At 37.0% G+C, this 60,948-nt stretch overlaps 3 protein-coding genes and 1 long non-coding RNA gene across 10 annotated transcripts in view; 2 read left to right on the forward strand and 2 right to left on the reverse strand.

The window, feature by feature from the left end:
• LOC107780073 (riboflavin biosynthesis protein PYRR, chloroplastic) overlaps positions 1 to 9,394 on the forward strand; it is a 13,419-nt gene extending 4,025 nt beyond the window's left edge. The window contains exons 3-9 of the mRNA XM_075225089.1: positions 2,347 to 2,446; positions 2,547 to 2,672; positions 2,825 to 3,138; positions 3,718 to 3,837; positions 5,669 to 5,944; positions 6,029 to 6,154; positions 8,902 to 9,394. Of these exons, the coding sequence (XP_075081190.1) occupies positions 2,347 to 2,446; positions 2,547 to 2,672; positions 2,825 to 3,138; positions 3,718 to 3,837; positions 5,669 to 5,944; positions 6,029 to 6,154; positions 8,902 to 9,177 (1,338 nt within the window). The 3' untranslated portion in view covers positions 9,178 to 9,394. The remainder of the gene's footprint in view (positions 1 to 2,346; positions 2,447 to 2,546; positions 2,673 to 2,824; positions 3,139 to 3,717; positions 3,838 to 5,668; positions 5,945 to 6,028; positions 6,155 to 8,901) is intronic.
• Positions 9,395 to 30,502: 21,108 nt separating this feature from the next.
• On the reverse strand, positions 30,503 to 32,891 carry LOC142165867 (uncharacterized). Its single transcript, XM_075224248.1, has 4 exons — positions 32,790 to 32,891; positions 32,538 to 32,675; positions 30,813 to 32,084; positions 30,503 to 30,577 (listed from the first exon to the last, which is right to left on the reverse strand). Exons 1-4 carry the CDS (start codon positions 32,889 to 32,891, stop codon positions 30,503 to 30,505), a joined length of 1,587 nt encoding a protein of 528 aa, XP_075080349.1.
• Positions 32,892 to 40,699: 7,808 nt separating this feature from the next.
• Positions 40,700 to 42,124, reverse strand: LOC142166520 (uncharacterized). Its single transcript, XR_012696928.1, has 3 exons — positions 41,799 to 42,124; positions 41,661 to 41,714; positions 40,700 to 41,592 (listed from the first exon to the last, which is right to left on the reverse strand). It is a non-coding gene; the product is annotated as an uncharacterized LOC142166520 (long non-coding RNA).
• A 4,250-nt stretch (positions 42,125 to 46,374) lies between these two features.
• LOC107820160 (protein RNA-directed DNA methylation 3) lies at positions 46,375 to 52,607 on the forward strand. Of its 7 annotated transcripts, none has more exons than XR_012696561.1 (9): positions 46,375 to 46,588; positions 47,627 to 47,798; positions 47,983 to 48,066; positions 48,717 to 48,958; positions 49,046 to 49,097; positions 49,169 to 49,982; positions 50,102 to 50,252; positions 50,324 to 50,378; positions 52,360 to 52,607. XR_012696561.1 is itself a non-coding variant. In XM_075225091.1 (9 exons), the coding sequence occupies exons 4-7, from the start codon at positions 48,918 to 48,920 to the stop codon at positions 49,629 to 49,631; spliced, it is 258 nt and encodes an 85-aa protein (XP_075081192.1). In that variant the 5' UTR covers positions 46,375 to 46,588; positions 47,627 to 47,798; positions 47,983 to 48,066; positions 48,717 to 48,917; the 3' UTR covers positions 49,632 to 49,982; positions 50,102 to 50,252; positions 52,360 to 52,607. The 7 variants fall into 7 exon arrangements, 3 of the variants coding, with proteins under 3 accessions (XP_075081192.1, XP_075081191.1, XP_075081193.1); XM_075225091.1 differs by lacking the exon at positions 50,324 to 50,378 and having other exon boundaries at positions 49,169 to 49,327; positions 49,626 to 49,982; XR_012696563.1 differs by lacking the exon at positions 50,324 to 50,378 and adding an exon at positions 47,345 to 47,564 and having other exon boundaries at positions 46,388 to 46,588; positions 47,726 to 47,798.
• Positions 52,608 to 60,948: the final 8,341 nt, after the last annotated feature.

A 60,948-nucleotide genomic window follows, 5' to 3' on the forward strand; every position in this document is an offset into this window, starting at 1 on the left:
AGAAGCAGCAAATCATGTATCTGAGAGAATGCTACTAATATTTGAGGCTTTTTTTGGATTACTGATCTGTCTAAGAGCTTCCTGTTTTTGGTGAATGAAGGCAGGAACATACAGGCATTGGCCAGCGTCCTGGAATGCAAAGTAAGAGCACTATAAATTTCTTTTACAATCATGTGACAAAATTCTGATACTTAGCAAACCAAGATGCTCCTACTTTGGATCCCAAGATACATGCCAATGCCTCTGTTTTCCTTGCCATCTTCCACAACAGGCTAAAGTGTTTAATTGGATTGGTCCAAGCTTTATTACAGAGGATCATCAGAAACCTGGTAGTCTGCTGTCTTCCTGACGTCTGTATTGGAGGTTGGGGGATTGGAAACTTGTTCCTTTTTTTTTTGCTCAAAATTACTTGTGGCTGTTTGATATTGGTCGACTTTCAGATGCATTAATCTTCAGACATATATCTAAAAAATATAAGTCGTGAGCAGTATTTTCGCCTGAGGCTTCTTTCTATAACCTTCACCTCTCCTGTAGTTTTTATATATTACAGTAACCTTCCTTATTTTAGGTTTTGAGTACCCAAACTTGTTTTTGTATGTTGATCATCATGCTTGCCCTTTATAATATAATACTCCCTCCGTTTCAATTTATGTGAACCTGTTTGACTGGCCACGGAGTTTAAGAAAAAATGAAGACTTTTGGAATTTGTGGTCCTAAACAAGTTAAAAAGGGGCCCAGAGTATTTGTGTGGGTATAAAAGCTTCTCATTAAGGGTAGAGTTGTAAGTTTATACTAAATTATTTCCAAATTTAGAAAGGGTTCATTCTTTTTGGAACGGACCAAAAAGGAAATAGGCTCACATAAACCGGAACGGACGGAGTAGTAGTTTCTCAAAAAGTTGTGTGTGCGCATCGCTATGAAGTGTTTAAAGCTTTATTTTTATTCTAGAGACGCTTCAAAATATGATATCCTGAAGGGAAAGTTGATCAGATAAATAAACTGAGTTTGATTGCTTACTGAGAAAAATAGGTTTTATCACTTTCAAAGCTTCGAAGAAGGTGACTGCTATGTGGATAAACTTTGGGGAAATCTTTTGTAATTTAACCCTTGTTTAGATGCATAATATTTGAAATAACATTAGAAACTAATAGCATGTATGGCCAAGCTGGAGAAATCAGCTTATTTTGAGAAGTGCTTTTTTCAAAAATGCTTCTGAAAAAAGTACTTTTGGAGAGAAGCAGTTTGTGTTTCGTTAATTAGTCTGAAAAGCACTTTTGAGAAATAATTTGTGTTTGGCCAAGCTTTTTAGAAAGCGCTTTTAAGTGTCAAATTACGAATAGGGACATGAATAGATTTACTTAATAATTAATATTATAAGGAAATAAATAATCTCAAAATTTTGTTATTACATGCAATAATTAAAACAAATCATTTTATTTAAGTAAAATATGAAAATAAAATTAAAAAGTACTTAATTCTTTTAATATAAGTTAAATATATTAAAATTCCTTAAACAAATATAAAAGCATTCACCCCTAAAGTCACTATATATTAGAAACAACAACAACAACAACAACCCAGTATAATCCCACTTAGTGGGGTCTGGGGAGGGTAGTGTGTACGCAGACCTTACCCCTACCCTAGGGTAGAGAGACTGTTTCCAAATAGACCCCCAGCATCCTTCCCTCCAAGAACTTCCCACCTTGCTCTTGGGGAGACTCGAACTCACAACCTCTCGGTTGGAAGTGGGGGTTGCTTACCATCAGAGCAACCCCTCACTATATATTAGAAAGTTTTCCTAAAAATAAGAAGAAATATTTATAAATTAATATCCTAAATATTAGGTTTAAGGATTATTTTGGTATATACTATATTTTGTTAAGGGCATTTTAGGTAAGAAGAAAAGCCAAAACTGCTTCTGCTTTTGGAAAGAAGCTACTTTTTTGTGCTTCTCTGAAACTGCTTCTGCTTCTTCCCAAAAGTACTTTTTTACCCCAAATAAGCTTGGCCAAACACCTCAAGTTAGGAAAAAAAAGTGCTTTTGGGAAAAAAAAACACTTTTGGCCTCTTGAGAAGCTTGGCCAAACAGGCTATAAAACCACTAATTTCAAGACACAACAAATGGTTTAGTATTTGCATTAGTATGATCAGTTCTAGATCTTTGTTGAAGATAAATGAGTATTTGTTTTTTAAGACTCAAAAAAGAAAAAAGACGAAACGTAAACCCAATACACTATAGATGCTGCTTTAATAAATCATGGGAGTTTTTCGCCTTTTAGAGCTAATTCATACATTCTTTAATTTCTGCTCTGTGTAGAGTTAACACTTACGGTCTATAATTTTCAGGACGCTGTGAAATCCTGCCTTTTTGTCAATGCTCCTTTGCTCTATAGAGCTGCGTGTCAAGTACCGTTCTCTGTTCTCAAGTATGCAATGACACTTGATGGTGAGCGCAGAGCCTATGTTGCAGCACTGTTATGGTAACAAATCACAATTTTCATTAACAAATTGAAAAATCACCTGTTGTCACATTATGGTGTATACAGGGAAAATTTCTGCTAGTAGTGGTCATGCATCATGGATCAGTAGCAAAAAGTCAAGAACTCGTGTTTTTGAAATGAGGGGTAGAAGTGATGCTGTTATTGTTGGAGGAAATACTGTGCGCAGAGACAGTATGACTCTTCCCAGTCCTATATAAATGTCCGAATGTTGTTAATATACTGTCAGCTTTAGTAGAGATACTGAAAATGGCTTTATGCCGCTTAACTTTGATGAGATGCCCCAGATATTTTACTGTTACTATACTTTTGATTTTGGTTTCCAGATCCACGTTTGACGGTTAGACATGGTGGCAGCCATCTTCCCCGACGTATTGTATTATCTCAAACTCTTGATCTTCCAGAAGAAGCACATATTTGGAATGTTTCTGAGGTCCCCACTATAGTTGCTACACAAAGAGGTGCAAGGAGGAGTTTTCAAAAATTGCTTGCATCCAAAGGCGTTGAAGTGGTTGAATTTGATATTTTAGATCCTAGAGATGTTATGGGGTATTTATATGATCGTGGTTACCTCTCAATTCTGTGGGAGTGTGGAGGGACACTGGCTGCATCTGCTATTTCTTCTGGGGTCATACACAAGGTTTGCTCTCATATTTTTTACTCTCCTGCTGAGCTTTTATTACTTGTAAGGAAGATATTTGATTTAGCCTCTTTAATTCTTAAATGGAGAGTATACAACTGAAAGGCTAATTTTGATTTTCTATTTAAACCGTTTTAGAAGTTTTTGTTCTTTTACACCAGTGAATGACAGCGAGCTGCCTGATTCAGGGGCTTTTTGCTTCAGATGAGCCAATGCAAGGATATATCTCATTGTGTTTTAACTAAATAAGAGTGTCAGTGTGACTTGTCTAGTGCATGGATTCCTTTTGGTTCATTTTTTATTATTCATTGTACTATCAAAAGTTTCTGTCAATGCTCAGAGCATAGTCTATCAAACTCCAGCGGTTTGTGTATCTTCCTTTGTTTTGCTTACAGTTCAGCCTTTAAGGTCGTCTTCGTCTTATTAATAATTCATCAGTCCTGTTTGTTGGCAGCTCTTCTAGTTGACTGAGTTATTAAGCACTTTTTTCTGCTCTGCTTAAGGAAAGTTCAGATAGTTTGCATATGGATAGGAATTTTTAGTTTTGTTTTGCAGTTATATATTTCAAACTTACTGCAGGTACATGCATTTGTTGCTCCCAAAATTATAGGTGGGAAGAATGCACCGTCTCCAGTCGGTGAACTTGGAATGGTAGAGATGACCCAGGCTCTGGAACTAATTGATGTTTGCTATGAGCAGGTCAATATTCTTCTCCTTTAAAATCCCTGATGATGCGCATAATAGATGCATGTATTGCTGTCACTTATCCGCACAACCCCCCCACCCCCCACACAAAAAAAAAATTAAAAAAATAAGGGAAATGCATGTAATGCTGTCTGGTCTGGCTTAATCCTTAATTATGTATCATGTGCTACTGCGCACAAGTTACAGCCTGCGCATTTTCCTTGTTTTGGCCTTGTCCAAATTTCTGGCAGGAATGGCAATGGGGCAGGTGCGGTGCGAGTTGGAGCTTAACCCGCAAAATTTCAACCCGCCCCGGCCCGCATTTTTCTTTCTTTCATTTTGTTATTTTTGCTAAGAAAACACAAGTTTAATATTTTATTTTTTTCCAGTTTCTCAAATCCCTCATATGGATCCAAATATTATATTTCTATTTTCAGAGATTGTAATAGAAAATAAATAAATTGAAACGCGTAAGAACTAAAAAATTAAATGAATAGAAAAGCATAAAAACTAGAAAATAAATGAATTGAAAAGAATAACATCAGCATATCGTATACCTAAATTTACGTAGTAACTTATACTTGATAAATTTCCATGTAAGAAATATTAATTTTTTATAACTAGTTTTAAATATAATATGTAAGCTCATATATGTTTGCTGATACTTTAAGTGAAATATGATATAATAGTAGTGGACAATGTCCTTGGCACGTATAGGTGAATGTCTTGTATATTTAACCGTAATAATTGCATAGTCATATTCTCTAGTCACTCTATATTATTGCTTGCCTTATTTTGTACGGTCTATAGTAATTTCCATGGTGTAAACCCGCAAGGAAACCCGCAGCCGCCCCGCCCCGCCCCGCCCCGCCCCGCATTAGATTTTGAATAAACACTTTCAACCCACCCCGCCATATTTGAGGTGTTTGGCCAACAAGAAAAAGTATTTTTAGGTAGCAGCATAAATAATCTCTTTCTTTGAGAAAGAAGCTACAAATTTCTGCTTCTTAAGCAGAAGTAGAAAATTAGTTTTTTCAAGATAAATATCCTTATAAAAAACTTATATTTACCAAACTATCCCTCATTATATTAGCCCATCTATCTCTAAATTATAAATACAACCATCTCCTCCTTTTTTTTTGGTTTTACTATATTTATATTGATTCAAAATTTCAATATATATTTTAATTTTATGTTTTATAGTTTAATTATATAAAATAAAGATTTAATTGACGTCTTTCATGATAATATTTAAATTATTTTTCTTATTAAATAGTATTAGTTGTAAAATGAATCTTGATACTTCCTTTTGTAATTTGACACTCAAAAGCTTTATTTGAAAAGATTGGTCAAACACAATATGTTTATCAAATATTGAACAAAGTACTTCTCGAATAAATTGGCCAAACACAAGTTGTTACTTTGCAACAATATTTCTCATATTTTGACAAAAGTGCTTCTCAAAATAAACAATTTCTGGGAGTTTGACCAAACAGGCTCTAAAAGCCATGACTTTAAGCGCTTTATCACTTAACGCAATGAAGCTATGCGAAGCCAGGGCTTATTGATTAAAGCGATGAAGCGATAAATGGTAAATGCTAAGAGTTATGTTGCCTTTTCAATTGCTCTACTTTGATGGATTTTCAACGTCAATTCTCTGGTATTATTTCTTTGGTGAAGCTGCAGGTAGGGTTTGCTATTCACCATGACCATAGGTATGGGAGGATAGATTTGTCAGTGTTGCCGCCTTTGCAAAGTTTAGGGAATGGTGGTCACAGAGGTCGCTCACTCTTGTTTGTAAACTTTGTATTTGTATTTATATTTACAGTATTTGTATTAATAGTAGTTAAATTTTAAATTCGTGTATTCACCCAATACTATCTTTATTTTACTTGTTAGTGGGTTTCTTCAGCCAGTTCCTGATCTGACACCTACAATTCCATCGATAGAAGAAACTTCGGCCATTGATCCTACCATTTCTCCTTATGAATCAAGCATCATATTCTTTTACAAGACATGGGATCCATATGGTGGCTTCTCAAACTTCTCTCTCCATCCATTTCAAATGCCTAATGAAAATGGAGAACTTGTCACCTGGTCCAGTGTAGAGCATTATTACCAGGTCATTTTCTTGAAAAACATCAAGATAAGACTTTATTATTTGCAGCACCTTTCAGACATTTGATAACTAGTTCTTTAATTGCAGGCACAAAAGTTTGTTGGGGCATCTGATCCTGTAGCTAAGAGCTGCATGGAAGAAATACAATGTGCAAAGAGCCCTGAGGAAGCAGCACGAATAGGAAGGAGAATACAGAGGCAGCAACCTAATCTGGTATTCTTTACATTCTTCTTACAACATATTCCTATTGCTTCTCCATATACTATGATTTTCCCCGTAATTCTTTCTTTCTAGGCTGCTTTACTCATGTGTTCCAGAAAGCATAAGCATGCCACTTCAAACTAGGTGGAACAACATGATCAATTGTATTGTAAATACTTGGCCCAAAATTGGGTGAGGTCAGAAGCTACCTACCCCCTATTTGATAGTATCTCCAAAGTGGCTTACTGAGCCAAAATAAATAAATTTAAACCCAACAGAAAGTGTTTTGTTTTTCATTACGAGGTAAAGCTAATTAACTCAAACAATGAAGTGTTATAAAATAAAAAAAGGAGTTTTGGAAAGATCACTGGCAGACAGCAGATCCCCAGTAGTACTGGTGTACTATCCACAATCCCAGGGTCTAGGATGCAGTAGGTCAAATTCCGGAGAAAGATGCTTCAAAAAAGTAGTGACGCTGATATGTGGTGGCAGTACTATGCAGAGGACAATTTGTAACTTGGAAGTATTGCCAGTGTGCAACGAAGAGTTGTAGTTCAGTAGCAAACATACCTTGGGATTCCACACTTTAAAAAGTTTGGCAGAATACCTAAAGACCCCCTTAAACTTGGCACGTTTTGTTCAGGCCCCCCTTAAACTTTACCTAGTCCTAATTACCCCCTTGTACTTGGTTTTTCCATCATCTTTACCCCCTCAAATGGCCACCTGACAGAGAAAGTGATTTCACATGTCCTTTGACCGCGTGAGAATGAAAAATAACAGCCACATTTATTGTTCAATTGGGAGAATACAAATTAAAATACCATTCCCTTACTTTTCAACCATTTCAACGGCCATTTCTTTATATTCTTCAATATAACTTCTTTCATCCTCCACTAAAGTACTGATTTTTCTTCTTTTCTCGTTTTTCTTTTTTTTCATTTCTTTCTTTATTAGATATTTTTTAGTCACTCGCTTCCATTACTTACTATATTACTGTTGTTATTGCTTGTTGCTTTATTTTTACCGTTCTTAAACCGAGGGTCTATCGGAAACAACCTCTCTGCTTTTATAGGGTAGGGGTAAGGTTGCGTACACACTACCCTCCCCAGACCCCCACGTATGGAATTAAGCTGGGTTTGTTGTTGTTGTTGTTTGTTAGTCTTATTTATTGGTTGCCTCTGTTAGTGGGTTACTATTGTTTATAAAGAGAGTTACAGTGATGAATTGATTGGAATTTTTACTTTTGAGAAACTCAGATTTTCTAACTCCCTAAACCCAATCCAAAAGTCAACAGAGATGGGTTGGAAGTACGAGCTTGGGAAATCGTCTGAGGAAAGCCCTAAAATTTCTCTAACATATATAAGAGAAAAATATCAATGCTTTGTTATTTTGAGTTTGGATTTTTATTTTTATTTTTTGAACTTCAGACTAAATTATTTAAGTTCAGGTAATTAAAAGGTTTTTTTTTGCCAATGTGGCAGCCACATCAGCTATTATTCCAATCTGGTAGGCGTGTGATTTGTTACGCAACGCCTTCCTGATGTTCTTTGGAAGGGCAACGTAAGGCTAAGCAACCGATGTCAGTGCGGTTGTTGTCCGCCAATGAGGTCCCCTCCGCACGCTAGACTAGATTGTCAGTGCCGTGCGGGAAAATCAATGTCCTGAGCAATTGCGGAAGCTGAGAGAGAATTGGGTTTTGAATGATGATGATGATTTTATTGATGACTGAAAATGATGATTACAATGATGCGGTGTCGAGGGGAGAGACACCAGAAAATGCTTGCTTGAAAATGTTTGATTGTTTGGTCCCCCTTAATAATGCTTAAAAAAAATAAACCAACATTACATGACTAGTCCTAATAAAGCTGTAGAAGCACACTGAAATGTAAATGATGTAAACTAGCCTATGATTACAATGAAAAGGACTTAGATTATTACAAGGTAAAACTAAGTCCGATGGCAGCAACTTTGTCTTGCGGGTCAGGGTCTGCGCGCGTGTTGCTGTGGGCGCGCGCGACACTTGATGTGCTGGCCTGAGGTTGGGCACTGGTGCTTGGCATCAGGGTCTGTGCGCGAGGCGCTGCTGGAATGGGCCTGCAGCTGGGCGCTGGCGAGGCATCAGGATCTGCGCGCGCGGCATTGTCAGGGCGCGCGGCGCTGTTGTCATTGGCCAGCCCTTGGGCGCTGGCGAGAGGCATCGGTGGGGCGACAGAGGCGCATGCGCGCTTGTCACTTGGCGCAGCCAAGACCACGGGGCCGACCATGGCGCTAGGCATTGTGAGGCTTGCTAGGCCGCCATGGGGCGCGGCCAAGGGGTCATGGGGCGTGTCTGGAAAGCAGCCCATGACAGATTACACGCTTATAAGCTTGGTATGAGTTAAGGAGGTATGGACTATGAAAATACCAAGTACAAGGGGGTAATTAGGACTAGATAAAGTTTAAGGGGGACTTGGATAAAACACGCCAAGTTTAGGGGGGTCTTTAGGTATTCTGCTGTTTTAAAGAGTTTTGTTTCTAAATCCCTTTTCTATTTTGAGCATGTTTAAGAAATTTGGACATGGACCATCCATCTTAACGTAATCTTTCTGATGTACGCAAGAAATACTTGGTCTTTACGATTTAGGCTATTGGTTTGCACCATACTCTTTTTTGCTTCATCCCAATAGGACATTTTATCCCTGTATTAATGGTCCGTAGTGTATAATGCAGTTAAGCTCTAACTTCTATTCATTCCCCTCTTTTCTTCCTGTGTATTCCAGGTAAGACCAGACTGGGAATCTGTCAAGATTGATGCCATGTATAAGGCCTTAAAATGCAAGTTCACGACATACCCCTATTTAAACTCTTTGTTGCTCTCAACTGCGGGCTCTGTTCTTGTGGAGGGTTCACCACATGATCTATTCTGGGGAGGAGGTCGAGATGGAGAAGGCCTAAACTATCTTGGAAGGTTGCTGATGAAGTTGAGATCAGAGTTCCTAGGTGACTCTTCAACAAGTCAAAATTCTTTGCTTCATCAAACATCAGAAAATCAATAGTTGTGAAATTTCCATCCTAACAATGTTAGGCTAATGTTGTAATCTCGCCAGAAAACTGGTCCTTCTGATCATCACTTATTTATGTACTTCTTATGTATCCTTATTGTTCCATTGTTGCGCATAGAGAAAGCTCCTACTGTTGGTCCTATTCGTGTGTAATAAATCCTATTTTGGTTCTCGTGGAATATTAGCTAAGTTTTACCTTAGCTCTATTTGAGTTTGTGGCTCATTATAATGTAATAAGAGGATGAGTTTTGACCAAAAAATGTCCTTGTTAAAGCCTAGTTAAGGGGTTATTTTATGGTATTATCCCAAAATGATTTTCACTTTTCATTTCGTGAAAGGCAAACTAAGTGAACTTGAGTAAAATTCTCAACAAGTTCTTTCATAATTTTTATAGGTATGCTTCATATATGTGGATCGTCTATGCACAAATGCGAGCTCTATCTCAAGAAAAGAAGTTAAAAAAAGAGAGAATTGTTTTGTTCTCGGTCAAGCTTAAGCTAAAGCTGAGTCTGCTAGCTTAAGTCGCAAGTCCACTAGTATAGATTTAATGATAATTAAAAGGTATGTTAATAATGTCTCGGCGTTTTGTTTTCGTTGATTTCTCCTAATAACACATTACTAATAGGGATTTGTGATTTTTTTTATCTAAAAGCTTTATCCAATTCTCTTTCCTATTATGAATTTCGAGCCCATACTACAATCTTATATATGTCCTATGAAATTAAACCTAATAAAAGCAAACTTGAACACTAGCCTAATTTGTGTGACACAAGAATTAAGCTTTGATGGAAAATGTCAAATATTGAGTTGAACGTTTTTGGCAATTATATCTTTTCTAACTTTATCTAGGGGACAAAAATTAGATAATCGGTCAGCTTAAGGGGCCATTTTTCTATAGAGAAGATTGACAACTAAACTCAAAAGTAAAGGTGATGAAACTAGTAAAAATTTACAGAGAGTTGGTACAGGCAATAGCTATCTTCTGCAAAGGCATCGGGAACTTAAGTGCAGTAAGAATGTAAAAACACTCCGTCTTTCCGTTTGTTTCACTGTTTTATCAAACCACCAGCTACCATCTTTTCTACACATCTAAAATCCAAGCTCAACATGAATCCACCGCAATCCCAACTGCAAAATCAACAATAAAGCACTGAACCACTGACATAGGATCTATGCAAATAGATGATACCAATACATCTACTCAAACAAAAACCTTCCTTCAAACCCTTCTACACGATAAGCACCTTTCACCAAGTCTAGAAAATCACAATAACACAATCCCTTCAACTGACCTAGCTGATGAACTCATCCTACACGCTGATGATGAGGACAATTTTATTCCAATTAGTGTGAATGACAGATCACGTTTATATGTACCTTGGAAATATTCGGTTATAATAAAGTTATTTGGAAGAAAGATTGTCCATCATATTCTGAGAAACAAGCTCCTAGACCTATGGAAGCCAACTGAGGAACTTCCTATTATTGATTTAGGATCTGATTTCTTTCTTGTAAAATATCAAAAGGAAGAGAATATGATGAAGGCTCTTCATGGTGGTCCATGGTTCATACTGAGCCATTTTCTGTCTGTTCGCCGATGGGAACCAAAATACATAGCATCATCTACACAACTTACGTACTCGGCTATATGGGTGAGACTTTCTGAACTTTCAACTGAATTCTACGATTTGGAAATTCTACCAAGAGTTGGGTTGAAGCTGGGGAAACTACTAAAGAGATTCATGCACTTCATCTACTATTAAGGGAAGATATGCACGAATATGTATTGAAGTACCTCTAGAAAAGCCATTAAAAACTCATGTGAATATAGGTCACCATAGGCAAACAATTCACTATGAGGGCCTAAACCTACTATGTATGAGTTGTGGACATTTTGAACATGCAAAACAAAACTGTTTGTTTGCTGCTGCTTCATCTATGGAGGCAACAACATCATCTCCTACTCTTCATGATGATGGCACACAAGAAAGTGACTGGAAAATCGTCACCTTTACAAGAAAATCTAACTACACTTTCAGGAACTCCACAGCCTCCATCAACAAGGCAGTTGCAGTAACAGCACAACCACATTAGTAGCTTGGCCCAGGTACGTACCCTAACCTTACTAGGGCACATTTGGGTCGGATGAGTACGGATAAATACATACCCACTAAGCCCAATAAGGACATCCAAAACAAGTTTGACTGTCTAACTGATTTGGACCCAACTAAGAGAGGGCCGGATAGATTTGGTGCAAGCCCAAACTATAAGGACCAAAATATGGAAAGTGTTTCACAGCTAACACCAAATCCAATGCTGCTACACTTACCTGACCAATCCATGCCAACCATAGCCTCACAACCTTCAATACCTAATAAGCAAGTTGCTACCCAAAAAACTACTACTTATACACCACTCTTTACCATGCCTAAATATCCCTAACAGGTTACTTAACCCAACACCAACACATCAGCCGCCTCCTCCACGTGGTATTACAGTCACCGCCCAAGACCAATCTTTATTAGACAAACCCATCTTGTTTACACCCCTAATGGACACGTCCCAACCAGTAATAAGCCAAGACCAAACGATCATGCATGCTACAGTAACCTCAACTATCCTAGACCAAAAACACACTCAATCTCCATGCAAACATAATCATTACAAACCATGTGAGGACCTACATGACTCCACTCACCTTACTCACCCGCTGATAACTTCCACCATCTATTCCTACTCAATCCTCTTTAGATAACTATCATACTCCTTCTCAAATATAGGAACACACACAGAATACTCTTAACATTACCAATGATGCAGAGGTCATCCTTTTCAAACACCAACCATTATATGTCTCTGCAGGAGAACATCCAAACCAACAATCAGTTCTTTCATCTACCCAGGCTAACCATGTAAGGTCCATAGATGCCATACATCTCACCCCCAATGATTTACATTTCACAAACAATAACAATGGACCAGCCACTTCAGTCTTGGTTGGAGATGGGATTACAGGGATATGCGCTAATATTCACTATGGAGATGAACAATCAGGAGGTTGTTCTCCTCATTCAGAATCCTACGCACTTAGCAGAGATTGTAACAGAGGGAATGCGACTAGGAATGAAAGCCTATACTCAAAATCAGTGGTTCACTACCCAAACACCTCTAGTGCTAGAGAATCAAGCCTCAACTTCGAATCAACACCACTGGGCCCTATGAACCTAGTGAATCTGCATGGGAACCGAGTAATCAACATGATGCCCTATGACCCTCCCCACTATATGGGTCAGGTGTTTGCTCCTTGGTTTCAGTCACTCCACTCTTTCAATCCACTTTCTCCATATGCAAACCCACTGAGTCCATTAGACAGCTTCAACTTATAGGAGAGTCCGCCACAAACACCACCACACTCACCACACATACTAGACAGTCCAACAAGGTAAGAGTTGTCAGAAATATTAGCGGAGATGAGGGAAACAAGAACAGGATTTTGGTGGCTAAAGGGGATTTTACTTTACGTCCTAAAAGAATAGTACGAAACTTTTTTTATTATGAAATGTCCACCAGATCTAGAAGCATGCAGCCTCACCTTTTGTCTAACAACAAATCCAGAAGTGGAGAAATATGTCATGGTCATAATATCCACACTTCATCGGATTACTCAGTCAGTGAGTCTGTAGCAGATGACATCTCTTGTCACTCTAGTTCCAATAGGGCAGATCCACAATCCTAATTCCTACATGAATTTCTTAGTCTGAAATTGTCGGGGATCACATAATCCTGAGTTTAGGCATCACTTTAGGTCTTTGTTGGATAATCATAGACCAGTGTTAGCAATTCTGCTTGAAACAAACATGAATGACCATACAAGACTCCGGATGATTTCAATTTTACTAACATGTCCCAAGTAGCTGCTAATGGTCTGATAGGTGGATTAGTGGTACTATGGAATGGGGAGGGTATCAAGGTGACAGAGATGAGAATTTCTGATCAAGAGATACACTGCATGGTCCAGGTATGTCCCACTAAACCACATTGGATGTTCTCTGCCATATATGCTAGTAATCACTATTATTTACACAATATACTTTGGGACAACTTGATTAATTTACATAATATTGTTGGTATGCCTTGGCTATTAAGAGGTGATTTTAATGAAGTTTTAGAATCTAAGGAGAAATTTGGTGGCCTACATATTAGTAACAATAAAGTAGATAAGTTTGCTAACTGTCTAAATTACTGTAAATTAATAGACCTAGGTTTTCATGGTATTCGTTTCACATGGACTAACAAACGTAGACATGATAATATAATTTTAGAAAGACTTGATCGCTTTTTAGCAAATTATGACTGGATAAACTTGTATCCAGAAGCTGTAATGAAGCATTTACCCCGAACTTATTCAGATCATTGTCCCCTTTTAATTACATTAGAACCCACTCCTAGGATACAACAAAAAAATTTCGTTTTGAAACTATGTGGGTATCACACCTACAGTTCCCAAAATTAGTTCGTAAAGTTTGGTCTGGTGATCAATCTTTGCTTCAAACGATTAAACATTTCCAGGCAGTAGTTACCCTATGGAATAAACAACATTTTGGGAATATTTTCCAACAAAAAAAAAATTATTAGCTAGGCTGGCAGGAATTCAAGCTTCAATTCATTATCCTACAAGTACATTCCTACAAAATTTGGAAACAATTTTATCTATGAAATACAGTAATACATTACGCTTAGAGGAGGAATTTTGAAAATTAAAGTCTCGCATCAATTGGTTAAATGAAGGAGATGCGAACACAAAATTCTTCCATATGTCTACTATTCATAGACGTAGAAGAAATAGAATTTATGGTTTAAGAGATTTGGTTGGTAACTGGATTTTCGATCAAATTGAACTAAAACAACATATTCTAGCCTTTTATCAAACACTGTTCACAGCTGAAAAGTTAAGTTCTAATAGAAGTTATAATGACTTGAATATTCATCGACTATCTGTATATGAAAATCATCATATGGAGGAGCCTCTTGGGCAAGAGGAGGTTAAGTGTGCCCTATTTAGTTTTAAACCCTATAAAGCACCAGGTCCGGACGGGCTTCATCCTTTCTTCTACCAAAAATATTGGTCAGATGTCGGCAATAAGGTCACTCTATTTTGTCATGACATCTTTAATACTAAGACCATGCCTCAAGAATTAAATCAAACCTTTATTTATCTTATTCCTAAGGTAAAAAAAAACCCTGCTACTATTCAGCAATATCGACCTATAAGCTTATGTAATACCTTGTATAAGTTGGTTACTAAGCTAATTGTCAATAGACTAAAACCAATCATTACTAAAATAATAGGACCTACCCAAACTAGTTTCCAACAAGGCAAACGAGCTTCAGATAATGCTATAATAGTACAAGAAGCTTTAAATTACTTTAGGAAAATGAATGACAAGTCCTCCTGTATGCTTTTAAAATTAGACTTGGAAAAAGTGTTTGATAGGTTAGAATGGTCTTTTATTCGGAGGACACTTATATATTTTAATATTCCTACATCTATGATAACTTTAATTATGTCCTGTGTTACAACGACCTCCACCTCTATTTTAATCAATGGTACTAGGACTCAATATTTTACACCTTCAAGAGGAATTTGTCAGGGTGATCCTTTGTCATCTTACTTGTTCATAATGTGTATGGAAATGCTCTCACGAAGCATTACATTATCAATGGATTACCCAACCAATTTGCATAACTAAAGAAGGGACACAAATTTCACATCTCTTATTTGCGGATGACAAATTTCACATCTCTTATTTGCCGAGGGTCTCCTGGAAACAGCCTCTCTGCCCCTCGGGGTAGAGGTAAGGTCTGCGTACATATTACCCTCCCCAGACCCCACTTGTGGGATTACACTGGGTTGTTGTTGTTGTTGTTGTTATTTGCGGATGACATTATTTTGTTTTCAAAGATCACAACTAAGAGTTGTCATGCAATAATTGATGTTCTAAATCACTTTATACTTTGTTCAGGATAAAAAAATTAACTTTGATAAATCTAAAATATATTTCTCAAAAAATAGTACTCAATCTGATCGGACTTATGTAACTGACTCTTTTTCTATTAAGGAACGGACATCGTTTGATAAATATTTAGGATTTTCTATGTTCCAGGCACGACCTAAAAATGAAGACTTTCAATTCATTCTAGATAATTTCAAGAATAGATTAGCGGGATGGAAAACAAACTTTCTAACTATGACATGACGTAGTACTCTTATTAAATCTACCTTGAACAATCTACCCAACCATATTATGCAGTATATTCAGATTTCAAAGCATATCACTAATAAAATGGAGCAATACTAGCAATTTTCTATTGGGCGCTACCTCAATAAAGAAAAAAAATACACCTTATTAAATGGAATGTTGTAACAACCCCAAAAGAAATTGGTGGCCTGGGTATTCAAAAATTAGGCCAAAAAATACGGCTTTACTTGCATGACTTGCTTGGAGAGTTTTAAAACCACCACAAGCAATGTGGGCAAGGATTCTCATTAATAAATACCTTCATAAAAGAATTGTGATTAATAATTCAAAAACTTGGTATGACATTCTAAGAGGATGGCAACACTGCCAAATGGGTATTAAATGGAGGATATGAGATGGTAAGCATATTAAATTTTGGGATGACCCTTGGATAAAACCAGGCACGATCCAAGTCCCCTTAACTTTGGAACAAAGCAATTTAACAATTCCGAAACTGCTAAATGAAACGAGATGGAATTGGAAAAAAGTCTCTTTTGACTTACCCCCATAATATTAAACTTTTGATTAAAGCTACATATGTATCTCAATTACACAATCATGGAGATCAAATCTACTATGGTCTGACGCAAACAGGCAATTTTACAGTTCATTCAATGTATACCAAACTAGAATTAGAGGCACAACAATCTACGACACATTTAAATACTTTTTCGTGGATTTGGAATTTCTATCCAAAAATGTAAAGTTTTATTTGGCTTCTATGCCACAATAGGTTAACAACGAGACTTTACTTAAAAAATACTAAAATCATCCAGGATGCAACTTGCTTTTACTGTCAAAGGGAGGATGAATCAATCAAACATATTTTCCTTGAATGTGTAAATGCTATGAAATATTGGCAAGAATTAGGATTCATGCACCTTATTAATCATATCACCAACTTTTCATCCACACAAACTTGGGTACGTAAACTAATTACTTATAAGAACATCAAACTACCTTTCAACATAAATCCTAACACCTACTTACCAATTAGTTTATGGAATATTTGGACTACACGAAATAATATTTTTAATAATATGACTAGGGATAACATTCTCCTTAAATCTACAACTCAACAAGTAGCGGAATATACATACTTGGTTGCTTCTACACATAAGACTAATCATAAAACAACAATGACTAAAAATGTTAAATGGAATCCACCAAATACACACTTCTATAAACTCAATACAGATGGAGCATATTCAGACAACACTGCAAGGATAAGAGGACTAATTAGAAATTCCAAAGCTGAATAGATATTGGGTTTCGCAGGATCTGCACCACATGAATCATCCACCTTTGCAGAGCTCTATGCATTGACACATGGTTTGAAACTGGCATATGAAAATAACGTAAGGCCACTGGAAATGGAGGTGGATGCAAAGGAAATTACCATACTATTTAGGGCTGGGCATAATTTGGTAAATACCGAATTACCATACCGAAACCGAAAATTTTGGTATTTGGTATAAGTTTTTAAAAAAAACTAGTATTAGGTATGGTATTTGGTATTTTAAAATAAAATACCGAAATACCGATACCATACCGAAATATATATTATATTACACAAAACACATATTATCAATTATAACATAAATATAAAAATCTAAAATTTTACTTTCCTTTATTCTCAAAGTTCATCAATTAACTCTAAACAAGTAACAAGACATTTCTAATGATCAAATATTCTTTTATATACAATTTTCTCTATTTGGGTCAATATTTGCTAGTTTTGGACAAAAGTTTTGTTAACAAACATTTTTTTGATGGGTTTTTTACTTTCTTATATTTTTTACTAAATATTTTCAGTTTTGTATTTTTGAGTACTTTAATTAAGAACATTAGAGTGTATGGCTCTATGCACTAGTTAGTTTTCAAACCGTACAAATCGAAGTTACCGAACCGAATAAACCGAAACCGAAAGAAGAAAAACCGAACCATACCAAATTTAATTAGGTATGGTATTGGTATAGGATTTTAAGAAACCGAATACCGAAACTACCGAACCGAAATGTTTAAATACTGTATCGTACCGACCGATGAACACCCCTAATACTATTATATACTGACAATATTGCATTCTCTAATATGATTAATGATTGCAGGTGCTATCTAGGCTAGCTAGGTAATCCTATAGTCCAACATGCGTACAGAGAGCAAAACATGGTAGCAGATCAACTAGCAAAGGCAGGCCACAATTTTGGAGCTGAATATTCGCCAAGTGTTTTTGAAGCTGTTCCTTTTGTTGCGCAAATTTTTGGAAAAGACAAGGCATGTTTGGGAGGACCTCAATCAGGCCAAAACACTGCTTGGCAAAATCAAACTATCAAAGTGGCAATATGGATCAACTATCCTCGTGCGTAATTAGTTGTCATGATGATAATTCCAATAGGATGACCATGTCAACTGTAAATATTAGTAGCAACTTACGACTTTGTAATAGAACAATGGTTTGTGATAGGGAACCAGTTAGGCCCCAACCCTCTGTATGCATTACCTAATTATTAACATATGTTATCTTTCTGACCAAAAAAGAGGGGGGGGGGGCATTTTTCTTGCCGTATCTATATTATATTAAAAGGAGAGTAGTATGCATTGTGGTTAAGCCAACTGGCAAGCTAAAATGAAGCCATTTGGCAATTTTAGGACAACATTAATAACTAAAAATTATATATAGAAACATAATTAATGGAAATAGTTTAATGAATCTTATACATAATCTAAATAGATCTTAGACAAATCTAATCTATATATCTATAATTAAATTTATATGTATATTTGTATCTATATTTATATTTATATATTGATCTACTCATAGATTTTTTTCTATATTAGCTAGAAGTATGGAGGTGAAAAATTAATTGAAAAATTAATTAAAAACTATAATAGAAAAAAATAAAAATATATAAAGACGTAAATTGAGATAACCTATAACTATTTATACTTTGGAGTAAGTTAAAATATAAAATAAAACTAAAATTTACTTAAGATATTAAGGATTTATTGAGTTTAAAAATTAAATAATTTCAAGCAGCAAAATAAGATCTTACATAAAGTATACAAATTATTTATAAGGTAAGAGAAAAATTAAATAATTAACAAAAGATATTTTAATAACAAGAATAATAAATTCATATTAATACTGATAAATCGTGCAAACGAATATTTTATACGTAAATATTACTAAAACATTTAGATATAATGCGTTTGAACAATTAAGAAAATATTTTTCTATGATTATATTTGAATTAAGTTCAGTTAGTTTACAGTATGCATTGTGGTTAAGCCAAGTGGCAAGCTAAAATAAAACCACTTGGTAATTTTAGGACAACATTAATAACTAAAAATTATATATAGAAACATAATTAATGGAAGTAGTTTAATGAATCTTATACATAATCTAAATAGATCTTAGACAAATCTAATCTATATATCTATAATTAAATTTATATGTATATTTGTATCTATATCTATATCTATATTTATATTTATATATTGATTTACTCATAGATTTTTTTCTATATTAGCTAAAAATATGGAGGTAAAAAATTAATTTAAAACTATAATAGAAAAAAATAAAAATATATAAAGACGTAAATTGAGATAACCTATAACTATTTATACTTTGGAGTAAGTTAAAATATAAAATAAAACTAAAATTTACTTAAGTTATTAAAGATTTATTGAATTTAAGAATTAAATAATTTCAAGCAGCAAAATAAGATCTTACATAAATCATAAGTTTAGAAAATAAAATAAAATAAAATAAATATACAATACTTTAAAATATTATTAAATTTTAAATAATTTAAAATTTTTGAGCGATGTTTTTAAAACAAAATAAATATTTATTTCATAATTAAAAAAATTATATATTTATCTTATATTATTAAAGAAAAGTAGTTGATAATGATATTAAATAAATTTACAAGTTAACGAAAAGCCACATAAAATGTAATAAAACTATATATTAGATTAAAAAAAATAGCAAAATTATGTTAAATTATTAGAAATTTACTATTAGAAATTAAAAGAAAAGATTATTTGAATTTGAGATTAGAAAGTTCTTAAAACTATGATGTGAATGCTCAAATTATGGATAATACCACGAAATTGAAGTCTTACTTATGAAAAATAAAACAATAATAAAAAATAAAAATTTTAAATTACAAAATAAATTTCTAATATAGGTAATTTTACAAAAATTAAATTTGAATCTTAAAACTAAAAAAGAAAGAAAATTTATGTAAAGAAATAAAATGACAGTGAAAATTTTATTACAACATTTAGATATAATATGTTCAAACAATTAAGAAAATATTTTTCTATGATTAATATCTGAATCGAGTGCGGTTAGTATGAGTTTGAATGCATAGCATAATTTTTTTAAAATGCGGTCCATTTTAGAAAATAGAATGATAAGAATTATTTGAATTTGAGATGAGATTATTTTTTTATTTTTTAAAATATTACGTAAAGAACTAAAATGACAGTAAAAATATTACTACAATATTTAGAAATAATGTGTTCAAACAATTAAGAAATATTTTTCTATGATTAAACAAAATTTTAAAAATACAAAATAAATTTCTAATATTGGTAATCTTACTAATAAAAATTAAAAATTAAATTTTATCTTATAGCTAAAAAAGAAATAAATTTTAACTATATCTAATACAAAATTAATTATAAGAGAACTCAATACATTTGGAACATGATAATCAAATAACTTATGTATTAATATTTTAGACTAATTAAAGGTTACAATTTAAAACAAAATATGACATTATTTTGGCTCTAGGTAAAACATTAATATAAAAACTAATTAACATTTGTAGTAGGGAAGAGAATGTGCATAAAAAAATAGAGGTAGTGTGAGGATACTTATACTTTAAATGAATTTAAAAATAGATAAAATAAAATAATTAAATTATATTTAAAATATTACTGATAAATCTAAATAATTAAAATATTATGATTAAATATTAAATAATACAATAATTATAACAAAAGAACAAAAAAAAAGAATTTATGTAAAAGTGATGTGATGAATACGATATATTTCACTTTCAGATAAAAATAAAGTGATAATAAGAATTTTGTTAAGATAATATGATCTAATATGCTCGAACAAGATAGATCACAATATGAGATGTTTAGTATTCTTTAATATCGACAGCGGAACGAAATACAAGTACCAAAATCAAGGGGTTAGGTTGTTACAAATATATATTAAAAAGATTGGTTGTTCACTACGAGATTTGAACAATAATTTCATATCATGTTTCATAATTAAATTCTCATGTTATATAATTTTTATCTGAGAGGTTTATATTTTAAGGTTATTTGTTCATGATTCAAACAACTTACATCGCAATTTGAAATGATTTGTCTGCGTATCGCGCGGGTACTGATGCTAGTTCTAATTAATTGTTAAGTAGTTAAACAAAAGCATCCAATGTGATTTAATAAATATTTGATTCACTATTCAAACCAGTTTGACAATTTCATATATTTACATATTAATGTTATTTGTTAATCGTTTATTCATGTTCCTCAAAAGCAACAGAAACCTTATTTTATTCGAAATCCACGAAGATGGGTCCATCATAGAAACAGTAAGTAATAAACCAAATCATTTAAAAAGAAAACGAGCTCATTAATTAATCATTTTTTTTTTACTCTTTTTCACTCAATTATTAATATAATATAATGTTCCAAACACGTACAACACATGGGAAGGAGTAAATTTAGAATTTGATAATCGATTTGACAGGGATATTATCAAATCATGCCGTGTGGTAAATGTTTATCAAGCTTTAAAAAGTGCTTTTTGACATGCTTTAACAATGTATATTAAACGTGACTAATGATGTTTTTGAATTCATGAAAGCAGACATAGGTTTTTTTTTTTTTTGCTTTTCTTTATTATTTTTGGAAATAAAAATATCTTTCAGCTCCACCTCAACTTTTTGGTGATGAGATTTGCGTCATTTCTTTGCAGGTTTGGGAGTTTAAACAGTAATTGTAGGAGGAGAGATATGCTAGGATCGAAAAAACCAGGTGTCATGTGAAAATTAGTAACGCAAACCTTGAGCGACGATAAATCACACAACAAAAGAGAAATATATTAAAAAGACACAAACAAAAAATCAGGTGTCATGCGAAAATTAGTAACGCAAACCTTGAGCGACGATAAACCACACAACAAAAGAGAAATATATTAAAAAGACACAAACATTTAACGTGTTTTGGTCAATTGACCTATGTCCACAGCGGAGATAAACAATCCGCTATATAAAAAGAGAGTACAAAATATCGAGTGAACAACCTCACGAAGAGGCATTTACAAGTGACACACTAACATTTGTCCCGTAAAGTTCTCCCCCTAAACACGACTCTCACACTTCATATGGCTAAATTATGGATGATACTGAATGAGAAGGACATATCTTCAATTTATAGAACTTCAAACTTTTTCCTACAAGAAAAGGAACCAGCCAAACATGGAAGAATTATATTTTCCTTCTATTAAAAGAAAAATCCAAGTATGGTAAGTATGTTGTCCTTTCTTTCATGAGATAGGAAAACCAATTATGGTAAGAAAATCTGGACAAACACCACTACAAGAATATTGACTTTTAACGACAAAATTCTAAGGAAGGGACATGAATTAAAAGTGTATCTATAACGACCAAAATTTTTTCCAGTCGTTAAAGTCTACTTTTTGTTTAATATTTACGAAGGGATGATTTTCGGTCCTTAAAGATAAACTAATCCGGACGTTAAAATAGATTATAAGCAACAAGACAAATAAATAGGCGCTAGTTTTTCCTCTTTTTTTTTGGTTTACCTAGCCCACAATTAACCCACGCATGAGTCCGAAACCAAAATGTGGTTCTTTTGGACTCAAACTACACAAATAGGTGGTAAAAAATGACCTTTTTATATATAGCGCCATAATACCTAGCGCTATATACTAACAGTAACGGCACCGTTAAGGTATAGCGCCAGGTATTGTGGCGCTATACTGTAAAAGCTGACATGGCCAGGTATAGCGCCACAATACCTGGCACAATATATACATCATTAATGTATAACACCAGGTATAGTGGCGCTATACATAGATTTTTCTAGCCCCACCAATAATTCGTGACTTCAATAATTCAAAAGCGTATAGTGCCAACCTTTTGGGCGCTATACCTATATAAAAAAAAATTCTCGGCTAGCCATTTCCTATATAAAGAGGTTAGGATTGTATAAAAATTCATTCAAAAATTTTGTTACCTCTTGTTGAAACGTTTATTGTTCTTAAATTCTCCAGCATTTTTTCATTATGTCTGAAGAGCGTAGAATAAGAGTTTCATTATATTGAGGGGGTGAGGTTTTGATGTAGAATAACTCTGTGGGCTACAGTTTACCTGCTCAGTGTCATGTTAAATTGCCACTTACAATAGAGTACGATAAATTGATATCGTTGTTATGCAAAAAACTGAGTGTGAGGAAACGTTCATTGATACTTAAAGTAACCAGAAGATATCCGTATTTCGTCACTCCGCAAGGGGTTGCTTTTTACTCGGAGTTTAACATCGACGATGATGAAACTTTGAGTGATTTTCCGAGGACTCCGGACGAATGCCGAGAATTTCTTGTAATCACAATGTTGGAGATGTACGTGAAGGTCGAAGACGTTCCAAAAAACGAGGTTGTGCATAGCAGAGATAACCCCCAGTCATCGGGTGGTTATTATGGAGCAGTTTTTGCCGGACAGGTTTCGGATGAAAGAGTTTTCCTTGATTTAAACTTATCACCGACGGCGAATGAGCAGCGAGAAAATAATTTATACCCTGCTTTCCATAATTTACAAGACGAGTGGTAAACTTCAATTTTCATTTGTGTTAATTATGTATATTTTTGGCGTATTGAATTTGTATTAACGCTGTCACACCTCCTTTTTACACACCCGAGCGTATATAAAGGAGTTTTTCAAATTTAAGTGACATTATTCGAAAAGGGATTATTTATTTGAATCAGAGTCGCCACTTGGAATAGTTTATTTGGTGTCCCAAGTCACCGGTTTATTTTAAAATCCCAAATCAAGGAAATTTCGACTTTATTTAAAAGTCTGCGAACCAGAAATTCTAAGTAAGGAATTCTATTAACCCGGGAGAAGGTGTTAGACATTTCCGGGTTCCGTGGTTCTAGCACTGTCGCTTTAACTATTATAAATTGGCTTATTATTTGATTTACTACACATTTTAAACCCATTGTGCATTTTAACTTTATAACCGCTTTTAATTATTTTAACCTCTTTTTAGGATTTATGGAATTTATTTCTTGAACAAGTTACGATTGTCGTACACTTGCCGTTTTGGAACACACCGCGAACCACGCTACATGAAATGCACCCGCGATTCGTGATATGTTTATTTTATTATTGTTCGAAGTTATTATGATCAGGTCACATAAAATACACACCCGCATTTGGGAATTAGATATCACAACTATGCCACGGGAACCGTACCCATAGCCGTGATGATTTATTAATCGCGCCTAAAGCAAGCTACGATGTTCATGATTGGATTGTTTCTTCCTAAAACTACTTTGAGATTATTGTAAGGTCATGATTTATGAATATGAAATTATTATTGAAGAAATATATGATTTGAGTTATTATGGACCTATTCACCCATGTCGGTATCAAATTTGCTATTGACTTAACATCCTTTAATTTGGATCCAAGCTATTACATCGTTCTCTCTCCATTTTGAATACATCTTCCTATCTTTCCCCATGAACTACAATCTCATTGAAGAAACTCATTCTGTCTCTCACGAATTCTATTTTTGACGCTCTTCCTTTATTTTTTGTTCATATCTTTCAAGTTGGTAGATACCAAAATATAATATACAAATCAAAAGGAAATATGGTGAAAGAAAAATAATGAAAATATTGGTTAAGATAAGAATGAACCTTTTATAGATGAAGATCTTATTCAATACATATGGAGCAAAAAATCTTCAAATTTAATGTGCAAACGAACCATAATCAAAGGCAACGAGTGAAACCTTTCGAACCAAACTCGACTTCGACCTCTTCGGGCTAGTATTTTAGGCTATCTTTTAAATTGAGTTTGAAGCTTTTGGATTTGATTTTTGGCGTGATTAAGCTCCTGTTTTTGAGGTATTTTTTGGTCTTAAACAAGGTAATGAATGATTATATATTTTTTTGTGAAAGAAATAGGAAGAAAGAATGAAACTAGTAGAAATTCTCTTTAGTGTAGAAGAAGAAAATTTGTTTTCTCTCAATTTACTCCCCTATTTTTTCTCTTCTTTTCTTCAAATATTTCTCTTCTATTTATAGGAGAATTTTCAAAAAATTCAGATTTTTTTATTTTTTTTTATTTTTTTGTTTAAAAGAAATCTCACTTACATTTTGCTTTTCTTTTTTTATAAAAAGAATTACCACCTTTCTTTACTTTTATTTTTTAAATTCCAACTTTAATTACTTTTATCTTATTTAAAATCCCACTTTTGTTACCTTTTTAAAAGAGAATTCCACTTATTTTACTTTTCTTAAAAAATCAATCCACTTTCTTTTACTTTTCTTTAAAAAATTCTACTTTATTTTAATTTAAATTTTTTTAAATTTTCAGCTACCTTTATATTATTTTTTAATTCCAACTTTCTTTTACTTTTTATTTTTAAAAATTTCCACAAAACTTTACTTTTATTTTTTTAATTTTCACTTTCTTTTACTTTTTTAAAAGAGAATTCCACCTACTTTTACTTTTTTTTTTAATTCCATACTTCCCTTTTTCTTATTTTTTTAAATCTCTCCCGAAAATTTTAAAAAAAAATTAATATTTTTTGGATTTTTTATTATTATTTAAAAATAAGAATAAAAATAAAATAATATTAATATTAATAATTCACCTTCTAAAATTTTGTATTTTTAACCTATAATAAAAAGTATAACAAAGATAAAAAGTTGTATGTTAAAACCCCATAAAATATTTACATAGAAGAAGTGACAAAAAATTTTAAATATTGTCAAAAATGAGGTGCTCACAGCTGCCCCTCTTTGCTTGAAAACATGAAGAGTTTTCAAGCAAAGATAAGGTGATCCATGTGACTAATTTTTGAACATATCTTTATTCAAAAGAGAAGAAATAAGGATAAGAGAAAAGAGAAAGGGTGCAACCGAGTCTTGGTTTTGGAAAACGTACATATCCCGGGTTATAAGGGAATCAGGTCGCGTGTAGTTCAAGAAAAATGATGGAATGATGAGTTGAGGAGTCGAGTGAGGTTCCGTTGAGGCTCCGGTCCGCAATCCTGTTATTATATCAAAAATCAAAGAGAAACTAAACAAGCCTATCAGCTTTGAGTTACAAGATTCCTATCTATGAGCCTTGTGAAACTTGTCCTTGATCTTGACTGGTTCTTCCTGCAGACTCTGATCTGAATCTTGATGCTCGTTAGCTGCAACTGCTGGTTCATTCTTCTTCAGCTTTTCGGATCAAGGCGGGACATGCGAAGCTTGTGACTTCAATCATATCTTGAACACTCCACATTTTTCTCCACATCAACACTTTGAGTTCATTTCTTTTTGCTCCTTTTCTTCTTTTCTTTATTTTGGATTGAGACTCATTCTTTTGGTTGTCTCAGACCTTGTTCCTCGAGGCCAAACCTGCTCAGACACCAAAACAAACAAACGAACGAAATTTTTCTGCCCCAGTTTTCACTAGGAAAATTTCGTAAGTTATTTGTAACTAAAATCTAATTTTTTTTGAAAGCAGTAAAATAAGGATTGCGTGTCTTTAGGAGGAAGAGATTAGGGAATGGAGCCCTATATCTAAAATAACCTCGACTAGGGAGTGGATACCCTATGTTGGCAAAAAGGCGACTAGGGAATAGAGGCCCTATGTCTAAAAATCTCAACTCAGGGATTGGAGCCCTAATGTTGGAAAAGAAAGGCGACTAGGGAATGGAGGCCCTATGTCTAAAATCTCAACTAGGGATTGGAGCCCTAAAGTTGGCAAAAGGCGACTAGGGAATGGAGGCCCTATGTCTAAAAATCTCAACTCAGGGATTGGAGCCCTAATGTTGACAAAAGGCGACTAGGGAATGGAGGCCCTATGTCTAAAAATCTCAACTTAGGGATTGGAGCCCTAATGTCGGCAAAAGGCGACTAGGGGATGGAGGCCCTATGTCTAAAAATCTCAACTTAGGGATTGGAGCCCTAATGTTGGCAAAAAGCGACTAGGGAATAGAGGCCCTATGTCTAAAAAATCTCAACTCAGGGATTGGAGCCCTAATGCTGGCAATAAAGACGACTAGGGAATGGAGGCCCTATGTCTAAAATCTCAACTTAGGGATTGGGGCCCTAATGTTGGCAAAAGGCGACTAGAGAATGGAGGCCCTATGTCTAAAAATCTCAACTCAGGGTTTGGAGCTCTAATGTTGGCAAAATGCGACTAGGGAACGGAGGCCCTATGTCTAAAAATCTTAACTCATGGATTGGAGCCCTAATGTTGGCAAAATGCTACTAGGGAACGGAGGCCCTATGTCTAAAAATCTCAACTCAGGGATTGGATCCCTAACGTTGGCAAAATGCGACTAGGGAACGAAGGCCCTATATCTAAAATCTCAACTCAGGGATTGGAGCCCTAATGTTGGCAAAAAGGTAAAAGATTGATTTTGGGGCTTCTAAACTACCTTTTTTTTATTTTCTTTTTATCTATTTTCTTTCAATTCATTTTTAGTAAAAGAATGCAGGAAAGAATTTGGAGGAGACTTCCCTTTTGGGTTGATTATTGTTGCTAAGCTATTTCTAGCGCTTGCACGTTTCTTTTTCCATTTGGTTACACCTGCTTCTTGCACTGTTGCTTTGGATTGCACCTGTTTCAATTTTCAAACAAAGAACAATTGTTAGTTTGAAACGGTGGTCGGTTTTGTAGCCTTCAATGTTTTTGATCACTTGATCTCGGCCCAACTCTTTTGGCGAGAACCTCTGCCGCTTGCTGGCTTTTCTTAAAGATTGGTCTCTCTCCTAAAACCGAGAAACTCAACTTTTCAAAATTTATCATGACGGCTCACCCGTATAGGGCTTTGGCCCTTTCATTTTAATATGCTTCTAGGGGCTTTTGACTTTGGATTTCTTTTCATTTTCAATAACTCTAATTTCAGAGCATCGACTATCATGGCCAGTTGGGATCGACTTGATGCACCCACTGAGGCTGAGTACTTTTCTTTGGACTTGGCTTTTATTAAACAAAACCCTGTAAAACCAATCTTGCCACCTTTTCTTTGTATTAGTTTTGGAACAGAGTTAGACCGAAAGGGATTCAAGGAAAAGTAAAGAAAGGACAAGAAAAAATGAATTTAAGGAGAAGCGTCCCTTTTGGGGGAAAGAAGGATTTATCTGGGGTGCATGCAGACTTCAATAGACATGACATGCTTCTTGGACTGGATACCCGATATGCACAACTATCCAACTCATTGTGAACCACATCTCCAAATCAAGAAACCTAGCCAGGACTCTTTCAGTGGTGGGGGGTGTCTTCTTTTCGATCGACGGCGCCCTTTGCAGGTTTTCGCCAATCGACCTCTCTTATTTCTCTTCTCACCGTCGCCTGATAGTATTCTTTACGAGTTTTCACTAACTAGTCTCTCTCATTTTCAATTTTTCTGCTCACCGTCGCCTTATGGTGCCCGTGTGGGTTTTCACCAATAAGACTCTCTCATTTATTTCTCTCATTTTTATTGCATCAGATCCAAGTAGCTGTATTCTCTGATCCTTGAACATTCTAACCGATTGATCGGAAGGACTTGAAAGGATTTGGGTAAAAATGATTTGGATCGAATTACAACTTTGGAACCATTCAAGCGGGATTATCGCAGGACCATTACAACATCTGCCCCAGTTTCACTTTTGAGGGAATTTGGATTTTTATTTTGGTGTGACTGAACCCCATAGAGAGGCTGCCTACGTATCCTTTCGGAATCAAGTCGAACGTAGTTCAGGAAACTTTGTTTTTGATTTTTCTTTTGTTTTTCTATTTTTTTTAATGACACTTTCAGGTTCCAAAGAGGGTAATGAAAGAAAGGTAAACGGCTCAAAGGGTTAGCAAAGGATTGGAGTGTTTGGGGTAGCGAGAATGAAAGACTTCGTCATCCCAATCGGATAATGTTATTGCTGCAGAACGATTAGACATAGTACCTTTTGACTGTATCTGTATTTATAGCTGTTTCAGAGTCATTTCCTTTAATGTCTCCCAGATACAATGCCCCTTTTGGCAACAATTTTCTGATGATGTATGGGCCTTTCCAATTAGGAGCAAATTTTCCTTTGGCTTCTTGATGATGGTGGAGAATACGCCTTAAGACGAGTTGCCCCACTTCAAAGTTTCTAGGCCGCACTTCTAACTTTGGAGCAAAGTTTCTAGGCTAGACGGAACTCCGAATGCACATTTCGCCGGATTTAGCTTCAAATCATATTTACGTAGCTGCTCAAAGAATTTTCTTAGGACCCGAACATGGTCGTCCTGGGTTCTGGATTTGATGATCACATTGTCCACATACACCTCTATCTCTTGATGCATCATGTCATGAAATATGACAGTCATGGCCCTTATGTAAGTTTCCCCGGCATTTTTCAAACCAAAAGGAATGACGCTATAACAGTAGGTGCCCTAGGGTGTGGTGAAAGCTGTCTTTTCCGCATCTTCTTCATCCATCAACACCTGGTGATATCCTGCATAACAATCCACAAAAGACTGTATTTCATGTTTGGCGCAGTTATCAACAAGGATGTGGATGTTTGGCAGAGGGAAATTGTCCTTGGGGCTTGCTTTGTTCAGATCTCGGTAGTCAACGCACACCCGAATTTTCCCATCTTTCTTTGGCACGGGAACTATGTTAGCCAGCCATGTGGTGTATCGAACCACTCGGATCACTCCCGCCTTTAACTGTTTTGTGACCTCTTCTTTAATCTTGTCATTGACATCAATTTTGAACTTCCTCTGTTTTGCTGGACAGGGGAATAATCGAGGTAGGTTGGCAACTTATGGACCACTAAATCGACACTTAATCCTGGCATGTCATCGTATGACCAAGCAAACACATCTTTGAATTCAAACAAAAGTTGGATCAATGCGTCCCTGGTTCTGTCATCTGTGTGAATGCTTATCTTGGTTTCTTTGACTTCTTCAGAGCTACCTAGATTAACCGGCTCGGTTTCATTTAAGTTCGGCTTAGGTTTATTCTCAAAGTGTTCCAATTCTCGATTTATTTCCTTAAAAGCCTCTTCTTCATCATATTCCATTTCTTGATTCATTATTTCACAATTAGACAGCATGTTTGAATCTGGGCATGAAGTCCGCAAGCATGTCATGTTATTTAAAGCCGCATTATTAGAACTGAAAGAAGAAATAAGAAAAAGTAACAAAATCAGAAAGAATAAAGAGAGATGAACGATGAAATATTAATTTCATTTCATTGAATTTTGAAGATAACAGGGTTTACATTAGCATTTAAAGACAGGAAACTAAAAGAAAAACATCCGAGTTACACCCTGAAATAACTCGTGATGCAGAAAAGTGGAAGGACAGATCTACCGGGACTCTCGCCTGATTGGGAATGGCGTAGCCTTCCAATTCTGTAGCTTGGCATTGGATCCCATATACAGCACCTCAGCGGTGCTTGAGCCCTCCCCTGGCTGGACCATGTGGGTTTCATATAGTATCTTCCTCATTGCCCCACAGATCTCTTCAATCTCTTCGGCAGTAAAGGCCTCATCTTCTTCTTTCTTCTGGTATTTTGGCTTGACAAATGTTCTGTACAGATGCGGAACTGGCTGAGGCAAGACCCAACCATCATTCTTTCAATCATCTGCCCATCTTATATCAGCTGGAGTGGGTCGGGAGCCTACCCTGAAGAACTTTTCACTGGTGGGCAGGGTGATAAGTTCAACTATCCCTTGCAGTCCCTTCCCCAGTTTGAAGCCATGTCAGATCATTTCTTTGGCCACCATGATTGATGCATTAGAAAAGAAGGGTTGGGGGCAAGGGTTTCCTTCTTTGTACTGGCCTGCAACCACAATTTCAAAAGCCTGATAAACTATGTGCTCACTCCCCTCTCTTACTTCAAGACATGGGACTGATGGGTCCCGATAAATTGATTGCTCATCTTCTCCGTGGACCACGATCTCTTGATCCTCATGCTCGAACTTCACCATCTGATGAAGAGTAGAGGGTATAGCCCCCGCTGCATGAATCCATGGCCTTCCCAAAAAAAAGTTGTAGGATGTGTCCATGTCTAGAACCTGGAAGGTTGCTTCAAAGTCTACTGGGCCGATGGTCAGAATTAGATCGATCTCTCCAATTGTGTCCCTTTTGATGCCATCGAAGGCACGTACACAGACATTGTTGGGTCGGATTATTTCGGTCCCGATTTCCATGCGTTGTAGAGTTGAAAGTGGGCAAATGTCTACTCCAGAGTCTCCGTCCAACATAACCTTTTCCACGTAGTGCCCTTTGCATTTGACTGTTAGGAGCAGGGTTTTGTTATGTGCGCCCCCTTCTGAGGGAAAATCATTTTTGCTGAAAGTGATCTGGTTGATTGCGAAAAATCTTTCCGCCATTCTCTCCAACTGCTCTACAGAAGTGTCAACAGGCACATATGCTTCGTTAAGTGTCTTGATCAATACCTTCTGATGTTCAGCGGAGTTCATCAACAAAGCCAACAAGGAGACTTGTTCGGGAAATTTTCGAAGCTGGTCAATCACCTCATAATCTGCCATTTTCATGTTTTGATAGAAAGCCTCCGCTTCTTCGGCACTCACGGGCTTCTTAAGTGGGAAGCGCTTTCTAGTAGCGTTGTTCACCTCTTCCAAATTAGAATACTTTTTAACAGGGTTATTTTCTTGAACTTCTCTTGGGATTTCTTTGCCTTTATAGGTCACCACCGTTTTGTTGTAGTTCCAGGGCACAACAGTAGGATCTTTCATGGGCTTCTGTGGCGCGCGTCCAATAACCACGGGCTCATTCAGCCTCGATGGCTTAATTGGCCCCCGCATCACATAAGCCCCCTTGGGCGCATACATCTGGGTTGTTTTGTTCATCTCGAATCTCTTGGGAGGACTCAATGTCATCTGCTTTTCTTTACGGCCTTGAGGGACGTAGATAACAACATCTTTGGGAGGCGTTGCCCCGGTCTCAACTTCAATTTTCTTCTCTGACTTTGGAGGGGTGGTTTTTTTCTTTTTCTCCCCTTTATCTTGCTTCGGGGCAGTTTTTGGTTTATTTTCTTCGTCAGCAATGGCAATGATGGCCTTTAATGCTGGGTCAAATTCCTTATCCTCACAAATCATTCCAATTACCGGTCCATTGTTGTGGGCTGGCAGTGGGTTGTTGGTCACATTGGGAATATCTTCATCCCTCAGCACTATTTTCCTTTGTTCTATCAAGTTCTCCACGGCTCTTTTCAGAGTCCAGCAATCATTCGTGTCATGCCCTTCTGCCCCTGAGTGATAGGCGCATCGGGTACCGGCTCTGTAAGCGGGTAATGCTGGGTTTTGCCTGGTTTGAGGAACAGGCTGTAGCAGACCCATTTGAACAAGCTTTGGTAATAGGCTGGAGTAGGTTTCGCCAATTGATATGAAATTTGGCCTCTTGGGCGGTTCATGAGGGTGGAAATTATTTTGTGGAGGACGGGGGTTGTAGTGGGTTTGGTAAGGAGGTTGGTTTCTGGGAAATAGACTTTGATTTCTGTTGGCTTGTTGTTGTGACTGGACATAAGGCTAAGCATTCATGACCGAGTATGGCTGAGGAGTATAGGCCAAGTCTTGGTGAGGGTAATAGTGTTGCGGGGTCCTTTCTGAGAAAAGGGATCTGGGAGTACAGTTTCTCCTTGCACCCGACACTGCCATGGATATTTCTTCCTTTTTCTTTCCCTTTGCTATTCCTCCAAACCCACCCTGAATGGCTTGGAAGGTAGCTATGATAGCGGATTGGCTTAGAATTCGACCCGTTTTCAGCCCATTTTCAACCATTTCGCCAATCTTGATAGCTTCAGCGAACAGTTTACCCATTGCGGACATCATATTTTGGAAGTAGTCAGCTTCCTGAGCTTGAAGGAAAACTGTGACCATTTCAACCTCATCCATCGGAGGCTTTACCCTGAATGCCTGCTCACGCCATTTAACTGCGTACTCTCGGAAGCTTTCTGAGGATTTCTTTTTCAAGTTTGTCAATGAGTTCCTATCTGGAGCAATATCAATGTTGTACTGGAACTGCCAGACGAAATCTCTAGCAAGATCATCCCAGATGTACCAGCGGGATATATCCTGGTCCATGTACCACTCAGATGCGATGACAACCAGACTTTCTCCAAAATAGGCCATGAGTAGTTCATCCTTTCCACCGGCTCCTCGCAGCTGATTGCAATATCTCTTGAGATGAGCAATAGGATCACCATGCCCATCGTACTTCTCAAACTTTGGGGTTTTGAATCCCAATGGTAGGTGCACATGAGGGAACATGCATAAGTCGGCATAGGATACACTTTTCTGTCCACTCAAGCCTTGTATGCTTTTGAGACTCTTTTCCAAACTCCTCATCTTCCTCACAATCTCTTCTTGCTCAGGAGTTTTGGTGGTCTTTTCTTGCCCCGCAGTGAACTCAAATTGGGGTGGTTGAGGGTAAGTATAAGTAGGAAACTGAGGAGGTTCCACTAGGAAAGATGGTGCTTGAAATGTGAAGGAAGATGAATCAAAGTTAGGCCTAGGTAAAGCAGGTTGTGCCGTAGCTGAACAAGGTGGCACAATGAATATGTTTGAAGCCGCAATTGAAGCTAACACCTGGGGGCGAGACTCAGAAGGTGTTCCAGCAAAGTGGGTTGAAATGGTAGGATATCCCAGTGGGGTATTTGGATAACTTATGGGGATGTTGGAGGTCTCACTTTCCCTGGGATAAAGCTCAGGGAATCCAGGGATCGCACTTGGCGGTTCTTTTTCATTGGCCCAGGCGTCCCATATTTCCATCATGCGGAGACGCAAAATTCTATTTTCCTCAGCCGTTGCTGACTCAGAAGTTGGGATGGCCGAGATCGGACTATCCTCTGGAATAGGACTGTTGGCAGAGGAATTTCCGAAGACATTTCAACGCTTTCTTTTGACCTTGTGAAGTATGAATGTGAAGCCAGACTACCACAAAACCAACCACCTTACTATAAAACCTTTACAATAGTAGACAACAAACCAGTTAGTTTGAAGCAATTAACACATAGGAAATCGCACGTTGGGGTGTGATGCACCTATACAATTAAATGCGTTTCTACATGTTTCGCAACGGCTGCATGTTTCATCCCAGCTCTGCTTATTTCCCAATTTTCTTTTTCTTTCCACTTTTGGCTTTTGTACTTCTCCTCTTATTCCCATTTTCCACTCTTTTCTTTCCTCTCTTTCCTTGCCCTTTTTTTCGTTTTTCTTTTGGTTTTTCTTTGGCTCTCTTTTTCACACCCCTCTCTTATTTGAGTTATTTACAAAAATCGTGACCGGATCCGATGAGGATTGCCTACGTATCACGACGCCGCGTGAATCAGATCATTACGTAGTTCAAGAAAAATAAGTGCAAAAAATAAAGAAACAATTTTTTGGGAATTTTCAGATTTTCATTAATAAAACTCCTAAACTTTCTATTACAAAAGACTTCAAACTACTCCTTTTCTTGGAATTTTAAAACTACCAACAGACTAAAAAATAATTTCCAAAATACAGACTAAATTAGTGAAAAATCATGAATACATCAATGCTTCGACTCTTGGGGCCCGTGGGACATCATTCGGTCTCACGGGACTACGTGCGAGATCCCCTTGAAGCCGCTCCAAATCACTCATTATCTGGCGGACAAATGTTATTACAGCAGCGAAGAAAGTGGTCTGAGTCATATCCTCACATGCGTGGTATTTCATGACGATGTAGTCGGCAATGGCTCTAACCCTCTCTCGGACAATACCTTTTTCCTGAAGTAAACGCCCGATTTTCTGATTCCGGGCTTCCAACACTTGAGTGTCATGATGATTTTGATTTCGCAATTGTTGCATATCTTCATCCATTTGGGCCATCAAAGCATAACAATGTTCCCTATCGGCTTTAAAATTCCTGGCCTGTTTGTCCGCCTCTCAAGGGTGATTAGCTTTCTCTTTAAATTGGCGATTGTCCCCTCATATTTTCTTTTCATTTGTCGCACAAACTCTGCCCGCTCTTCTGCATTCTCTGCCAATTGTGCTCGGACTTTTGCTAGACTAGCCTCAGATTTTTCTAGGTCATCTTGACACTCAAGTACTTTCTTTCTCAGACTGCTTATAAGCCTTTCATCTGCCCGGCTTCTTTCCGGGTTTCTAGCAGCTATTCTCATTTTATGGATTTGAGCTTTGAGAGCTTCGTTTTCCTGAGTTAGCTTTTTCTTTTCCCCTTCATCTGCGTTAGCTTGGATACTGTTGCCAAATTTGAGGTCCCTGATTTGTCCCTCTAATTTACTTATCTTAGCCCTATAGCTTTCTTCTTTTGCCAACCAGCCCCACTGCTCCTGCGAGTCATTAGTGAATTGTTGGACATGAGATCTCTTAGCAGGTCTCTCGGGCTATCGAGGAATTTGAAATCTTTTGCCAAACCAAACCATATAATTGGGGTCCACCTCACCTCTAGCTAGATCCCGCACCATAGTCTTGGGTCCGAGAAATCTGCACTCATTCCAAACTTGGCGAACTCTTCCTTCTGGAAATACAGCCTTTGGGCCCAATTCGACGACATATACACTCAAATCTTCATCATGGGGGACAGTTTGAAATCTTCCTAGTTGGCACAAAACCCTGTGAGGAGTATATGGCTGGATGCTCCGGATGCCCATTAGGAGAAAGTAGCACACTTTAGCTGACATGTGTATGACTTCGGTGGCAGGGAGCCATCCAAACGTCCACTCAATTTTATCCGAAGTTAAAGAACTCAAGTGGGCAAACCAAGCTTCGGTACCCTCTGGAAATTCAACCCCCGCCACTCGGCTTTCAAATTCTTCGATGCAATCCAAACCGGTCATGCCGTAGTTCATATACCCGACACAGTGGCAGAGATGTTCTAGTATTCACAATTGTAGTAGTAAGTTGCAGCCTTGGAAGAATTTTCCCCTTTCTCGACAGATGGTCAAAGCTCGATAAATCTCAGATAAGATTAGGGGAACTAATGTCCCATTAGCTTTCTTGATTGCGACATCAACCATTCCCACGAGGCCCAATTCTATGTTGCCATCTTTTCGCGGACATATTATAACACCCAAGAATGCTACTAAAAAAACCAAACCCCACCTTGCCTCCCATTTATCTTTATTGCCGGCATGGGTCAGACCAGTATTCGGTGCTTCGAAACCTTGGGGATTTCCATAGCGTTGGTACAGGAACTGGAAAGTGCAAAACCCTCCAGATAAATTCCCATCCTGAATATCCCGGCTAATACTCAACATATCCAGAAACTTGTGAGGAGATATTGGTCTCGGTGACACCGGGTACCGACTTCTAAGGTTTCCGCCAAGGCCGGCGTAACCCGCAATTTCCTCTAGCGTGGGTGTGAGCTCAAAATCAGAAAAGCGAAACACATTGCGAGTCGGATCCCAAAAAGGTATCAAGGCTTCAATCACGTCGAATCTTAGCTTGATGTTAAAAAGTCCGACAAGACCACCCAAAACTTTTATCACAGTTCCTCGGCTACCTTTTCCTAGGTCATTCCACCACATGTGGAGCTGTAAGGGGATCTCTTCAAGAGCTGCGAAGGGTTCGTTTTCATCTGTGCTCATCCTGCACATTTATTAGGGTGATTTAATTTAAAAGGTTATGACTCATTTTGACTCAAGAAAAGGTTATCACTAAATTTTTTTTAAAATTTCATAAAAAATCCGGCTTTGCAAATCCGGCCTTTCAGCACTTCGGGGAAGAAGATTTTAAGGCTGTGTTTGCTAAACATCCAAAACCTTAAAAAACTACTAAAGGTGGTTGTTCTTGCAAAAACGGCCTTCCGGCGCCCTTTTGGAGACATTCAACTATTTTAGACAAGAATGACATCACCTTCTTATTTACAATCAAAACAATTTTTTTTGCTCTTTTGGGGATATTTTTACAAAAATGAAGTTCGACCCGATGGGGGTTGCCTACATATCCCACATCCGATGAGAATCAAACTAGCGTAGTTCGGGAAGACCAAAAATAAAGTAAATAAACTAACTCTTTTTTTTGGAATATTTTAATTTCCGCAAGAAAGACTTATAAAGAAGAAAGAAAATATTTTTGATTTCAATATTTTTTTTGGGAATTTCGAAAGAAGAAAGATTTTTTTTTTAATTTTGACTTTTATTATTTTTTTTTGGAATTCCGATAGAAAACAAAACTTCTAAAGAATAAAGAAAAATATTTTTGGAATTTTATTTTGAATTTATGAAAGAAATGCTTCTAAAAAAATGAAATATTTTTGAAGTTTGAATTTTCTTTTCAATTTTGAAAGAAGAATGAAAATATTTTTGGATTTTTGGAAGAAATTAAAAGAAAATATTTTTGTATATATATATATATATATATATAAATATTTTTGTATATATATTTAAAAACAATTAGGGTCTAAAGAAGCAGTAAAAGAAAATATTTTTGTATATATTGTTTTTTTTAAAAAGCAAGTAATGGAAAATATATTTTTTTTTGGATTTTTTGAAAATTGGCGTTTAAAAAAAAGACTTTTCTAGAGATGAAGTAAAGGAAAATATTTTTGGATTTTTTTTTGAAAATTATGGGCCGGAACCGATGAGTTTGTCTACGTATCTCACATCCGGTGAGAATCAGACCCGCGTAGTTCGCTAGTTTTGACAAAACATGGCAGTTGAAAACTTTGGCTCATTTGGAGATGACTTCTTTTTTTTTTCCGGAATTTCGGCAGAGTTTCAGAATTTTCTAAATACCTACCTCTCACTCCTATATTATTATTATTTTTTTTTTGATTTTTTGATTTTTATTTTTATTTTCTTCCTCTGTTCTAGAAGTCGGTCAACATGCAAGCTGAAACAAACAGATGCGCAAGTAGCACGTAAGATGCATCAGGATGGTCTTTTTCATTTGGGTACACCTGTCCTAGACAGACCCAACCCCTGTGTTGAGTCTCCAAAGTCAAATGCACATGATGCAAACAAACGTTCCTACTAGGGATCCGGCATGAGGCTTGTTATACTAGGTTTAAAAACCTGGGTTTATTGTTCTAGACCTGGCTTACCCGAGCGGACAGCTCGAGCCGAGGGGGGGCAGCGTACCGGGAATACAGAAGCTTCACCGGCTTTGCAACTTGTCCGAACCTCGTTCTAAAATTGGGATAAGACTCTAACAGAAAAGAAGTCACACGAAGTGCACACTTCCCAGATGATTTAGAAGACTCAGAGAGAGGAGGGTTTCGTAGCAATTTATATACAGTCCAAACAATATCAAAGCGGTAAAAACGGCATTTAGCACATTAGGCTCAACATGTAAAAATCAGATAAAACAAGCCAACTATAACAGTTATTCTAAGCTCGAATTCTTGAACCCTGAACCGAAGTTCTGGGTTTGGATCCCCAGCAGAGTCGCCAGATCTGTCACACCTCCTTTTTACACACCCGAGCGTATATAAAGGAGTTTTTCAAATTTAAGTGACATTATTCGAAAAGGGATTATTTATTTGAATCAGAGTCGCCACTTGGAATAGTTTATTTGGTGTCCCAAGTCACCGGTTTATTTTAAAATCCCAAATCAAGGAAATTTCGACTTTATTTAAAAGTCTGCGAACCAGAAATTCTAAGTAAGGAATTCTATTAACCCGGGAGAAGGTGTTAGACATTTCCGGGTTCCGTGGTTCTAGCACTGTCGCTTTAACTATTATAAATTGGCTTATTATTTGATTTACTACACATTTTAAACCCATTGTGCATTTTAACTTTATAACCGCTTTTAATTATTTTAACCTCTTTTTAGGATTTATGGAATTTATTTCTTGAACAAGTTACGATTGTCGTACACTTGCCGTTTTGGAACACACCGCGAACCACGCTACATGAAATGCACCCGCGATTCGTGATATGTTTATTTTATTATTGTTCGAAGTTATTATGATCAGGTCACATAAAATACACACCCGCATTTGGGAATTAGATATCACAACTATGCCACGGGAACCGTACCCATAGCCGTGATGATTTATTAATCGCGCCTAAAGCAAGCTACGATGTTCATGATTGGATTGTTTCTTCCTAAAACTACTTTGAGATTATTGTAAGGTCATGATTTATGAATATGAAATTATTATTGAAGAAATATATGATTTGAGTTATTATGGACCTATTCACCCATGTCGGTATCAAATTTGCTATTGACTTAACATCCTTTAATTTGGATCCAAGCTATTACATCGTTCTCTCTCCATTTTGAATACATCTTCCTATCTTTCCCTATGAACTACAATCTCATTGAAGAAACTCCTTGTCTCTCACGAATTCTATTTTTGACGCTCTTCCTTTATTTTTTGTTCATATCTTTCAAGTTGGTAGATACCAAAATATAATATACAAATCAAAAGGAAATATGGTGAAAGAAAAATAATGAAAACATTGGTTAAGATAAGAATGAACCTTTTATAGATGAAGATCTTATTCAATACATATGGAGCAAAAAATCTTCAAATTTAATGTGCAAACGAACCATAATCAAAGGCAACGAGTGGAAACCTTTCGAACCAAACTCGACTTCGACCTCTTCGGGCTAGTATTATGGGCTATCTTTTAAATTGAGTTTGAAGCTTTTGGATTTGATTTTTGGCGTGATTTAGCTCCTGTTTTTGAGGTATTTTTTGGTCTTAAACAAGGTAATGAATGGTTATATATTTTTTTTGTGAAAGAAATAGGAAGAAAGAATGAAACTAGTAGAAATTCTCTTTAGTGTAGAAGAAGAAAATTTGTTTTCTCTCAATTTCCTCCCCTATTTTTTCTCTTCTTTTCTTCAAATATTTCTCTTCTATTTATAGGAGAATTTTCAAAAAAATTCAGATTTTTTTTTTAATTTTTTTATTTAAAAGAAATCCCACTTACATTTTGCTTTTCTTTTTTTATAAAAATAATTACCACCTTTATTTACTTTTATTTTTTAAATTCCAACTTTAATTACTTCTATCTTATTTAAAATCCCACTTTTTTTACTTTTTTAAAAGAGAATTCCACTTATTTTACTTTTCTTAAAAAAGAAATCCACTTTCTTTTACTTTTCTTTAAAAAATTCTACTTTATTTTAATTTAAATTTTTTAAAATTTTCAGCTACCTTTATATTATATTTTAATTCCAACATTATTTTACTTTTTATTTTTAAAAATTTCCACAAAACTTTACTTTTATTTTTTTAATTTTTCACTTTCTTTTACTTTTTTAAAAGAGAATTCCACCTACTTTTACTTTTTTTTTAATTCCATACTTCCCTTTTTCTTATTTTTTTAAATCTCTCCCGAAAATTAAAAAAAAATTTAATATTTTTCTGTTTTTTTTTATTATTTAAAAATAAGAATAAAAATAAAATAATATTAATAGTAATAATTCACCTTCTAAAATTTTGTATTTTTAACCTATAATAAAAAGTATAACAAAGCTAAAAATTTGCATGTTAAAACCCCCTAAAATATTTACATAGAAGAAGTGACAAAAAAAATTAAATATTGTCAAAAATTAGGTGCTCACAAACGCTCATATATTTAATAGGGGATACCAGCCGGATATGAATTTTAAAAGTGGTCCATCCGGTAGTCATCACTTAATTGAAAACGCTCATCATGAAATTTCATCACATTACTACTTGTAAGTGAAGTGATATAGCCATATGTAAATCATTTATTAATTCAGTAGCTTATATTTTTGTTGGTTGTGCAGTGAAAACGAGCAAGTTGAACCACCCGTACTCACTCAATTGACCGAAAACGACGTATTACATCGGGATCTGGCAGATGCACAGAGTGAGGAACAGAACAGTGATTACGATAACAATGCCGATGAATCCGGAGACGAGACACCCTTTTTTCGTGAGGATGGTGATGAGCACGATGAGGATGAAGGACCTGATTTGAAGAGAGACCCCCCTAGATGAAGAGTGTATGAGTCCGAAGTGCCGTTTCATTCAAGGGAGATTCCTTACATTGATAACTTGCCAACCGTGCCGGATGTGGAAGCTCTAACAAAGGATTTTGATGAACTCCGGACAGCAATGTGGGATGAGTCTAGACCAACGGTGCTTGCAAAGGGGATGCTTTTTCCTGATAAAACGCGCTTAAGCAGGGCTTGTAAAATGCACAACATAAAAGAGTGTCGTGAGATGCAGGTATGGGAGTCAAGTCCGATGGTATACAAGGTTGTTTGCCGCAGGTGGTTTTGGCCATGTAATTGGATGTTGCGTGCGACCAAGAAGAAGATAGGTATGTGGAAAGTGGGTAAATACATTCCCACCCACACATGCGAAATGGACACATTCAACGGGAATTACTTCAACTTGGATATTGACTTGATTTCTCTTGTACTTATTTTGCATATCGAAGCGTCCATAAGGTATACAATCAAAGAGTGCATTACATTGGTCCACCAGGAATATGGCCATACCATTACGAAAAGAAAGGCATTTCTCGGGCGCAAACGAGTGTTTGAAATTGTCTACGGTAATTGGGATAAGTCATTTGCATCTCTGCCAAAGTACATGGCCGCACTGCAGTACTTTAACCCTGGGACAGTTGTTGAATGGAAGCTTGAGTAGAGTCCGGGAACACCATAATACATATTCAATTACGTGTTCTGGGCGTTTAAGCCAGCAATTGATGGTTTTTTGCATTGCCGGCCAGTAATATCCATAGACGGAACTCATGTCTATGGAAAGTATGATATCAAGCAGCCGCTGGCCTGAGGCGCATCCCCTCCCACCCGGGTACGCTATCAGGATCATCATCATCAAGTCGTCTCCTTATAGCTGGATGCGGCGCAGGATGACATGTATCGGTGGTGCTGTCAGCTCTAGTAGAAGGCTACATAATAATATGAAACTTAGTATAGAAAACTACATAACAATTCACAACAATTTATATTGTCTTACCATCATCGTCTCTAGATCCTGAATGTAGTCATCTGTCGCTGCATCGCATGAAGCCTTAAAAAGGAAATTAATAAAGTTAAAGAAAATAAATAAGTTACAGTTAACACAAATTCAAATTCAATACTAATAAACTCATACCTGCGCATGTGATGTGGAGCCATAACTCAGTTGGCGCCCACTATAAAAATCTCGGGTCGGCCGATCCTCAATAGTGGTAGACGGGCCTGGGAAGTATCTACCTCAATCCACTCCTTGAATATCCGAGCCCGTGATCAATAACTGACCCGATGGGGTCACCTGCGATGGCACTGGAGTGCGATAAATTCCAAGGCTGTAAGACGGCATGTCCGTCTCATGCATGCCACCTGCCATATCAGCATCAACATCATCAGCAGGAGCCTCAACGCCCCCTTGCTGGGGACCACCTCCTCTCCGCCCACGACCACGTTGTCCGGCACCACCAGCTCTTCGGGCACCACCAGCTCGTCGGGCACCACGGCCTCGCTGGTACGTGGTTGGGTCCATATAATCAGCCTCGTGTGCCAAGCGATGATCCGATCAGGCTCGCTGCAGTGTCTGGGCAGCCACATCCATGAATCAACGACTATACTCCTACATGGCCACAGGATCGTGGACATAACTCTGCATCTGCTGCCCCATATGATAGACGGTATGCAATCCAATCGCCTGCACAAAGTAAAAAATATAAACTACATATTTGGCACTAAATTATAGCTATATAACTAATAATAACAGAAAACATACCAGGGCCTCGTGTCTCCCGGCGTATGGGACGTACCGATCGTGTGCCTGATGAACTGGGTTCCCGATAAAAAGTCGGGAAACAGTGCGGTACCATGCCATATAACGTGGAATAGGAAAGTGCTGCGGAGGTGGGGTCAAGTCCCCTCGCCTGTCCCAGGTACCCAACTGCTCGTTAAGCCATGCCATAAATGTGTCGTCTGCCCTGGACCGATCATCCCTCTCATAATGTAAAGCATGCCATGCAGGTGGAGTCGGTATAGGCTGCGGCAGGCCAAACTGACAAAATACCCGCTCGGAGGCATGATGCTCGACAATATCGAGGCATATGAGCGGGACAGAAGCCCTCCAAATATGTCGTCTGAACGTGCAATACACTGGCTGGGTACCTATCACCTCATCGGTGTACGACGTCCAGATGAAATATCAAATAAGAGCACAAACCGTTAGTATGCGCATCACTAAGTTAATCTATAACAGGTAAGTTTAGTTAGATATTCACCTGTGCGTCTTCCAGCAGATCCAACACATCCCTGCAGAGGGGGAGATTATGATGGGCATCATACTCTCGTGCAAGAGTACGACGCATAACCCACCTACAGGCTAGAGGGAGTTGCGGAATTTCTACATTAGCCGATAGCTGTGGTAGAGGTGGCTGAAACTGTAGAAATCACTCCCAGACCCAAACCTAACATACAAAGTTGACGTAAAGTATAAGATTAACTATAACTAGGTAGAATTGTAACTAATGGACATATTATTTGAATATGTTGTCACCTGTTTAAAAGGGCAGAAAGCCACCAACATCTCTCTGTGTGCCGATGCAAGCCCGACACATCTGCCTGTACAAATATGAGATGACAGCACCACCCCAGCTGTACAAAGATGTATCCTCGAACCGGGCAATATGATGCAGAAAATGGAGGCTCACTAGGTTCCCCGAAGTGTTCGGGAACAAGACCCCCCCCCAAATAGAAGGAGCAACAACAACCTCGTATATCGCTGTACATCCACCTCCGCAGACTCATCGGTGATAGTATGGTGGATCTGCACCAGGTGGTCTCTAATGGGGACCAACTGTATACGACTGGACCCAGACGCTACCGCCTCGTCCTCCGCCATGAAACCCGTGAGCATGTGCAACATATCCCAATATGCCTGCCGCAAATAATATCTCATCGTCGTAGGCAGTAAAACTGGCAAGCCATCAGCGGACAGGCCATATAAAATTTCAGCGTCCTGGAGTGTGATGGTGGCCTCGCCGATGGGCAAATGGAAAGTGTGTGTCTCCGGTCGCCACCACTCAATCAAGGCCGTGATCAAAGCATAGTCAAGCTATATCCGACCAATCCTAATAATCCTATATAATCCCATCTCCTTCAAGTAATGGACCACGCGGGGATGTAGAACACGGGGAGGACTCAAAAACTCCCACAATAGATCCACTCTCCTAGCCCGGAAAGTCTGCGTAAGCAACTGTCCGTCCCATATATACTCAGATCTATGCTGGGGCTGTAGGGCTAATGGATCCAATGTCCGGGGGCCGGGATGTATAATCGCGTCCATGTCGTCAACTGTAAACTATCATTAATAATTATGTGTTTTTATTATAATTTAAATTCATATTTTTTAATAACTTAATTGTACAAATTATATATATATATATATATATATGTATATATGTATAATTATGTGTTTTTATTATAATTTAAATTATTATTTTTAATAACTTAATTGTACAAATTATATATATATATATATATATATATATATATATATATATGTTTTTATTATAATTTAAATTCATATTTTTTAATAACTTAATTGTACAAATTATATATATATAATTATGTGTTTTTATTATAATTTAAATTCATATTTTTTAATAACTTAATTGTACAAATTATATATATATATATATATATATATTATATATATATATATATAATAATGTATTTTTATTATAATTTAAATTCATATTTTTAATAACTTAATTGTACAAATTATATATATATATATATATATATATATATATATATATATATATATATATATATATATATATATAATTATGTGTTTTTATTATAATTTAAATTATTATTTTTAATAACTTAATTGTACAAATTATATATATATGGGTTCAGGGCTCGATATTTTGAGGACCAGTGACACCAAACTATCATTAATAATTATGTGTTTTTATTATAATTTAAATTTATATTTTTTAATAACTTAATTGTACAAATTATATATATATATATATATATATATATATATATATATATATATATGTTTTTATTATAATTTAAATTTATATTTTTTAATAACTTAATTGTACAAATTATATATATATATATATATATATATATATATATGTGTTTTTTATAATTTAAATTCATATTTTTTAATAACTTAATTGTAAAAATTATATATATATATATATATATATATATATATATATATATATATATATAATTGTGTATTTTTATTATAATTTAAATTATTATTTTTAATAACTTAATTGTACAAATTATATATATATATATATATATATATATATATATATATATATATATATATATATATATATATATATATATATATATATATATATATAATTATGTGTTTTTATTATAATTTAAATTTATATTTTTTAATAACTTAATTGTACAAATTATATATATATATATATATATATATGTGTTTTTATTATAATTTAAACTCATATTTTTTAATAACTTAATTGTACAAATTATATATATATAATAATGTGTTTTTATTATAATCTATGCTAGGGCTGCAGGGCTAATAGATCCAACGTCTGAGGGCCGGGATGTATAGTCGCGTCCATGTCGTCAACTGTAAATTCAAATTTTTTAATAACTTAATTGTACAAATTATATATATGGGTTCAGGGCTCGATATTTTGAGGACCAGTGACACCAAACTATCATTAATAATTATGTGTTTTTATTATAATTTAAATTCATATTTTTTAATAACTTAATTGTACAAATTACTAATTATGTGTGTTGATACAATTATTAACTTAATTATACAAAGTTTGCATTTTCGACTACCAGTATAAGATACTTAAACAAAAGGAATTCTAAGCTAAAATACTACACATTACTACGCTACAAGGCTCTAAATTTTACTACGCTATAAGGGTCTACGTTTTACTACGCTAAAAAGGTCTGGATTTTACTACGCTAAAAAATAATCTAAACTAACCATAAACAACAAATAAATTTAATTGCAAATAAAATACAAAACGACATGAAAAAACATATATATATAATGAAAAAACATATATATAAATCAGGATATTAACAGACAAATTTATTTTACTAATTTATATTTTTTTAGAAAATACTAATATTAAATCTGGATAAATTTAACATGCTAGTTTCGAAAAAAACACACAAACCGAAATAGAACACATTCAAATAAAATAATATACATTATTATAAATATTTCAACTTAAAATAAATCGAAATACCTCGGTTTAGAATTGTCGGAAAGCAAAAAGATAGAAATTTTGACTCCGGAAGTGTGAATCAACAATAACACGAAGCTCTCCTCGAATGTGAGACCTACGTTCTTCGAGTTTTATGTGTCGGGGGACCCATTTTTTTTTTTTTTAAGAAACGGGCAGAATCAGTGGGGGACCAAGAAGATGGGAAGAGTTTTAAAATAATAGTGAATGGATGAATTGGAGAAGAAGACGGAGGGGTATAAAATATTTATGTATAGCGCCACTATACATGGCGCTATACATTAATGATGTATATATAGCGCCAGGTATTGTGGCACTATACCTGGCCATATCAGCTTTTACAGTATAACGCCACAATACCTGACGCTATACCTTAACGGTGCCGTTACTATTAGTATATAGCGCCAGATATTATGACGCTATATATAAAAAAGCCATTTTTTTTACCACCTTTGAGTCCAAAAAACAAACATTTTGGTTCCGTACTCCCCACGCACCCCCTCAACTTTGTCACCACCCCTCCTGAACAAAACACTTCTCTATGTTTATCAGTCAACAACGAGACAACTTACAGGTACAAGAATACAAGTACAAGTTGAGCGATTGAAGATCTGCAAAAGCTGGCTTCTTCTCTGCATCCTAGGGTTTTATTCTCCTTCTTGTCAATGTAAGCTCTAAACTTCCATTCAGCATGTATGCTTTTCTATGTGTCAATTATCTCTCTGTTTGCCAAATATTGGATAGAGAGAAAAAGGAATACACAATAAAAAGGAAGAGGGAGTGGGGGTTTAGGATTGTGTGGGGGCACTGAAGAAAGAACGAACCTCAATAAATGACATGGGATATGTGAAAAAGAGAGGGAATTTGTTCCTCAAAACTCTAATTCCAATTACTTAATAAGTTTACACAAATAGAGAAAGCATAACACTAACACAAATCTCTAGATATAGTTGAAGGATCTTGACCAAAATTATATTAAGCTAACAAGAAAGTGGTGAATTTTGTAATAATTACATATTTTTCATTTTATAATTACATCAAAATTTTAAGAGTATTGCTGATAAAATTTCTTTTTTTATTTCATTGAATTTTCCTCGCCTTTATCTTATATGCCAAATATGTCTATTAATCTTGTAGAACGGATTATATTTGGGGATTGGGTTTGATTTTGAAAGAAAGAAGATCTTTTTTAATAGCATAAATGATCAATCGGTTTGGAGAACAGATTGTTTTAGGGATCAGATTTGACTTTGAAACAGAGACTTCATTTGAAGAGAGAGACAAACAATATAAAAAGAAAACTAAAAGGCAAAAATACATATAAAAAACAAAAGAAGGCTCTGCAATCAGATACATCCATGTAGAAGGGTATGTTCCACAGCAGTAATAAATTTCACATAGGTAAACATGTTATAATTGACAGACGTGCTCATGCAGTGGGCTTGTGGAAGCCCATTTGAAACATTTGAAGTACATAGACTTGCTTGCTCTAGGAACAAAGCTGCAGATGATTTTCGCTCTTTCACTTGCTCATGTAAAGGGATATATTTATATTGAGGCGCACAAACAATCTATGTCTACGATATCATGACATTCTTATGTCTTGAATTGGCATTGATGCTTATGTGGAAGTCTGATCATTCGTAAGTGACACTCTTTTCTTGATGAAAGCATTATCTAATGACATTTTATATTCTCTAAGCAGAGCTCCTTGTATAGGCGTGTAAAGGCCTTTTTAGTATATATTCAAGTGAGTGGCACATGTTCCAAATAATGATATTTCTCGTTTGATTGCTGTCTGAAGCAAGTGTTCTGGGATTTCTGAGGGTATGTGGGCACGTATCAAAAATGGAATATACAAGGGAGATCTGGCGCAGGTACTTTTTGTTCCATCAGCTAGCTGCTATTTATATTTCTCTTATCACACATGTAAATGCAATATGAATTTTCTGCTGGTTAATACTGCTTACTGACCTCTCTTTATTTGTCTGAAATATTAAACAACAATAACGAAGCACCTTCTTTTTAGTGCTTGCTAACTGTTTCATCATGGTCATGTAGGTTGTGGCAGTGAATGATTCACGGAAGAAAGTGACGGTGAAGCTGATTCCAAGAATAGACTTACAAGCCATTGCCAACAAATTTGTAACAATTTATACTCGATTTCATAAATATTTTATGTTTTAGTTAATGTGAATTACTCTGTAAATATGAAGATATGAAGCATAACGCCATACTCCCTGCTACTCTTCACCTCCCCATCATGAAAAAGAAAAAAAAGAAAAAACAAAAATTTGTGTTAGGGAGGGAGGGAGGGACAGTGCAGGTCATAATTTCTGGTTAATTGTGCTTTGGGTTATTTTGACCTCAAATTTCTTAAAGTAATGCATATCTGTTTGGAGTTGTTAGTCTTGTGCATTCATACTTATTGGAGGTTGTGATTTTAGTGTTTCCTATACTGCACGGCGTAGGTTTTTTTACTTGTTTGTATAGTATTACAATGTTAGACCGAAGCACTGTACTTCCTCTTCTTTTTGTTTTAAATGTTGACTCCTATGATCTATTGGTACTTCTGCTTGACATTGACTAAGCACTTGAAGTATTAGCTAATTATGCATTTCGCAATCCAGGTTTAACATTTTATTAATATATTTTTATTTAAATTTAGGATTATATATCTTCTGCAGTCCACTACAGTAATGCTGGTTATCATCTTTGCTGATTAAAAAAATTGCTGCTTATCATCCTCAATACAATTATAATTATGACTAGTCTTCTTAAATACATTTATCCAGAGGCACTGATTCATTGAGCTATTGGGGTGTAATGCCTATTGAAGTTGAACTCCTGAAGTTTGAACCTTCTAAAAGTGATGGACCCTAAGATGTAGAGTGGCTTACCCAGCTTTATGTGACCGGAAGAAAAAGAGAATCATAAATGGTTTGAAGGTTGTTCAGAAAGGAGGTGAGAAAGGAGAGGGTTCTTCAAGCTCTAGCATGGAAAATAATTTCAAAGTAGATGATCTTGTATTTTTTGGGTAGGTTTGTCTCTTATTGTTTACCAATGTGGAATCTGCACCCTGTATTTATCATTTTTGTTTAATCATTTTTCTATGATATTACAGTAGGAATGATTTAGGCATTATTATTGGCAAGGAGAAAGATGATATCTTTAAGGTATATGCAAGTCTATTGGCTTTATTTTTCTTTGGGTAAATAATGTCTTATTTAAAGCGATTATTTTTCAGATCATGAAAGATGGTTCAGAGAGACCTGTGATAGTGAGCATTCAACTGCGTGAGTTGAAGCGTGCGTCTTTTGATAGGAAGCTATTCACTGTGAAAGATCAACTGACCAATACCATCTCAGTTGGTGATATGGTTAGAGTTTTGGATGGTCCCTTGAAGGTTTGACTGTTATTCATCTTTTATTTTTATTTATTTGATCATGATTGTAACCAAGTCAGCTTGTACATACCTTGACTAATCCCCCGGCGACTTGCTATTTCCTTCTGCTTCCCACTAAAGGTTAGGTAGATGTGAATAATTTACTAGTGCTTTTACTGGCATTTGTAACCTTGGTTCCCAAGGCTTTTACTCCAGCTGTTTGACCACTAGGTCAGCCCTTGGAACGTTTGACTGTTATTCATGAAAGCAGTAACATCTTTTTATCTGTTAATTAGTCTTCTGAAATTATGTAATGTAGGGTTAATAAATGCATGATAGACAAGGAATTGTTAAGCAGATCTATAAAGGAGTCGTCTTTCTATATGACCAATGAGAGTAGGATAATAGTGGTTATCTCTATGTCAAAGGTTGGATGTGTGAAAAAATTACAGGCAGTGATGGTGTATCCGAGGAGAAGGTTTGTACATTTGGGGACATATTAGAACTAATCTTATTCTTATGATACCCATATTTGTTCCCCCATTTTTTTGCGTGCTTGTTCTATTTAATCAGGGAAGTGAGCAAGGCTCCTCAGGTTTTGCAAATTTCTCATCATCCCCTAAATCCCCTCTTTCGCCTGAGAAATCTTGGAGAGTGAAGGATGATAACTGCAGCGGTATGTTTTTTATTAGTCTGTTCTTAAATCCTATCTTTCTATTTGATGTCTCAATTCAAGCCACTGCTCCCAATTCAAATATTTATTCCTTTAACTTCTGTTCCTTTTTCCTCAAACAGTCAAGCATGATGATAAAGATGAAATGTGTTCCGTTGGCCAGTGTCTAAGAATCCGAGTGGGGCCTTTGAAAGGGATATATTTGTCGTGTATTAGCCATTTGACGTTCTGATGTTACAGTAAAGCTTGATTCCCTGCAAAAAATTCTTACAGGTTTGTACATTTCCTTGCATCGACTTTTAATGTTATACGGTAAATTGTCACTATACATTCTGTCAATGTAGTTAAATCTGAACACCTGGCAGAAGTTCATGGGAAGAGTTCTGTCACATCTCTTTGGTACAATTTCTTTACCTGAATAAATAAAAGGAGATGTTTTCAATTTTCTCTTTTATAAGTTGCATTTAGTCGTGATTCCAATAATATTTATGTGACCAAGAGAAGATTAGCAACGAACTGGTTAATAAGCACCAGCACCAATCATAATACTTGAAAGTTGGATGTTCCTTTTCTTAAGACAGATCTATATCTAACTCAAGATTTTAACTTTACTCTTATGACACACTAAAGTATAGAAGGGAAAGTAATGTAAGAGATTCTTTATTCTTATGACACACTAAAGTAAAGAGGGCAAAGTTATGCAAGTGGAGCCAAAAGATATAGAAAGAACATTATGGGATAAAAAGTTCTCCCAAATTACTAAGGTGAACTGGGAGAACTATTTTTTTTTTTTTTTTTTTTAAATAAGGTAAAGCAAATTTTACTAATAAAGTACCAAGCAGGTACTTCAAAAGTGTAGGTGAACTGGCAGAATATGGTTTATCACTCATCCAATTTCCCTTTTATTGCTTTTCCAGGAAAAATATTGACTACAAGAGATTTATAGGACCAAATCAGAAACTATTCAGTAAACTAAGAATGGTTTTACATTCATTATTCTCGACACCATTTAGTTACACCTACTTCCCCATTAGGTCCTTCCCGAAAAGTTTAACCTATTTCCTTAAATGGAAATATATTTTCTCCCTCCAAAAGTTCCAAATTAATATAAACTATTATTACTTTATATTATTTCCAACTTGATGTGACATCTGTTCGACAAATTTAATACTTCAAATCATTATTCAAACATTATACTACTCACATCAACATAATAATCTATTTAAACATCTTACACTAAAGCTCTGCACAAGTCAAAACGACTCTAACTTGTATAGGGAAGGAAGGAGGTGATTCACTTCTTCCTCATTTCTCACACGTGGAGCTTCTGCTGCACAACACTATTCCGGTCCTTTGTAATTTTGATTGTGTCAAACATGCTCATGTGCAGTTATCCAACAATAATTGCCCACCTTAACTGATGCTTTGCTCTTCCATATTATCTACCAAGGCCAATGCACTACAGTATTCTGCCTGTTGCACAATCTTTTGTATCTAGACTTAACGGTGCATTTCGATCCCTTTGATATTCTCATTAGTCATTTAACTGCAGCTTCTTCCTCTAGAGATATTCTGGCCCCTTCTATTTTCCCAGCAGATTGGTGACTTTCCCTATTCCCAATCTTCACAGTTTCTCCTAATAGATAATTCCCATCCTCTATGTAATGTTGTGTCACTCTTGCTTTAGTATTTACTGCCAAATTATATTGGGGCGATATCTTGTGCCAAATTTTTATCCTCATGCCATTACCAATTGGGAAGTGTATGTTTTTTAATAATCATCTCAGATGTTTCAAATGCGCTTCCACAAGCCCACTCCATGAGCACGCCTGTCAATTACAACATGTTTACCTATGTGAAATTTATTACTGCTGTGGAACATACCCTTCTACATGGATGTATCAGATTGCAGAGCCTCTTTTTTTTTTTAAATGTATTTTTGCGTTTTAGTTTTCTTTTTATATTGTGTGTCCTGTACTGATTAATCGGTTCAATGTTTTCATTGAGACTTGATTTGAAGTTATTATCGACTCTTTCTCAAAAGTTTATTTATGATTTTTTGTCTCAATCGCTAGTCCCCATTATGTGTAGAATTGCATGAAGCTCTATATTGGATTTGCTTCCCAGAACATGACATTTCGTTGTGCAAGTTTTATTATAACTAGGATTGTGTGATTCAGAACTATCATCAGTCTTCTCATCATTGTCCGAGAACATAGGAAATATAATGCGTCATTTTTCTACTATAATATTGTCTACTGTTATGTCATCTGATGATTGTATTATTCACTGTGGCGATCAATGCAGCCTTTAATGAATCTGATCTTCTTTAATTACTTGTTCTTTTTACTAAACTAACATAAACTTATTGTTTTAACAGATCAAAAACATGAAGTCCGAAGAACCTATTCTTGAAGAAAGTGCATAGCAAGTTGAAGAACAAGAGAATTTTGTTATTGTGATGACCCAAAAGGTCATCATTCGTTTTGAAAGTAAATTCTATATTTCGAGGCTTTAAAAAGCTTTTTGTCTCACCTCGATTTGCGTATGTAGTCCGGACACATTTCCGAAAAGCTTTTATGTGAAATCTAAGTAAAATAAGGAATTTGGCCTTTAAAATTTATTAAAGTTGACTTTGGTCAACATTCTTGGTAAACGAACCTAGACCCGTGATCAGACGATCCTGTAGGATTCGTAGTAAAATATGGGACTTGGGCGTATGACCGGAATCGAATTCCGAGATTCCAAGCCCGAGAAAAGAATTTTTAAAGAAAATTATTTGCTGAAAAAATATAAAGGCCTTTAGAAGTGAATTGATGCAATTTCTTGATGGTATTGGACCCGTATCTTGGTTCCAGAGCCCGGTACAAGTTTAAAATAATAATTTGGTTGAATATGTGGAATTTGGTAAGAATCGGAGTTAGTTTGTTATAAAACGGACCTATAGTTGAGAAAATAGAAATTTCAATGTTCGTGAGTGATTTCAAGAATTTGCGGTTTAATTCATAGTTGTTGATGTTATTTTAACGATTTGATCGCACGAGCAAGTCCGTATGATATTTTTAGACTTCCATGCATGGTTGGGTTGGAGCTCCGAGAGCTCAGGTGAATTTTGGATAGACTACAGTGTATTTGGACTTAGGAAAATTGTTGCAGGATTGCAGGTCTGGTGTTGGCCTCTGGTCTCACAATTGCGATCAGGGATTGCAATTGCGAAGTTTGATAGCTTGGGAATGGGTTGTTCACAATTGCGAAGTAAGCCCTGTCCAGCCTTGCTCGCATTTGCCAGCATTTCTTCGCAAATGCGAAGCCCTCAGAAAATCCTAGTAGTCGCAATTGCGAAGATGGCAGAAATTGTTAGGGGTCGCAAATGCGACAGTTTCTTCGCATTTGCGAAAGCAGTAGATTTTTCACAGGGTTCGCAATTGCGAATCCCTAGTCGCAATTGTGACATCTGCACCTGATAAGTGTGATTTCAGATGGGATTTTATCCATTTTTACAACTCTTCAAATCCTAAAACATCTTTGGGCGATTTTTCAAAGGCACAAACTCTTCCAAATCATTGGTAAGTCATTTCTAACACATTTCTTTCAATCTAATCCAACTTTTAACAAGATTTCATCACAAAATCTAGGGATTTTCATGGGAATTTGGGCGTTTTTGGGTAGGAATTAGGAGTATCAATTTTTGGGGATTTGGACCTCGATTTGAGGTTCGATTTCAAAACAAATTATATATTTGAATTCGTGGGTGGATGAGTGATCGGGCTTTGGTTCGATGTTCGGGTTTTGAACAAGCGGGCCCTGGAGGGATTTTTGACTTTTTGGGCAAATCATTAAAAAACCTATTTTCATGCATTAGAATTGGTTCATTTAGCATTTATTGATATCGTTAAGTAAATTGTGACTAGATACAAGCGAATTGGAAGTGGAATCGAGAGGTAAAGTGGTAGTTGGGGCTTGATTGTGTTCGTGGCGTTGAGATAAGTGTTTGGTCTAACCTTAGCTTGAGGGAATATGAGTTGTGGTCTTAATTGCTATGTGTTAAGTGTTGAGTACGACGTATAGGTGTGGTGACGAGTATCTATACGTTGGTGTCAAGCATGCCCGTGAGTCTTATACTATGATTGTTGTGACTCCATTATGTATTGTCCATGCTTAATGTGATGATTTTGAATGTTGAACAAGGCTTATGAATGTATTCTTAGTAATTGACCATTGTGGACCATTGACTCAAGTTGAGACTTAGGTTGTGAAGTGATTGTGGAAACGAGATGAAATATATTGTTGATTCCCTTGCCGGGATGTTATTGTTTATGATATTGTTTTCCCTTGCCGAGATGTTATCGTTATGATATTGTCTCCCTTGCTTAGATGTTATTGCTTATGATATTTTTTCTTTGCCGGGATATTGTTGTTATATTATTGTTCCCTTGCCTGGATCTTTTGTGATTGGTGTTGAATTGTACATTGGGATCGGGTTGCACGCCACAATAATATTATATGGGATCGGGTTGCACGCCGCAACAAAGAGTAATAAGGGAGGACAGGTGGGGTCGGGTTGCACGCCGCAACATCATTACATGATTTGGGATCGGATTGCACGCTCCAACAATATTATGTAATTGGGATCGGGTTGCACGCCACAACAATATTATATGATTGGGATCGGGTTGCACGCCGCAACAAGAAAGAATAAAAGTGAATATTGGTACGTTACTGATTTCCTTATTCTTGCTGATATGAAATTATGGCGTTCTTTATGCTTCTCTACTAAAATTTCGTTAGAACTTGATATTCACCGCAACATGTTCCCCATTCCCATCTTTAACTGCTAGTTTCTGTTAGCATTTTTTTTCCGTATATGATTTAACTGCACAGGTTTAATTGGTAGTCTTCTCCTAACCTCGTCGCTACTTTGTCGAGGTTAGGCTCGACACTTACTAGCACATGGGGTCGGTTGTGCTGATACTACACTTTGCACTCTTTTGTGCAGATCCCAGTACTGGAGCATTCAGACCTTAGCTAGGGGTTGTTGCCTTCAGTCCATTGGAGACCCGAGGTAGTCCTGCAAGCGTCCACAGGCCCTGGCGTCCCCTTCCTATCTTGTTGCTTTTTGTTCTTTTCTATTTTAGAGACAAACATGTACTTTCTTTGTTCAGACTTTATTTGTAGTAATCCCAGATGGTCCGTTAGATCGTGACATCAGTTCTGGGTGAATTTTTATTATGGATTTGTATTAAGTTAAATTATTAGATTTTGTCTTCCGCATTTCTTTATTTATTATTATTCCGTTGTTGATCACATGTTAATTTGAAATTGTTAAAAAGTTAAGGAAAAAGGGTAATAAAATCTGTAATGCTTGGCTTGCTTAGCTTTCACGAGTAAGCGCCTTCACGAATCTCGAGGGTGGAAAATTTTAGTATCAGAGCTCTAGGTTGCTTAAGTCTCACAATTCACGGTCAAACTTAGTAGAGTCTGAGGGGTCGGCACGGAGACGTCTGTGTTTATCCCCAGAGGCTACAGAGTTAGGAAAAATTTCACATCTATTCTTTCGTGTCGTGCGACTTGGTTTCTCAATGCTAATTGAACTTCCACTCTGTTTTTTCGAGATGGTGAGAACACGTACTGCTTCATCAGCTGACCAGCAGCCTGAGTCCCCAGTAGCATCTCCTGCGAGGGGCAGAGGCCGAGGCCGTGCTAGGGCCCGAGGTAGAGGCAGAGCTCAGCCCAGAGCTCGAGCAGCAGCACCAGCGGCGGAGCCTCAGGTTGAGTTTTACGATGAGGTTCCAACCCAGACAGTTCTAGCAGGACCAGCTCAGGTCCCAGAGGGGTTCATCGCCACCCCGGTACTCAGGATGGTCTAGTCTGTCTAGTGGGCCTTATGAGAGCGTCACTCAGGCAGACATATTTCCTGTAACACCAACTGTCTCTCATGTTGGAGGAGGAGCCTAGACTCCTGCTACTCGTACTCCGGAGCAAATGACTCCCTATTTTCAGACTCCAGCAGCTCAGTCAGTTGGAGTAGTTTAGCCGGGTGTTGTGGCACAGACGGTGAGGGGCCAGTTATGTCTGCTGATGCCTTGTGGAGGTTGGACAGGTTCACCAAATTTTTTACTACCACTTTTGGCAGTACATCTTCTGAGGATCCCCAGGATTATTTGGACAGCTGTCATGAGGTTCTACAGAACATGGGGATAATGGAGACCAATGGGGTCGACTTTGTTGCCTTTCGTCTGTCTGGATCCGCCAAGACTTGGTGGAGGGATTATTGTTTGGCTAGACTAGCTGGGTCACCTGCTTTGACTTGGGATCAGTTTTCTTAGCTATTTCTGGAGAAGTTTTTTCCAGTCACTTAGAGGGAGAACTATCGGAGGCAGTTTGAGCGTCTCCAGCAGGGTTCTATGACCGTCACTCAGTATGAGACCAAATTTATTGACTTAGCCCGTCATGCTCTTCTGATACTTCCCACCAAGAAAGAGAGAGTGAGGAGGTTCATTGATGGACTCATTCAGCCTATTCGATTGCATATGGCTAAGGAAACGCGGAGCGAGATTTCTTTTCAGGATGCAACCAATGTGGCCAGGAGAGCGAGATGGTTTTATCATAGGGGAGTGGTCACAGGTTTGACAAGAGGCCCCGTCATTCTGGTAGGTTAAGTGACGCCTCGTCTGGAGGCAGGATTCTTTTGGTAGGGGCCATCCTTCCAGGACATTTCATTCAGTACTACAGGCTTCTCACGGTGCTCCAAGTGGGCGTGGTTCTTATGTACCTCCTTCAGGATAGCCAGTTCCTATCAGAGCACTTCTTCTTCAGAGCTATCATCATGGTCAGCTGGCCCGCCAGGGTCAGTTTCCTCAGCCGCAACACTCAGGTGGATGTTTTGAGTGTGGTGAGTATGGTCATATTCGGAGGGCTTGTTCGAGATTAGTGGATGTTCAGTCGTAGCATCAGGGTTCCCGTGCCATGGTTCAGGCACCGAGTGTTCCACCGCTCGCTTAGCCAGCTAGAGGTGGAGGTAAAGGTGCTAGAGGTAGAAGTAGAGGTATTAGAGGTGGAGGTCAGGCCGCTAGAGGTGGAGGCCAACCAGTAGGAGGCCGCCCCAGAGATGTAGTTCAGAGTGGTGGGGCCTAGCCCCGATGTTATGCTCTTCCAACCAGGCCTGAGGTCGAGGTCTGCGATGCAGTTATTACAGGTACTGTTCTGGTTTGTAGAAATGCTTCAGTTCTGTTTGATCCAGGATCTATATACTCATATGTGTCATCTTATTTTGTGCCGTATTTGGTCATGCCTAGTGATTCTTTGAGTACTCATGTATATTTGTCTACACCGGTGGGTGATTCTATTATGGTGGATCATGTCTATCGTTCATGTATAGTTGTGATTGGGGGTCTTGAGACCCGAGTAGATCTGTTACTTTTGGATATGGTCGATTTTGATGTCATATTGGGGATGAACTAGTTATCACCTCACCACGCTATCTTGGATTGTCATGCCAAGACTGTGACCTTAGCCTTGCCGGGGTTGCGTCGTTTGGAGTGGAGAGGGACTCTTGGTCATTCTACCAGTAGGGTTATCTCATATATGAAGGCTCGGTGTATGGTTGATAAGGGATGTTTGGCCTATTTGGCGTATGTTCATGATTCTAGTGCCGAGGTTTCTTCTATGGATTCTGTGCCTATTGTTCGTGAGTTTCCTGAGGTATTTCCTTCAGACCTGCTGGGTATGCTACCCGACAGAGATATTGACTTTTGCATTGATCTGGCTCCGAGCACTTAGCCCATTTCTATTCCTCCATATCGCATGGCTCCGCTAGAATTGAAAGAATTGAAAGAGAAGTTGTAATACCTACTTGATAAAGGCTTTATTAGACCTAGTGTCTCGCCTTGGGGTGCACCAGTGTTGTTTGTTAAGAAGAAGGACAGATCGATGAGGATGTGTATAGATTATCGGCAGTTGAACAAGGTCACAATCAAGAATAAGTATCCACTGCCGAGGATTGATGATTTGTTTGACCAGCTTCAGGGTGCCCAAGTGTTTTCTAAGATCGATTTGAGATCTGGCTACCATCAGTTGAGGATTAGGGCATCCGATGTCCCTAAGACAGCTTTCTGCACTCGGTACGGACAGTATGAGTTCTTGGTGATATCACTCGGGTTGACAAATACCCCAGCAGCTTTTATGGATTTGATGAACTGAGTGTTTAAGCCTTACTTGGATTCCTTTGTGATAATCTTCTTTGATGATATTTTGATCTATTCCCTCAGCCGAGAGGAGCATGAGCAACATCTTCGAGCCATTCTCCAGACTTTGAGGGACAGCCAGTTATATGCTAAGTTTTCGAAATGTGAGTTCTGGTTGAGTTTAGTTTTCTTCTTGGGTCACGTTGTATCAGTAGAGGGTATTCAGGTGGATCCGTAGAAGATAGAGGTAGTCAAGGACTGGCCTAAACCCGCATCAGCTATAGAGATCCGGAGTTTCTTGGGTTTGGCGGGCTATTACTGTCGGTTTGTGGAGGGGTTTTCATCTATTGCAGCCCCGATGACTAGGTTGACCCAGAAGGGTGCCCAGTTCATGTGGTCGAACGAGTGTGAGGCGAGCTTTTAGAAACTCAAGACAGCTTTGACTACGGCACCGGTGTTGGTATTGCCTACAGGTTCAGGGCCATATACAGTGTATTGTGACGCATCTCGTATTGGACTTGGTGCGGTGTTGATGCAGGATGGCAAGGTCATTGCGTATGCTTCACGACAGTTGAAGATTCATGAGAAGAATATCCAGTTCATGATTTGGAGATAACAGCCATTGTTCACGCCCTGAAGATTTGGAGGCACTATTTATATAGCGTGGCATGTGAGGTGTTCATGGATCACAAGAGTCTGCAGTATTTGTTCAAGCAGAAGGAGCTAAATTTGAGGTAGAGAAGGTGGTTGGAGCTATTGAAAGACTATGATATCACCATCTTATATCATCCGAGGAAGGCCAATGTAGTGGCCGATGCTTTAAGTAGAAAATCAGTCTATAATGGGTAGTCTTGTGTATATTCTGGTCGATGAGAGATTGCTTGCTTTGGATATTCAGGCTTTGGCCAATCAGTTCGCGAGGTTGGATGTTTCTGAGCCTAATCGTGTGTTAGCTTGCACAGTTGCTTGTTCTTCATTATTTGAGCGTATCAGAGATCGACAGTATGATGATCCTCATTTGTGTGTCCTTAGGGACATAGGGCAGCACGGTGGTGCCAAGCAGGTTACAGTAGGAGATGATGGAGTTTTGAGGATACAGAGTCGAGTTTGTGTGCCTAATATGGATAGAATTCGAGAGTTGATTCTAGAGGAGGCCCATAGTTCCCGGTACTCTATTCATTCGGGAGTCGCTAAGATGTATCAGGACTTGCGGCAACATTATTGGTGGATGAGGATGAAGAAGGATATTGTTGCATATGTGGCTCGGTGTTTGAATTGTTAGTAGGTAAAGTACGAGAATCAGAGACCTTGAGATTCCTGAGTGGAAGTGGGAGCGTATCACTATGGACTTCGTTGTTGGACTACCACGGACTCAGAGGAAATCTGATACAGTGTGGGGTTATTGTTGATAGGCTGACCAAGTCAGCGCATTTCATTCCTATGGCAGTCTCCTATTCCTTAGAGAGGTTAGCAGAGATCTATATCCGGAAAATTTTTCGTCTACATGGTGTGGCCGTGTCTATCATTTCTGATCGGGTTACGCAGTGTACCTCACATTTCTAGAGGGCAATTCAGCGTGAGTTGGGCACACGAGTCGAGTTGAGCACAACATTTCATCCTAAGACAAACGGGCAGTCCGAGCATTCTATTCAGATTTTGGAGGATATGCTTCGAGCTTGTGTTATTGACTTTGGAGGCTCGCGGTATCAGTTCTTGCCATTAGCAGAGTTGGCCTACATCAACAGTTACCAGTCGAGCATTCAGATGGCTCCCTATGAGGCATTATATGATAGGCGGTGTAGGTTGCCGGTTGGATGGGTTAAGCCGGGAGAGGTTCGTTTGTTGGGTACGGATCTAGTACATGCCTTGGACAAGGTTAAGATAATTCAGGATAGGCTTCGTACAGCTCAGTCCAGGCAAAAAAATTATGTCGACCGTAAGGTTCGTGATGTGGAATTCATGGTTGGAGAGCGGGTGTTGCTTCAGGTGTCGCCCATGAAGGGCGTGATGAGATTTGGGAAGAAGGGCAAGCTAAGCCCTAGATTCATTGGTCCTTTTGAGATTCTTGATCGAGTGGGAGATGTGCCTTACAGACTTGCGTTGTCGCAGAGTTTATCAGTTGTGCACCCGGTGTTTCATGCGTCCATGCTTCTGAAGTATCCCAATGATCCATCCCACGTGTTAGACTTCAGTACTGTCCAATTGGACAAGGACTTGTTCTATGAGGAGGAGCCGATAGCTATTCTAGACCGGCAGGTTAGTCAGTTGAGATCGAAGAGTTTTCCTTCGGTTCGTGTTTAGTGGAGGGGTCAGCCTGTTGAGGCAGAGACCTGGGAGTTCAAGTACGATATGCGGAGCCGATATCCCCATCTTTTCTCCGACTCAGGTACTTTTTTTATGTCCGTTCAAGGACGAACAGTTGTTTTAGAGGTGGAGAAAGTGATGACCTAAAAGGTTATCACTCGTTTTGAAAGTAAATTCTGTGTTCCGAGGCCTTAAAAACTTCTTTTTGTCTCACCTCGATTAGTGTGCAGAGTCCGGGCGCATTTCCGTAAAGCTTTTATGTGAAATCTAAGTAAAATAAGGAATTTGGCCTTTAAAATTTATTAAAGTTGACTTTGGTCAACATTCTTGGTAAACGGACCCGAACCTGTGATCAGACGGTCCCGTAGGGTTTGTAGTAAAATATGGGACTTGGGCGTATGCCCGGAATCGAATTTCGAGGTCCCAAGCCTGAGAAAAGAATTTTTAAAGAAAATTATTTGCTGGAAAATATAAAGGCCTTT

The sequence above is a fragment of the Nicotiana tabacum genome, chromosome 11 (assembly GCF_000715075.1).
Source record: "Nicotiana tabacum cultivar K326 chromosome 11, ASM71507v2, whole genome shotgun sequence".
NCBI lineage: Eukaryota > Viridiplantae > Streptophyta > Magnoliopsida > Solanales > Solanaceae > Nicotiana > Nicotiana tabacum.

Bases quoted from the DNA above. Each gene is read 5' to 3' on its own strand.
- LOC142165867 (XM_075224248.1), bottom strand. From the start codon at position 32,891: ATGGCCTATTTTGGAGAAAGTCTGGTTGTCATCGCATCTGAGTGGTAC. The intron at 32,085-32,537 runs GTTGAAAATGGG...GGTCTGCTACAG, and splicing joins CTATCAAGATTGGCGAAATG to CCTGTTCCTCAAACCAGGCA. The intron at 30,578-30,812 runs GTTCTAGACATG...TTGTGGTTGCAG, and splicing joins ACTTTGAAGCAACCTTCCAG to GCCAGTACAAAGAAGGAAAC.
- LOC107820160 (XM_075225091.1), top strand. From the start codon at position 48,918: ATGGAAAATAATTTCAAAGTAGATGATCTTGTATTTTTTGG. The intron at 48,959-49,045 runs GTAGGTTTGTCT...ATGATATTACAG, and splicing joins GATGATCTTGTATTTTTTGG to TAGGAATGATTTAGGCATTA. The intron at 49,098-49,168 runs GTATATGCAAGT...ATTATTTTTCAG, and splicing joins AGAAAGATGATATCTTTAAG to ATCATGAAAGATGGTTCAGA.